At 45.5% G+C, this 64,131-nt stretch overlaps 2 protein-coding genes across 2 annotated transcripts; one reads left to right on the top strand and one right to left on the bottom strand.

Moving 5' to 3' along the window:
• The first annotated feature begins 6,498 nt into the window (after positions 1–6,498).
• On the top strand, positions 6,499–42,002 carry psmd5 (proteasome 26S subunit, non-ATPase 5). The gene is made up of 10 exons (XM_084325336.1): positions 6,499–6,680; positions 7,312–7,456; positions 20,095–20,208; positions 20,316–20,444; positions 22,149–22,258; positions 28,187–28,329; positions 31,127–31,318; positions 34,721–34,830; positions 40,405–40,545; positions 41,516–42,002. Exons 1-10 carry the CDS (start codon positions 6,508–6,510, stop codon positions 41,768–41,770), a joined length of 1,512 nt encoding a protein of 503 aa, XP_084181462.1. The 5' UTR covers positions 6,499–6,507; the 3' UTR covers positions 41,771–42,002.
• A 19,879-nt stretch (positions 42,003–61,881) lies between these two features.
• b3galt9 (beta-1,3-galactosyltransferase 9) lies at positions 61,882–63,427 on the bottom strand (the record flags this gene model as incomplete). The annotated part of the gene is given in 4 exon segments (XM_084325013.1): positions 61,882–62,631; positions 62,634–62,998; positions 63,001–63,058; positions 63,422–63,427. Coding segments are annotated over 4 exon segments (1,179 nt in total).
• Positions 63,428–64,131: the final 704 nt, after the last annotated feature.

Here is a 64,131-nt window from a genome sequence, read left to right as displayed (position 1 = left end):
GGATGTGTCTGTGGTATTGTGTGTGCACGTGCATGTGTGTGTGTGGATGTGTGTCTGTGGTATTGTGTGTGCATGCACGTGTGTGTGGATGTGTGTGTGTGTGTGTGTGTGTTTGCGCTGCATGTGTGCATTACAGTGTCTATGTGGACGGGACGGGGGCCGAGGGCTTCCCTCTTACTCTCTCTCGTCTCCGTTTCCACTTTCTCTCGGAAAATCCCAAACTCTTGACAGGCCTTTGGAGGTGGCAGTGGGTCACGTGGAGGACCTGCCACTGCACACATACACAGAGCATGGATTCTTCCCTGACCTCACAGCACAGTGTTGACTGGGGACGAGGGTGGTGGGTGTATGTATGGGTATAAGGGAGGGTTGGCTCAGGTGGGACGCGGCTTTGAATCTGAGGGACACTGTGCCATGAGCGAGGCCGGCTAATGTGGAGGAAGAAACACCAGCCTTGGGTGTTCTTGGGTGTCCTCCTACAACACAGCCCCACACAGCAGAGAGAGAGAGCGGAGAAATCAATCATCTTTAGTTAATTCTATGTTCTCTGGACAGCATCGTTGGGCTCGGTGCCCGTGTACCGTGTTCCCTTGCTCCGATGTTGTCGTGCTATTTTTATTTGGAAGCAGGGGTTAGCGCATCTACCGACTGTGATTACAGAGTGTAGTAGTCCACACAGTCGGCATCGGATGACCATTATAGAAGCGGGAGGCGCACCGCTATAACCCCTCAGCTCCGCCGCTGCCCTACTCCCCTGATCTCGGCTTCAGCCACACGTCTGACTGTCGAGGACGCATTCCTACACTTAAGACAGGAGGACGACAAATGAAGTGAAATAGTTTCCCTCCGCTTATTGCAGAATTGATGAGGTGACTTAGGGGAAAGTGTGTACAGATGATGTACAGTTCTGTAAACCTGCGAAGCTCTTGTCTTAATCCTTGTCACTTAATCAACCGCCCGGGCGCTGGCATGGCTCTCCATGCTCTCATAGTAGCGGGCTATTCCGAGCGAATACCAGAGCGCGGACCACAGGACGGGAACCAGGTCTTGTTCTGTATACCCTGTTGTCGTGGGGAGGTTGACATGCTCCCTTGGTGTTCTTCTGCTCTCAACTCACCATTAGTGGAAAGTATGTGAGCCTCCACACTGCCAAATACCAGTCTGTGTAGTGTAAACTACTTCTCGGGAGTGCAACTTAATAGCGCAAGTAGCTATCCCCCCCCCCCCCCACACACTCCTGAGCAGTGTCCAGTCTGGACCTATCGTTTCTGCAACAGATCTGATATCTGGCCCGACTGCAAAGCGCCTCCATGCCAGAGAGGCCCACTTGAGCCTGAACTACTAATCTTATCGTGTCAAGTGAACTGGCTGTGACATAGCATGACACTGGCCCCCGAACGCTGGAGTTCCGTCGCGTTCCGTTGTTGTGAGGCCCGGAGGAGACGTAGGGAGGGCAAGGGGAGGGCGAGAGGCCGCGGGGAGGGCAAGGGGGAGGGCGAGAGCACACGGGGAGGGCAAGGGGGAGGGCGAGAGGGCACGGAGCGTGCGGTGCCGGGGCCGCGGACGGTAGGGCACTGATCCTAATTAATCCAGATTAATCCCGCGGAGTGATCCCGGTGCACGGCAACAGCATGCCAAGCAAATTGTTGGGATAACTAGTCGCCAGCCAGAACATATAGGCCATGCTGGGCCCCTTGTGCTTCCAGTACCCTGGCCTGATGCGGGGAGACAGGCAGAAGGAGCAGGCTTTTACAGACACACTGGACGCTGGCCAAGGTGGAATGGAATATAAAACTGTGACAGAATTGCTGGCAGGGATGCAAAAAGAGAGAGGGAATCATATTTGTCGGCTTACAAATTTTGTTTGGACAGTTCTTGTCACTGGAGGACATCCAAGATATTTCTTGTGTGGAAGTTATAAAGAGGAGGGAAGAGCAGAGAAGTCCTCCGTGCATGCACACAGAATAACTGAACATATTATTAGTCAAGAGGCCATATTATGCTTTCTGCATTTCCCCCTTACCTTTAGTGTGTTATATATACTGTAGCTGGAGGTGCATAGAACGTCTGCAGAGTTACAACATCCAAAGTAGTCCAGCCTTTCTTGGTAGAATGTCTTGTTTTTAGTCCAGCCTTTTCTTCCGTTACATATCGAAGTCATTATGTAACACAATAGTTTACTCTTGGCATATCTATTATTGTTCACGCTTGCCATTAAAAAAAAAGCCAGTACACTCTGGTCTGACTCCTAACTTACATTTCTCCATTTTTTTTAAGATGACGGCTCGCTCGTAAAAACTCTTCTTTCTCTTCTAAACGGTTGGCTAAAATATGTTTCTGACAACATTTTAGGTGAGGAATAAGACAAGATATGCAACTGCTGGATCTGATCTGCAATGCCTCATTTGACAGTTTTATCTGAATTGCGTGAACCAGGAAGTGCAGCAGCAGCACGGGAACAAAGCAGATCATTAAAGAGACCAGAGCCAAAAGTGACTGTTTGAGGCTGACTGAGCCTTACTGCTGAGTGGCACAGCATGTACAGCTGTAACTATCATTTTGACCATAAAAACATGCAGATGTTTGTAAATAGACCACAAAAGTGAAAATATTTAATGGCTGTTATATGGGCTCTTTAAATCAAACTTTCTCTTTTGCAATACCAACTTGTATTGCAGGTGTTGCTATGTCTAGTGTTGTCATTAGGCCAAGCCTACTTCTCACAGTAAATCAAACTAATTCTGACATATACGCCTAAATGAAACAATCCCGCTCAACTCTGAACATAATATGTCAATGTATTCTTTTGTATATAGGCCTACTGGCTGGCTACTCCTGCCCGGCCCCTGAGTGCTCGGGGAGCCGCAGTCTACAAGCTCCATCTATTGGTACATTTGTGAATACCAGGCGAGCACAGAAAGACTCAGAAGAAGCTTCCATCCCCAGGCCATCAGGCTGCTAAACGAACAATAAACACTATGCAACAACCATCAAATGCACACAGCACACACACCCACACACTCACTTAAACAAACAACACACTGCAGCACCCACTCTCCACACTTTAGATCACACAAACACACTTTATATTTATTGATAAAGGATTTGCACTACAACTCGTACACCTACTGTAAATTGTACCTAAATTGCACCTCATCCTATTTCTGCCTTGCACTATATAGTATTGTATATTAGTACACTACACAGTATTGTATATTATATGGTAACTCAGTTACGTCTACTCTGCATCGAACATTGTACATATGTCTATACTGAACACTGTGACCTCATTTTTTTACTTCTAATTTACATGCTATACTATGTTATTTTATTTCATACTTATCTTGTCTTGCACAGTCTCTGGAGCGTAACAGTAAGAAGCATTTTGTATAAAAGTATTCTGTACTTCTGTATGACAACTATTAAAGAAACTTGAAACTTGAGGTAAGGCTTCATACCATAGACTGCTGTTGAATGAATGAATGAAAACTTTATTTAACAGATTGCAGAATGGGTACAATACAGTACGGCTCAATACACACAATTGTTATAAGGGGATGCAGACCAGAGAAAGACGTTTGTCTTGTTTACATCAGGGTCCCCCATTTTCAATTCATAGTGGATTGAAGCAGCGTGCTGCCGGAGCAAACCAGTTCCAGATGTCTGGTGGTGTGAGTATTTATTTTCCTTGTATTACAAATAGCAAATGTGTTATTCAGACAGTCAACTGCACCTGTACAGTAACTTTTATGTGGAGAAAAAAGCCGGACTACCGTATTCAGTCAGTGGAGTGAAGACTCTTTTTGTATCACAAACAGTACTGTATTTGCAAATCTGGTATGTCATAAATGTATAGATGTAGCAGTACTGTCTATCTGTATGTCGTGTATGTCATATATGTTATGATGAATTGAGAATGGGGGACCCTGATGTAAACAAGACGAAAGTATTTCTCTGGTCTGCATCCCCTTAACAATTGTGTGTATTGAGCCATACTGTACTGTACCCATTCTGCAATCTGTTAATAAAGTTTTCAATCAATCAATCAATCAATCATAAGGGCCATAAGGATAGTTCACATTACAGGTTATCGTGATCACACAAACATATTATTTTTAAAGTCAAAAACATTCAAGTTAAATGATCTTGTGGAATTTAAAACGGCACAATTAATATATAAGTATAAAGTATAAAGCAAAAGGTCATGTACTTCCAGGAAACATTCAAGAACTGTTCTTTGATAGGGAGGGGGGTTATAATCTGAGGGGAGAACTCAATTTAAAAGTTCTAAATGTACGCACTACCATGAGAAGACACTGCATCTCAATATGTGGAGTGAAACTGTGGAACAGTCTAAATGTGGTGCTAAAGCAATGTCCAAACATGAGACAATTCAAACTGATGTATAAGGAAATGATGTTCACGAGGTACAGGGATGAGGAAGGGACTTGATATTCACGGGTGTTTACATTTTTATTTTATTTCTTTCATGTTTTACATATATAGTTTTTGTTTTGCATATATATATATTATTTATTTTTTTAATGTTTTAAATTAGTACACTCATTTGAGTAGTGGAAAAAGGGTAGGATTAAATAAGTGTATACTTCTTCCTACTCCTTTTCGAACATGTAAATTGAGTTATGTTTTGCTGATTGATTGATTGATTGATTGAAAACTTTATTAACAGATTGCAGAATGGGTACAATACAGTACAGCTCAATACACACAATTGTTAAGGGGATGCAGACCAGAGAAAGACTTTCGTCTTGTTTACATCAGGGTCCCCCATTTTCAATTCATCAGGACATATATGACATACAGATAGACAGTACTGCTACATCTATACATTTATGACATACCAGATTTGCAAATACAGTACTGTTTGTGATACAAAAGGAGTCAAGAAAAGGGAGTATATACATTTGACGTAGAAACTGTACATTGGAGGAGGTTGGGTGGGGTTGTGTGGGGGGGGTTGGGTACATTGGGATATTGACAACCGTACTGGGTAATTTACATTGGAGGTGGTTGGGGGGGGGGGGGGGGGGGGGGAGAGAAACACTGTATAAACAAGCAAAACTGTACATTGGGGGGGGGGGGGGGGACACTGTACAAACAAGCAAAATTGTACATTGGAATATTGACAAAACCATACTAGGTAAATTACTGTACATTGGAGGGGGTTGGGTTAGGACATTTACAGGGGCCAGTTTCGAATTGCAGTCTCCCGTATGTGTCCCTTGAGAGTGGTTTTGAAAGTGGGTAGTGATTCACATTCCTTTACAGCTTTGGGTAGGGCGTTCCACATTGATGTGGCATAATTGCGAAACGTGTTTAATCCCTTGTTTGAGCCGAATCTGGGTTTAACATGATTTGTGGAGCTCCCTCTGGTGTTGTGATCGTGGTATTCACTGACCTTTGGGAAGTATTTTGACATGTACATGGGTACCTTGGTCGTGTAGTGTATCTTGTAGACCAGGCCCATTGCAAGTTGCTGTACTCTGTCGTCTACTCTAAGCCATCCTAGGTTGTCAAAGTGGGCAGGGGTGAGGTGGGTTCTAGGAGTAAGGTCAAGCAGTAGTCTGACCAGTTTGTTTTGAGATGTTTGTAATTTTGTTTTTAGCGCCTTTGAGGTGCTTTGGTACCATGAGGTGCAAGCATAGTCGCAGTACCCTTGAATGAGTGCTCCTGCCAGAGTCTTCAGGGTATTCTTGTTTACCAGAGAGGAGATCCGGTACAAGAATCGAGTTCGTTGGTTGACTTTTTACATTACATTGGATGCCATTTTGTCACAGGAGAGATTAGCCTCTAGGATGGAACCCAGGTAGGTAATTTCATCTTTCCTTGTGCCAATATTGTCACCCACTGTAACTGAGAAGCCGTCGGTCTTGCTGAGTTTGTTATTTGAACCGAAGAGAATGGACTCTGTTTTGCCCATGTGTAATGATAGTTTGTTATCAGCGAGCCATATGCAGATTTTGCCTAGTTCCGAGCTGAGGGTTTTTTCAACCTGTAACTTGTTCTTGTCAGAGACCAGCAGGGCTGAGTCGTCCGCAAACAGGAACAAGTTGCAGTCACAAGCTGACGACATGTAATTTGCATAAATTAGGAACAGTAGCGGTCCTAGTATGCTTCCTTGTGGAACACCACAGCTCACTGTGAGGGGGGGGGGGGGGGGGGTAGGGTACCGTTTACCTCCACCATCTGTTCTCTCCCCTCAAGGTAGGATTGCATCCAGCTCACTGATAGACTATCAAAACCAATTGCTTTTAGCAGAATGGAGTGCTTTTGTTTAGTTATTATTTAGTTTGAGTTATGTTTCGATTTTGTTTAGTTATTTATTTTGTTTGTATTCATTTACATGTTCGAAATAAAGATTTCAAATGAAATAATAAAAAATAAAAAAAATCAAGCAGAGCTCTGCGCAAACGCTGCGCAGCGCAGGAGCCGCGACGCGCCCCGCACCGCATCATTGTCGAAATCGAAACCCAAACATTGAACATCATGGCCGCGTCCATTGGAAGCCTGCTCGCAGAGATCTCCAGCCTCGAAGACCCCATTGAGGAGCTACAGACATTGAAGACGGCCCTGTTGTCCATCCCCCTGGGCGCCCTGAGGGACACGCTGAGCGGACAGCGACTCGACGTGATATTCTCTCTGCTGAACACAGACGAGAGGTGTGTTTCTGTGTTGTGTTGCTGCACCATGCTAGCTAGTGAGGAGCTAACAGGAGCTATGGAGCTGCTGAGTCAGTTCTCTGTCTTCACTCCATCACCACTGGTTGTTTGTTTTGACAAGCTGCTCGCCATATTACTAGCGCCGAGTTGTGTGCATTTGCGTTTATAATAATAGCTGTAACGTTACTTACCAGATGCGTGTTGTTGAATAGGTTCAGTGGTGTCCTGTCTTTGCTAGCTTGCCAACTAGATTGCTAATGTTTTTCAACATGATCCAAACGCTCCTAATGTACAGTCTCCTCCCCATCATATGTAGCCTATATATTCTCTGTTAGGATCTATGGGTAACAGTACTGTATATTTGCATATCGTATATGTCACAAATGTAACTACTATATACCTGTATGTCCATATGCCATAAATGTCATGTCATTATGATGAATTGAAAATGGGGGACCCTGATGTAAACAAGACACGTGTTTCTCTGGTCTGCGTCCCCTTAACAATTGTGTGTATTGAGCCGTACTGTACCCATTCTGTAATCGGTTAAATAAAGTTTTCATTCATTCATTCATTACAATTGCATTCAAGCAAGCAATAACAACTGTAGCACCTTCCAATGCTTCCACAGAGAGCAGATCGAGCTATGTGTGGACATACTAGGTCGCATCTTGCTGGCCCTCAGCCCTGTCCACATCGCCCAGAACTTCAGAGCAGAATTGCAAGGAGGTCTGAACCATCCTGATGACACAGTCAAGATACTGGCCTTGACGCAGGTAAGCTACTTAAAACTAAAGGAACTCGTCAACATTATGGGAAATGCGCTTACCGTCTTCTCCAGAGTCAGACAAGAAGAGGGATACCAATTTCCTCTCTATGCGTAAGCCATCCGACTGCAAGCTAGCCTAGCTTAGCACAAATGAATGGAAGCTCATACAAACCACTAGCCTAGCGTAAACCATCCGACTGCAAGCTAGCCTAGTTTAGCACAAATGAATGGAAGCTCATACAAACCACTAGCCTAGATTAAAACTCAGGGAGTGGTGTTTTTGGCCAACAGCTAGCTAGCTAGCAGCCGGATAGCTTTCTACTCTACACCTTTCAGACTGTAAACACATTTCCCATAATGTTGGCGTGTTCCTTAACACATTGGTCGCCAAGATCGCTTTTCAGCGTTATTGCCCACCATGCGTTGACCGCCAAGATCGCTGTACAGCGTTTTTTAGATCAATGTTTCATCTTTTCGCCATGGCATTCATAATTCATCCACCCAACCCCCGATGCCCTAGCGGGACCCTAGATGGGACTGCAACGGCTCAATACCGCCGCCTGGTGGATGGTCGGGCGAGTTACACTCTCGCAAAAACCGGAAGTGTCATCGGTGCATCGAGGAAATTCCTCCGGCAGTCGCATCTCGCTACGGGACTCCTGACAGACACTATAGTACATATGGATCGATTTCTAAACTTAATAATCTATATGATTTCGGCTTTTATTGCGCCATACAAACCGGAAATGGACCTAGGCGATCGGCGTCGAATAATTGGGATCTTTCACTGCCAGTCTCATCGGCCCACGGTAAGGGGACAGTAACGTTATTTTCAGCCCGATTGTGCGTTTCCTTGTTTGTAATCAGTCTGATCAATATATCACCCATACTACATGATCTGATGATCTGATGATCAAGGAATTATAAACGACCCCCCCCCCCTTTCCTCCACGCATGATGAAGCATAATGTATACCAATGATATACATTTGAATTTTTTAATATAGTGTGTATGGGAAAGAAACGGCAATCGATAATCTATCACAGGGGTGGCCAACCAGTCAGAGATTAACACTTTAATCGCCATGGGTTAAATTCATAATTTACCATCCCTCGCCAGCTCTATTTGTCTATGGAGAACTTCCCCTTCTTTGCAGGGCTATAACTTTTTAAATTCTATTGCTAAATTGCCATTATTATGGCCCATTCAATGTCCTATATGTATTGTTCAGGGTGTAGCAACGTTAAACTTTTTCATTCACATATTCATACTAAAATATGGTCTAAAGTATAAGTATGTTTTTATCGTTTTCTGCAGCTTTCTTCAGAACGTGATTTATAGCCCTAAATGCATTATATTGATGATCAAATACAGTTTGGTAGGAATCTGTGCGAGAAAAAAAATGTCAACTGGACGTGGTTCTAGAAGTTTCTATGCATCATCTGATGATGACCGGATGGGCGGGGGATCGTTTATAATTCCGTGGGCAGCGTTAGATGATTCATCCAGAGTGGGTCATATGTTCATCAGATCAGTTAGTATAGAAGACATTAGAAAATAACGCTGAATCTTACCGTGGCTTCCTCGCGCCGCTGGCAGATGAGCGTGGAACAGAATTTTTTCTATTATGCGATGGAGAAATGCCCGATCCATTTCCAGGTTGTATAATAGTATATATGTCCAAATCATGTTTTTTCGAGTTATTTGTACCGATCGATGTTCACTGTGTCAATACGGAGTCTCTCTAACGATAGCGAGTGCCCGGACCACATATGGATGAGCACTACCGGTTCAAAGGTTAATTTCCGGCTGGCGATCTGCCGATCTGCCACCAGATGGCGCTCTTGAACCGCTAGAGAGTTGAGTGGAACTTTGCAGTGTGTCTCAGGGCTCCGGAAAGGAAATATTGACATCAAAGACGAGTTACGGCGTCTTCGGCAGAATGAGCATGGCTAGGAATGACGTGTAAACTCGTTCACGGCGATCATAGTGTTAAGAGCCACAAAAATGACTGTGGTACCACAAATAGCGCTTTTAAACCGGCCGGGCCCCGGTTCAAGCTCCAGCTCCGTTCTCAACCCTCTGAACTCTGGTGCCCTCTGGCGAACTGGCCCGCGTTTACACCCATTTAAGCAGAACCAACATTCCACCGTCTCCGTCATCAACGGGGGCGTTACCCAGGCGGAAGTAGAAATAATGCGCGGAGAGCGAGCCTCAACGCACGAGCGCACACACACGCACTTTGAAATGAATCATTCCAGCAAAGTAGGCTTCTATTATTCGAATGACTGTTTTAATAGGTATCACAGTAGTAAATTCTACTGTAGAACATGACATATTAGCATGACATCTGATTTATTAATGCCAATACTAAAGATTAGGGACAAACGCAATTGGCACAAGTGTAAATCATGGATTAGTCACTCATTTTTAACATCCGACTGATTAGCTCACCTCGTTAGTCTGCTGGCTGTGGATCCTATGGTCACAAGTTCAAATCACTCTTGGTTTACATTTTTTTTTTAACGTTTAATTAATTTATCCACTCTGGTTGGATGGTGTGTATGTATTGTGCTGTATAATGACAATACATTTGAATCGAATCTCATTTTGAAATCGCTACCTGTTGAGTGGATCAGCATGGTGCAATGCAATCACCTCCGAAGCTGTCTGCCACTGTTGTGTCCATAGGCAGCGTAGTGATTTCAAAATGAGATTCGATTCAAATGTATTGTCATTATACAGCACAATACATGCATATACATACACACCATCCAACCAGAGTGGATAAATTAATTGAACGTAAAAAAAATAAAAATTTTGAACCAGGAGTGATTTTGAACATTTTAACGTTAGTACCTGGCTGGTGCTGGCTAACTGGCTATTGTTCTGAGAGCTAACGTTAGTACCTGGCTGGTGCTGGCTAACTGGCTATCGTTCTGAGAGCTAACGTTAGTACTAGGCTGGTACTGGCTATCGTTCTGAGAGCTAACGTTAGTACTCTGGTGCTGGCTCACTGGCTATCGTTCTGAGAGCTAACGTTAGTACCTGGCTGTTGCTGGCTAACTGGCTATCGTTCTGAGAGCTAGCGTTGGTACCTGGCTGGTGCTGGCTAACTGGCTATCGTTCTGTGATTTGTATCGTTCTGTGATTTGTTTACTTGGAAACACGGGTTGCTAAGGAATTTAGGTTCGAGGTTGAAGAAAGTGCACTTTTAGGTTGAAAGAACGGCCCTAATGTCAACGTGTTTCAATATAAGCGTTATGTATGGTGATAACGAGTATATTGTTAGCTCCCCACCCCCCCCCCCCCCCCCCCCCCCCCGCTGATGGAAATGAAAGTCATACCGTCATAATACATGTCAGCAAGGTATGACGGTATGAAAAAAATTATACCGCCCAAGCCTAGTATCATAATTAATTTGTTGAATACAATGGATTTTTATAACGTTGACACAAATTAAGGAATATTTACACTAAGTTCTCTTTTACCTCTTATTTAATTCCTTCATTAATTTAATTGTAGGTACTATATTTATATTGTACATAGTCCTGTGTGTTGTATATTGTGTCCTATGTTACTTTTGTGTTTATTGTCTCTTTCTATATACACCATGGGAAGGGGGGCACGTAATTGAATTTTTCTGTATGTCTTGGAAAATGACAGTTGACTTTGACTTTTAACTAGTGCTGTCAGGCGATTAAAAAAAGTAATCTAATTAATTACAGGATTTGATAATTAATTAATCTAATGAATCGCATTTTAATCGCATAACCATTTTATGCTGATATTCTATATTCTATAATCATATTTCAAATTGCATGTGTCCGGATGGCAGAATTCAGTACTTGTAGGAGCCAAAGCTATATATTTAGGTTATTGTATTATATAATTGTCATAATAGAACATTCTAGAACATTTGTGATGTCACAGTACGATGTCATGGTCGAACATTCTAGAACATTTGTGATGATGTCATAGCCGAACATTCTAGAACATCGAACATTCTAGAACATTTGTGGTGATGTCATAGCCGAACATTCTAGAACAGTGGTTCTCAAACTTTTTACACCAAGTACCACCTGAGAACGTAGCTCTCCAAGTACCACCATATGACCGGCGTTAAAATACAGTCTATTCAGCTATGCACAGTTCACACAGGAGGCAAATGTATTCCTAATACCATTATTTATTGTTAACTTTTGTCAGACACAGCCACAATGTACAAAGGGATAGCACTAGAACTAGCAAACGCTTCCACACAACTCATACAATGCAAGGGGCATTGAGAACATAATAACTAACATTCTCACATAGCAAGTGAGAAAATTAAGAACAACTGTATTTCAGCAAATGTACTTAATTCTCTCTCTCTCTCTCTTTCTTACACAGCAAGCAATTGTCCGTCATTCTCTCTCTCACACACACACACACACAATTATTTTGTTACAAAAACTTAATTTCCTGCATTCTGGTGCAGGAATATTTGAATTTTTACCCTTTAAATGCCAGTGTTTGTGATGGGCATCACAAATTATTGTAAACAAGAAAAGAAAACACATATTCAATACATTTTTGAATGTTTACCCTTTAAATGCCAGTTTGTGTGATGGCATCACAAATGATTGTTAAAAAAAAAACACAAAGTAAAATATTTTCAATATATCAAATGCAAAGTAAATTTTTCTGGGGGGGATTATTACAGGCTAGGCATGTGTCAATGATTAGCAGCAATTACAAAAAAATCTAAAAAAAAATGGTTATGATCAGGGCTGAAGTTGAATTAAAGATTTATGACTGTTTAGACTGCATTATATCTGTCACAGTGATCTCCTGGTTGTTCCCCACTTAGATTATCTAACTACCGCGCCGCCGCAGTAAAAGTCAGTCAAAGCTTACCAAAAGCACGAGCAGTGAACTCCAAGACCACGTGACTGAACTCAAACTAGAAAGAAACGGACTAAGAAATGACGTAAACTCCATGATCAAAACTGCTAAAAAAAAAATCATCAATGACAAAACCGAGGAAAACAAAAATAAACCACGTGAACTTTGGAAATTACTCAACAATCAACTAGGCTGCAGTAAAAAACTCAACCAGGTTCTCAAACATAAACATAAAGACAGACAACACGCTCATCACAGACAAGCTGGATGTAGCCAATTACTTAAACACTTTCTTCACAAACATAGCCACAACACTGGTAAACAAACTACCCTCCCACTCAGGGCAGTATGGGGTAGAACACATAGTAGCATACTACAAGAACCTAGGCGTCCACAAAGACGACTTCAAACTGGAAATGGTAACTACAGATGAGGTACTCAAAAAACTGAGCGCCCTCCAACCAAACAAGGCCACTGGCCATGACAACATCCCCTCCAAATTCCTCAGAGACTCAGCAGCAGCCATCACCCCAGTCATCACACACATAATAAACCTCTCCATAAAACAGGGACACGTCCCCAAGGACTTCAAAATTGCGAGAGTAACACCCCTGCACAAAAAGGGCAGCAAATTAGACCCGGGTAACTACCGCCCTGTTTCTATCCCTACATCCATCTCGAAAGTCATGGAAAAAATAGTATACGAACAGATCGAAAAGTACCTTGCGGAAAAAAATCTAATCTACGAATTCCAATCTGGCTTCAGAACATCCCACTCCACTGACACATGCCTTCTCTACTTGAACGACCACATCAAACAAGAGGTGGACGCGGGCAAATACTGCGGCATGGTCATGCTGGACCTACAAAAGGCCTTCGACACTGTCAATCACACCATTCTGATTGAACAAGCTAAAAGCAATTGGTTTTGATAGTTTATCAGTGAGCTGGATACAATCCTACCTGGAGGGGAGGGAACAGATGGTGGAAGTAAACGGTACCCTATCCCCCCCCCTCACAGTGAGCTGTGGTGTTCCACAAGGAAGCATACTAGGACCGCTACTATTCCTAATTTATGCAAATGACATGTCGTCAGCTTGTGACTGCAACTTGTTCCTGTTTGCGGACGACTCAGCCCTGCTGGTCTCTGACAAGAACAAGTTACAGGTTGAAAGAGCCCTCAGCTCGGAACTAGGCAAAATCTGCATATGGCTCGCCGACAACAAACTATCATTACACATGGGCAAAACAGAGTCCATTCTCTTCGGTTCAAATAACAAACTCAGCAAGACCGACGGCTTCTCGGTTACAGTGGGTGACAATATTATCACAAGGAAAGATGAAATTACCTACCTGGGTTCCATCCTAGAGGCTAATCTTTCCTGTGACAAAATGGCATCCAATGTAATAAAAAAAGTCAACCAACGAACGCGATTCTTGTACCGGATCTCCTCTCTGGTAAACAAGAATACCCTGAAGACTCTAGCAGGAGCACTCATTCAAGGGTACTACGACTATGCTTGCACCTCATGGTACCAAAGCACCTCAAAGGCACTAAAAAACAAATTACAAACATCTCAAAACAAGCTAGTCAGACTACTACTTGACCTGACTCCTAGAACCCACCTCACCCCTGCCCACTTTGACAACCTAGGATGGCTTAGAGTAGACGACAGAGTAGTCAAGTCAAGTCAAGTCAAGAGTTTTAATTGTCACGGCATACAGGTATACAATGAAATGCGGCTGGTCTTGCCCGCGACGATGTGCAATACAGTGTTACAACATATAATAGAATCCGATAAAATACAGTGTACAACATATTAATAGAATCCAGTAAAAAACAACAGTGCAATAAACAGGTACATGGTGTGCCATCTCGGTATCTGTACATAGTATTTACAGAGCATATAGGACATGCTAGGTAGCTTTAGTAGTGCAATACACTGTTCCTGATGTTATACTAATTTAAAGTGGCCTTTCCTCTGGCCATAAGTGTGCGTATGTGCGGCATGAGTGTTAAAGTGGCTGCTAGTGTGTGAGCGTGCTCAGCGTGCGTGTCGTGTATGTGCTTGTGTGTGCTTGTGTGTGGATAGTTCAGTTTCTGTGTCTCTCAATGTTCATTGTTCAAGGCTCTGATGGCCTGGGGGAAGAAGCTTAGCCTAAGCCTCTCCGTCCTAGTAGCTGGGGTTCGCAGGCGTCTGCCTGACCTCAGCAGCTGGAACAGGCTGTTATTGGGGTGGTGGGGGTCTTTCATTATCCTGCAGGCTCTGGATTTGCACCTCTTGTTGTATAGAGCCTGCAGGGGAGGTAGCGCAATACCCGTGGTACGCTCGGCTGAGCGCACCACTCTCTGTAGGGCCTTCTTGTCCTGTGCCGTGCTGTTCCCATACCAGGCAGTGATGTTTCCGGTCAAGATGCTCTCTACAGCTCCTGAGTAGAAGGACTGGAGTATCTTCCCCGATACTCTGAACTTCCTTAACTGTCTCAGGTGGTAGAGGCGCTGCTTCGCTTTCTTTACTACTGTGTCTATGTGTGTTGACCATGTCAGATCCTCTGAGATGTGGACCCCCAGGTACTTGAAGCTGCTCACCCTGTCCACGGTAGCCCCGTTAATCATCAGTGGTGTGTGTGTCTCCTGCTGTCCTCTCCTATAATCCACGATCAGCTCCTTGGTTTTACCAATGTTCAGGAGCAGGCTGTTGTCCTGGCACCAACGTTCCAGTACTTCAACCTCCTCTCGGTAGGCCTTCTCGTCGTTGTCCGAGATCAGCCCCACCACCACCGTGTCGTCGGCGAACTTCACTATGGAGTTGGAGCTGAACTTGGCCACACAATCGTGTGTGTAGAGTGAGTACAGCAGGGGGCTTAGAACACAGCCCTGGGGGGACCCGATGCTCAGGGTGATGGTGTTGGAGGTCTGACCCCCCACCCTGACCGCCTGGGGTCTTTCACTCAGAAAGTCCAGTACCCAGGCGCTCAGGGCGGAGCTCAGACCTAGCTCGATCAGCTTGTCCACCAGTCTGGTGGGGACTATGGTGTTGAACGCTGAGCTGTAGTCAATGAACAACAGTCTCACATAGCCCCCCTTCTGACGGTCAAGGTGGGAGAGAGTGCTATGCAGTACCTGGGAGACCGCGTCGTCAGTGGACCTGTTTGTCCTGTATGCAAATTGCATAGGGTCCATATCACTTGGGAGAGAGGCACAAATGTGGTCCTTGACCAGCCTCTCGAAACATTTCATGACCACAGAGGTGAGTGCCACCGGTCTGTAGTCATTTGGGCATGTTGGGGAGGGTTTCTTCGGTACAGGGATGATGGTAGACATCTTGAAGCAGGCAGGGACTACTGACTCCGCCAGCCTTCCTGGTGTTCACCTGTGTTCACCTGTTCACCTGGAACCTGCAACTTGCAATGGGCCTGGTCTACAAGATACACTACGCGACCAAGGTACCCATGTACATGTCAAAATACTTCCCAAAGGTCAGTGAATACCACGATCACAACACCAGAGCGAGCTCCACAAATCATGTAAAACCCAGATTCGGCTCAAACAAGGGACTAAACACGTTTTGTAATTATGCCACATCAATGTGGAACGCCCTGCCTAAAGCTGTAAAGGAATGTGAATCACTACCCACTTTCAAAAACACTCTCAAAAAACACCTACGTGAGACTGCAATTCGAAACTGGCCCCTACAAATGTCCTAACCTAGTTGTACAGTAAATGACCAAGTAAGGCTTTGTCAATATTCCAATGTACAGTGTAAAATGTGTGTGTGTCCCCTACCCAACCCCCCCCCCCCCCCCCCCCACCTCCAATGTACAGCCCTCACCCAACCCACCCAACCCCACCCCACCCAACCAACCTCCTCCAATGTACAGTTTCTACGCCAAATGTATATACACTCCTTTTCTGGACACTTTTGTATCACAAACAGTACTGTATTTGCAAATCTGATATGTCATAAATGTATAGATGTAGCAGTACTGTCTATCTGTATGTCATGTATGTCATATATGTTATGATGAATTGAAAATGGGGGACCCTGATGTAAACAAGACGAAAGTCTTTCTCTGGTCTGCATCCCCCTAACAATTGTATGTATTGAGCTGTACTGTACTGTACCCATTCTGCAATCTGTTAATAAACTTTTCAATCAATCAATCAAAACCAGAAACACTGGCCTGGCCTGCTTCTAAATTCAGTGACATGACTAAATTTTTTTTTTTTTTTTTTTTTTTTTGGGAAATGTTTTCAAGTACCACCAGCAGTACCACCAAGTACCACTAGTGGTACGCGTACCACAGTTTGAGAACCACTGTTCTAGAACATTGACCATTCTAGAACAGGGGTCAGCAACCTTTTTGACATGAAGTGCCAGTTTGAAATATACCGGTAGTTATAACTAGTGTGCCATATCAACAATATTCCATGCATCGTAAAAAAAAAACTCTCATAATCAGGTATTTTTAATGATAATTTTTACATTATTACATCATTATTGTTATTGTTATTATTAACAATATTATTATGATGGTTGTATCAACCCTAAATCTGAGTTGGGGGGGGGGGGGGGGAATGCAATGCAGACAAACAGCTGCATACAGTGCGACCATTTCACTCACATTTGCCCATTCATTTTTGGACACATCCAAAATGCCACATCGGCTGCCTCCACCATCGGTGAGTGTACTGTACGTGTGCTGTACTGTTAAGTTAAACAAGAGAAAAGTCTTTCTCTGGTCTGCATCCCCTTAACAATTGTATGTATTGAGCTGTACTGTACCCATTCTGCAATCTGTTAATAAAGTTTTCAATCAATCAATCAATCAATCAATGCTGTGTCGTAGCTCCACCTACAGGCCTAATGGAGAACACCACAATGTGTGAATGAATGGGTGAATGTGAGGTATAACGTGTAAAGAAGTTTCGATTGATCGCAAGACTACACTGTAAAAAAAAAACAATAAGTTACCAGAACTTAAAAAGATTGAGTTCAGTTACTGTGCATTAAGGTTTTCAGTTTTCAATCCATAATAAGTTAACAGAAAAATAAGTACACAACCACATTATTTCAACCTAATAAAACGATGTTTATTGTCATTGTGAACACAAGTTGACTTGGTAATACTCACATTTTGAGTAAAAAGAAATGGCGTTGCCCTCTCCCTTTTAACATGTGCAATGTTAAAATGAAATAGAAAAATAAAGAATACAATTTGTTGATTAATCCCACTGGTCACAATGGTGACCGTAATAATGTTTTTGTTATAAGGCTCTGAAAATGTTACTGAATGATGTATCAATGTATTTCCAGCTAAATTGAAATAATAAAGGGTCTCAATTAAATATGTGTAGTGTCACATGACCAGAACACAGAACACAGCTTAGAACACAGAACACAGCCACGGCACGTTTAATCGATTCTGCCTTATCCACCTGATCTTTTTGAAACTTTTTTGATGCTTCGTCTCAAAATGGCGTTTTACACCTGACGTTCGGCAAACTACATTTTCTAAACATAAAGTACACACAGCACGGTCCTTCTGACACACAAACCCGTAGTCGTCTGTCCATGAGGGCTGTAATGTCCGAATTTCCTTTGCTTTAACTTTCTTAGCGGGGGTTGCCATCATGAAAGACGGCACATACAGAATGCAACTGCGGCACTGTGATTACCTGGGAACTGCGCGCGGGTGCGGGAGGCCAGCTGACTGCTGAGCACCATGGGAACAGCTGTATAGCTGTCATAGGGTTGTGCAAAACAGTCGACTTACAAAAAAGAACCTGTGGGAGGATTTCAACAAAATAAATGCGACAACAGTGCAAAATATTTCACTATAATATTTCAAAGCAAAGTAAAAAAAAAAAGGTAATAAAAAAAAATTAACTGCTGCCCCCTGTGCCAATGAAAATGCTCCCGCGTGCGGGTTGCCGACCCCTGTTCTAGAACATTTGTGGTGACGTCATGACTCATGACCGAACCTTCTAGAACATTTATTTGTGTATCTATATATTCAGCAATTCTCTCAGCCAGGTCAGTGTGCATCTTGAAACCGTGCTGAGCGGTACTTATCAGATAGATTTTCGGCTTCCAGTGTGGAGGAATTTTCATGTGTCGAGTCGGCGGTGATTTTGGAGACTGGGAAAATACAGTTTTCTTACCTTGTAGTAGTGAATAGGTGAATAGATTTAGGACCACTTCTGTAAAGAAAGACTTCGCTGTGGAACAGAAATAAACCATTTAATCTTTGTTTTACACTGGAGCGGCTGTGGACATTATTTTTCTTTATCAACGAACGTAATTACGAGTAAGTAATTTTAACCAGTAGAGGCACGTCGGCCCTCATAGTACTCTATCTACAAAACCTTCTGTTTAATCATCTTCCATTGATTAATTTGCTTAGATTTTTCAGGTCTGGTCAATTTGAGCATAGTGTTATTCACAGTCAAAGATAAAAAAAAATTTTATTGATATTCTCATTTGATTCATTACAATTTACTCAAGCCGGGGCGGTTAGGTGGCGTAGCGGAGATTGCGTTCGCCGGAGCTGTGAGCTGGATTCGCCTGTTCGAATCCAGCTCACAGCTCCGGGGTTGTCACCAGCTTGGCTGGCCGTTCACACTAATACAATTGGCTGTATTAGAGGGTGGGAGAAGCTGGCGGGGTGGGTCCGGGTCGTTGTAAACAGCGACTCCTACAGTTTGGTCGGGGCGCCTGCTAAGCGCGGATAGGATCTAAGTGGGATAGTGTGATCCTTCCACACGCTACGCCCTCTCAGGGAGGATCCGCGCTGCCAGGTGAAAAGAAGCGGTTGATTGGCTGGACGTGTGTCGGAGGAAGCACGTGGTAGCCTCCACTCTCCCAGACCGACTGTGGGGGGTAAGTGCGCAGCGACCAGGAAGGGGATTGGGGATTGGCATACGACTAACATTGGGATGGGAGAAAAATTGGAGGAAAATGGAGGGGGAAAAAGATCAATATATAAAAAAAAATTAAAAAATTACTCAAGCCTAGTAACAGACACAGTATTTCTGACACTGGGAATACATTCCCTGAGATCCATAGATGTCCCTAGAATCAGATACCAAGAACATGCAAATGGGCCATATGAAAAAAAAGTTTGTAAATGTGTATTCTACGTTCTTATGGAATGAATGAGATACATTTTTATTTTTTTTAATACATTTTTAGTAAATTTTCATACCGCGATAATTTGCTGTGTAATTAATTTATCTAATTAACGCGATAAACTGACAGCCCTACTTTTAACATGTGTCTATAGTGTCAGACACTAATTGTAATGTTAAAAACGGATACTGCTGTAATATAAAGTGAAATTCTACCATGCCTCAATGTATCAACTTTAAACATACACTAAATGTTAATGTTAGAAATGTTCATTTCCATTATTTCCACCATGTGCAACATTTCCTCTATCAACTCCAAATCTTATATGAGCTCAATTCTCCCGGTGCATTCAGAAGTAGAATTGCTGTCTTGTTTTGGATGAATGAGTAGAAATGAAAAAACGGGAATCTTGTTTTATTAAAGTAGTTTTGACATGTGATATAGATAAAGATATTGTTTCATTGTGTTCACTGGGAAAACGGGAGGATTTACAGGTATGCACTACACTGTTGCCTACTGCTCCACTCTTACTCACCCCCCCCCCCCCTACTCACTCCACCGCTGACTGTTGTTGAATACTGCATCTCACGATGATGGTAATGCTGTTTTTCTTCTGCAATGCTAGATCGGCAGAATGGTGGATCACCCTGAAGCTTTTACTGAAATCCTCAACGACCATGTCCTCCTCAAAGAGGTTATCCACTGCATTGCGGGAGAGAAGATGGCGGTGTCAAAAGAGGTGATGATGATGATGATGATGATGCCTGATCAAAACCAGGCACGTGGACATGTTCGTACGATTGTTTTGAATCTCAACGGATTTGTTGTCCTCCGTTCCCCTTCAAGGCAATCCGCTCCCTGTCCAAGTTGAGCGACTCCAAACCAGGGTTGGACACGCTGTTCCGCAGCGAGCTGCTGAAAGACATGAAGGACATCATGGCCACGAGTGACATCATCAGATACAGAATATATGAGGTACGGAATATATGAGTTTACGGAATATATGAGGTACAGAATATATGAGTTACGGAATATATGAGGTATGGAATATATGAGTTATAGAATATGAGGTATGGAATATATGAGTTACAGAATATGAGGTATGGAATATATGAGTTACAGAATATGAGGTATGGAATATATGAGTTACAGAATATGAGGTATGGAATATATGAGTTACAGAATATATGAGGTACAGCCTAACATGCTCATAACTGTGGTAACTTAAAACAGGTATTTCCCCTGATCTCTAGTGAACGTGACGTGTGCTGTTCAATAGCTCTGTGCATCGCTCACAACTGTGCAAAACAGGCGGTTTATCACTTTACTATGGCCCATTTGACATCAACTATCTATCGTTCAATATGTGAAAAAGAATACATTTTTCCATCCATACGTTCCCGTTTTATACCGTGGTGAATATAAGTATAGTTATAGCGTGGTCTGGGGTAATTTCTGAATAGCCTAAACGTCAATTATATTAGAGATGTTGCCGTTTCTTGCCTGTACACGCTATTATTCCGAAGTCAAATCTATATCTTAGGTATTATGTTCCATCATGAATGCATGAAGGGGGGGGGGGGTAGTTTCTGATTATTTGATTGTCAGTAACGGCATTCGTATTGAACACTAAAAACGCTTATCAGCCAGATCGGTATAAAAGCATTGCAGGATCAAGCTAAAATTTACGTCAGATTGTCCTTACCTGTGATCGGGAGTATTCCAAAAATAATATTCCAATTGTTTGATCGCCATCTGGTACATCCAATGTCCATTTGGTCCACGGCATAATCCACCACAACATATGGATCGGGGATATTGGACGCGCTTCAATGGAACCGGGAGAACCGCTCGCCTCGCCCGACAAGGAAAAGTGAAACCGGAGACATTTGGCCGTTCTACAGGCCAAGATACAAGGTTACAAAGGGTGCTCAATACCGGCGTCTAGCTGGATGCGGCCGGTATTGCACTTTGGCGACCTCAGACTCATTCTCTATGGTAACACCAAGGTCCCTGGATGAATAATGAATACAAATATTGAATAAAAGAATAAACAACCAAAACCCGAGAATATGAGGTATGGAATATATGAGTTACAGAATATGAGGTATGGAATATATGAGTTACAGAATATATGAGGTACAGCCTAACATGCTCATAACTGTGGTAACTTAAAACAGGTATTTCCCCTGATCTCTAGTGAACGTGACGTGTGCTGTTCAATAGCTCTGTGCATCGCTCACAACTGTGCAAAACAGGCGGTTTATCACTTTGGATGTGTGCATAGGTGTAGATTTAGGGGGGGGGCGATGCGGGGGACATGTCCCCCTCAATATTGAGAAGAGGTAATTGGTCCCCCTCAAAAAATATTTCCGCCATGAATTGATGCAGAAAAGGCACAAATTGGTGCATAGAAATACACCAGAATGCCCCCCCCCCCCCCCACAATGTTGAAACCAAACCATCCCTTGGATATGTGCAATCATGCTTTGTCTATTCATTTATTTAACACCTCTCCTAAACAAGGACATAGGATCGTTTCCTTACCCGATCAGCCATCAGGGTGGTCTATAGTGCATGTACAGTTATATATATATATATATATATATATATATATATATATATATATATATAATCATACATAATATATAACCCAGAGACTATTCTCTCTGTTTGCAGCTGATAGTGGACATCTCGTCTGTGTCTGCCATCTCCCTGGGTTACTGTGCCAACAGCAGCTTCATCTCTCAGCTACTGGGAGAACTGACTGGAGATGACATCCTGCTCAGGTAATAGGTTAGAACACACCATACACACACATGCGCATACACACACGCATACACACACACGCATACACACACGTGCATACACACACACACCAAATCAAAAGCCCTGGGTAGACAAATCCGTCCGTGAGGCTCTGAAAGTGCGCACATCAGCATACAACACCGGGCTGGTGACAGGCAACATGGAAGAACACAAGATGGCAAGATACAACGTCAGGAGAGCAGTAATAGAGGCAAAACGGCGTTACAGGGATAAAGTTGAACTTCAGTTTGAACAGGCTGACTCTAGAGGCATGTGGCAGGGCCTCAGAACAATGACAGACTACAAAGGAACCCCCCTCAAACTGAACAGTGACATCTCCTTAGCAAATGATCTCAACTCCTTCTATGCGAGGTTTGAGGCTGTGAATAACAACACCAGCCTACAAACCACGGCAATGGGGGGGGGGGGGTCTGCTGATGGAGACTCAGTGTTCAGGGTAACAGAGCATGAGGTGAGACGGATCTTTAAAAAAGTGGATATCAGGAAGGCAGCAGGACCGGACGGCATCCCCGGCCGCGTCCTAAAAGTCTGTGCCGACCAACTGGCCCCGGTTTTCACTGACATCTTCAACCTGTCCTTGGAACAGGCCGTCATCCCCACCTGTCTGAAGAAGTCCACCATCATCCCTGTACCCAAAAAATCTACGCCCGCTTGCCTCAACGACTACCGCCCTGTAGCCCTCACCTCCATAGCCATGAAGTGCTTTGAGAAGCTAGTGAAGGGCTACATCTGTTCCTCCCTCCCCATCAACCTGGACCCTCTGCAATTTGCATATCGCCCCAACAGGTCCACGGAGGACGCCATAGCCCATGTGCTGCACACAGCAGCATCACATCTGGACAAGAGGAAGGGGAACTATGTGAGAATGCTGTTCATCGACTACAGCTCAGCATTCAATACCATAGTCCCCTCCAAACTCATAGCCAAGCTCAGGGACCTGGGCTTGAACTATGACCTGTGCCAGTGGGTCCTGGACTTCCTGACGGGCAGACCCCAGGTGGTAAGAGCCGGCAACTGCACCTCCTCATCCATCACGCTCAACATAGGGGCCCCCCAGGGCTGTGTTCTGAGCCCCCTCCTCTACTCCCTGTACACACATGACTGCGTAGCACAGCGGAACAACAACACCATCATCAAATTTGCTGATGACACAGTAGTGGTGGGCCTGATCTCTGCCAACGACGAAAGGGCCTACCTGGAAGAGGTAGAGAACCTGTCACAGTGGTGTCAGGAGAACTGCCTCTCCCTGAACGTCAGCAAAACAAAAGAGATGATTGTGGACTTCAGGAGGTCGGGGGTCAAGGACTACAGCCCCCTCAGCATCGACGGGGCACCAGTTGAGAGAGTGAACAGTTTCAAGTACCTCGGAGCCCACATATCCGAGGACTTGTCATGGACCACACACATTGACAGTGTTGTGAAGAAGGCACGACAACGCCTCTACTTCCTCAGGCGCCTAAGGAAGTTCCAAGTCAGCCAGAAGATCCTTAGGAACTTCTACTCATGTACAATAGAGAGCATCCTGACCGGCAACATCACCTCCTGGTTTGGGAATAGCACTGCACAAGACCGTAGCAGACTACAAAGAGTGACACGTTCAGCCGAACGCACAATTAGAGGGGGGCTTCCCACCCTCCAGAACATTTACAACAAGCGGTGCAAGGGGAAGGCTAAGAGAATTATTAAGGACTCGAGCCACCCGAACAACTGCCTCTTTGAACTGCTGCCGTCAGGCAAGCGATACCGGAGTCTTATGGCGAGCACAGAAAGACTCAGAAGGAGCTTCTATCCCCAGGCCATCAGGCTGCTAAACGAACAATAATCGCTAAACGAACAATAATCACTATGCAACAACCATCAAATGCACACAGCACACACACCCACACGCACACACACACTCACTCAAACAAACAACACACTGCAGCACCCACTCTCCACACTTAGATCACACAAACACACTTACACTTTATATTTATTGATAAAGGATTTGCACTACAACTCGTACACCTACTGTGAATTGTACCTAAACTGCACCTCGTCCATTTATGCCTTGCACTATATAGTATTGTATATTAGTACACTGCACAGTATTGTATATTGTATGGTAACTACGTCTACGAACATTGTACATATGTCTAAACTGAACACTGTGACCTCTTTTTTTTTTCTTCTAATTTTTACTATGTTTTTATTTCATACTTATCTTGTCATGCACAGTCTCTGGAGCGCAACAGTAAGAAGCATTTTGTACAAAAGTATTCTGTACTTCTGTATGACAACTATTAAAGAAACTTGAAACACATACACACACACACACACACTCATTTGGCCGCTGTTGTGTCTGTCTGCTTGAGTGTTTGGAGTCGTGTTTCCTTTGGCGACTGGCTGCGGTTCCTGGGGCGCGTGGCCTGTCAATTCTCTGGAGTGTGGGAGTGCATACAGTAGCAGCAGCGATTATTCTTGGGGTTTAATAACTTACATGGTGACTGACAACACAAAAATATACATTCACACTCACTCATCACAATATATTGACATAACAATATATAACGCACCTAAATGAAACAAACACTGCAATTAGACACACACTTAACTCATTCAGCGCCAGCTATTCGTCGGGGCCCGTCGTAGCAAGGCCGCGCTTTAAAAGATAGGAGTGTGTCACCTTGTTTGTAGAGCTATAACTATTCTATATTATAGCTATGGATACAATACTATGGCCCATTTGACATCAACTATCTATCGTTCAATATGTGAAAAAGAATACATTTTTCCATCCATACGTTCCCGTTTTATACCGTGGTGAATATAAGTATAGTTATAGCGTGGTCTGGGGTAATTTCTGAATAGCCTAAACGTCAATTATATTAGAGATGTTGCCGTTTCTTGCCTGTACACGCTATTATTCCGAAGTCAAATCTATATCTTAGGTATTATGTTCCATCATGAATGCATGAAGGGGGGGGGGGGGGTAGTTTCTGATTATTTGATTGTCAGTAACGGCATTCGTATTGAACACTAAAAACGCTTATCAGCCAGATCGGTATAAAAGCATTGCAGGATCAAGCTAAAATTTACGTCAGATTGTCCTTACCTGTGATCGGGAGTATTCCAAAAATAATATTCCAATTGTTTGATCGCCATCTGGTACATCCAATGTCCATTTGGTCCACGGCATAATCCACCACAACATATGGATCGGGGATATTGGACGCGCTTCAATGGAACCGGGAGAACCGCTCGCCTCGCCCGACAAGGAAAAGTGAAACCGGAGACATTTGGCCGTTCTACAGGCCAAGATACAAGGTTACAAAGGGTGCTCAATACCGGCGTCTAGCTGGATGCGGCCGGTATTGCACTTTGGCGACCTCAGACTCATTCTCTATGGTAACACCAAGGTCCCTGGATGAATAATGAATACAAATATTGAATAAAAGAATAAACAACCAAAACCCGAGAAATCTCAGGTCTGGCGCCCAACGCATGGCGAGTTAACCCGACTTATCTCGGGTTTGGCCTCCATTGAGTTAATGTATCGCGTAATTTCAACGTGGAATTATGGAATATCAAAATAAAAGCACACGTTGAACTTGATCATCCATATTTATTAGAATATCTAATTACAGCACTATGTTATAGGGGTGTAACGGTACGTGTATTTGTCCCGCGAATTTACGGTACGGCTGTCACGGTGCGGTACGCGCACCCATGCGACGAATACGCCCCACAGCGCAAACACATCCACATGCAGGCACTCGCGAGGTCCGTGCGAGAACAGCGCGTGTGGCCGGGCACACCGAGCTCAGACTTCAGAACGGTGAAAGTGCACGGAGGAGAAAGGCACATTTACAATTGGAACAGCTGCAGGATTATTGCAGTTTTCTTTCGTTTTCTTGTGCGCCCAATAACGTTAACCAAATGAAACCAATGGAAAGAAAGTTAAACACACACGCATCGCCGACACACACACACGCGCGCCAACAAACGCATCAACATTCTTCCCCGCGGCCCTCCGGACTCACAGGCGCACAATCAAATAAAAAGAAGAAACCTACTTTTCCGGACAGATCATCTGAGCTCCACTGTGTTTAAATCCAAATAATCCTCTGCCATTGTTGTAATATGTCATCTGTTCTCTAGTTCAGTCTGGTCGTGAAGTAAAATTCTCTGGAAGTGAAACTGAAACTTAGCAAGGATAAGTTTAAAGGGCAGTAAGCAAGTGGATGCCTGAACACAGAATGACACCAGTATCACCAATTACCACGGCAAGCCTATAGAAAAGTATTCTATTTAATAATAATAATTATCATAATTATCATAAATATAATATATAAATTTTAAAAATGACAAAAAAATAAAAAATGACATTATATTAACACTTTGGTTGCCTTGGGTTAAATTAATGATATACCATAGATTGCCAGCGCTATTTGTCTATGGAGAAAGTCCCCTTCTTTGCAGGGCTATAACTTTTTAAATTCTATTGCTACATTGCCATTATTAGGGCCCATTCAAAGTCCTATATGTATTGTTCATTGTGTAGCAACGTTAAACTTTTTCATTCACATATTCATAGTAAAGTATGGTCTAATGTATAAGTATGTTTTCATCTCTTTCTGCAACTTTCTCCAGAACGTGATATATAGCCCCAAATGCATTATATTGATGATGAAATACAGTTTGATGGCAATCAGCGCGATATAAAAAATTCCAACTAGACGTACTTCTAGAAGTTACTACACGTCATCTGATGTTGACCGGATGGGCGAGGGGGCGTTTATAATTCCGTGGGCAGCGTTATACCAATCATCTAATGTGGGTCAAATGTTGATAAAAGCAGTTAGTATCGAAGATGGTAACGTTACACGCTGAAACTCACCCCAGTCTCCGCGCGCCGTTGGGCGATCATCGTCGAGTAGAAATTTTATCATTATGGGATATATTATTACCCGGTCCATCTCCAGCTTGTATAATGGTATATACGTCCAAATCATGTTGTTTATCGAGTTATTGGCAATCGATCGATATGTAGAGTGACGAGCTAGAGTGCCGGAACCTATACCGAGTGGCCGGAAGTAATAGGGCCGACCAGCAAAACCTCTACTGCGCTTCCTGTTAAGCGGTTGCGCCGATCGGCCACCAGATGGCGCTCCTGAACCGCCAGAGAGCTCAGTGGGTCCTGCTGGTGGATATCAGGCCAGCGGAGGGGGAATATGAATCCGATTCCAGATTTTTGAAATATTGATATAAGGACGCTGTACAGCGTCCCCCGGCAACTTTAGCATGGCCAGCAATGACGCTGTAAAGCGTTTTTAGGCAGTCAAAGTGTTAATAATAATTATTATAAATTTATTTTTTCTGTTGTACCGAACTCTTACCGGACCGTGACCCCAATACCGAGGTACGTACCGACCCGTGGCTTCTGTGTACCGTTACACCCCTACTATGTTATCAATACACATTTATAAAACTAGGCATATCTTTTTTTCCCCGTGATGGGACAAAATATGTTGCCAGAACATAAAAAATAAAACAACACCCATGCCAATGCGCTGTCACCTACCCACGACCCCACTTTGGGTTGCGACCCGTAGTTTGAGAACCGCTGATCTAATTCATAGATAAATATAATTTTACATAGAGAGCCCATGTAACCTTACTCCCCAATGATGACGTCACAGCAAAAGTTAGAGCACGGTGCTACGAAGACGCTTTGAATAAAAGAGTCAACCATACGATGATGAACATCTCTGATCTGTTCACAACTGTTGCTTTACCTCGAGGAAATCAACCGTTCGTGATTGGAGGAATCGGGAAGAGAGGGGCGGAGTTTGAGATAAGTCAACTGATGTCTCTGTTGTTGTTGTTGTTGTTGTTGTTTCTTCCAGGGCCACGGCCATCGAGATGGTGACGACGCTGTCCAACAGTCAACATGGCCGACAGTATCTGACCCAGCAGGGCATCATGGACAAGCTCTCCAACATGATCTTAGGAGCCGAGTCTGATCCCTTCTCCTCCTTCTACCTCCCTGGTGAGTATGGGTGGGCGTCGCCAGAGACCTCACGATACGATACTATCGCGATACTTGCGTCACGATACGATAGATACTACCGGTAAATATATCGCGATACGCTGAGTATTGCGAAAAAAATCGTTTTATTTTATTATTCTGATAAAATTTTATTTATTACCTTTTTTCAACTGCAAAGTAAAACTTTGTCAACATGTTTTATCTAATAAAATAAAGTTCAGTCTGTTCATCTCACTTCAATAATTTTTATTGCAGAACATGGTATTTTCTCAAGAAGACAGATGTAAACACTGTAATCTGTGTTGCATGTACCTGACAAACTGAACTGTTTGTATTACAGTCATATTCCAACGTAACTGAATGCACATGTGTGTGTCTGTGTGTGTGTGTGTGGACTACTGTACTATTACAGGTATTGAAATGAACAATGCAACTTCCTTATACAAAAAATAAATATTTTTCTTTTTTCTTTTTTATGAATAATTAAATATCGATACTTGGCGTCCCTGTATCGATACAGTATCGCCATGCAAAGTATTGCGATACTACTACGTATAGATTTTTTCCCCCACCCCTACTGGTGAGTGACTGGAGGGTCAGCCCCATCTCGCTTATATAATATGTAAATAAAGTGCCTATCTACCAAAAGGTACAAAATGTACATTGTGTGTTATAGCCATGACTAATATATTTACGTATTGTATAAGTAATATAATGTACGTTTTGTATCGGTGAAAGTCCCCCCCCCCCCCCCCCCCCCCCAAAAAAACAACGCGATCCGGAGTCAAACTAACAGCGGTTGGGGGGAGGGGTGTGCTCACCACTAGACGAAGCCACCCACCCTGATACAAACACAGCAATACTATGGTGATGGGATCATGGGACAGCTACTACACAGACACTGAAAAGGAAGCAAGTGTGTAGGGAACGTCAGTTTCTTTGTGAAAGGTTGCCGTCTTCCTGCCCTAGCACGCTGCCATCTTCCTGCCCTAGCACGCTGCCATCTTCCTGCCCTAGCACGCTGCCATCTTCCTGCCCTAGCACGCTGCCATCTTCCTGCCCTAGCACGCTGCCATCTTCCTGCCCTAGCACGCTGCCATCTTCCTGCCCTAGCACGCTGCCATCTTCCTGCCCTAGCACGCTGCCATCTTTCTGCCCTAGCACGCTGCCATCTTCCTGCCCTAGCACGCTGTTATCTTTCTGCCCTAGCACGCTGCCATCTGTAATGCTAAGTGGTGTGTGGACCTGTGCAGTATGTTTTCATTTATTCTAGACACGTCAGAACACACAAGCTACACATCCCACTTTTTAAATTCTTATTATATATTTTTTTACTTACTGGTGCCAGGGTTGTATGTCTTGTGTGTCTTCCTGGTGCCATGGTGGTGTGTTTGGGTGTCTGCCTGGTGCCATGGTGGTGTGTTTGTGTGTCTTACTGGTGCCATGGTGGGTGTGTTTGGGTGTCTTCCTGGTGCCATGGTGGTGTGTTTGGGTGTCTTACTGGTGCCATGGTGGGTGTGTTCTGGGTGTCTTCCTGGTGCCATAGTGGTGTGTTTGGGTGTCTTCCTGGTGCCATGGTGGTGTGTTTGTCTCTCTTCCTGGTGCCATGGTGGGTGTGTTTGTCTCTCTTCCTGGTGCCATGGTGGTGTGTTTGTCTCTCTTCCTGGTGCCATGGTGGTGTGTTTGTGTGTCTTCCTGGTGCCATGGTGGTGTGTTTGTGTGTCTTCCTGGTGCCATGGTGGGTGTGTTTGTGTGTCTTCCTGGTGCCATGGTGGTGTGTTTGTGTGTCTTCCTGGTGCCATGGTGGTGTGTTTGTGTGTCTTCCTGGTGCCATGGTGGTGTGTTTGTGTGTCTTCCTGGTGCCATGGTGGGTGTGTTTGTGTGTCTTCCTGGTGCCATGGTGGTGTGTTTGTGTGTCTTACTGGTGCCATGGTGGGTGTGTTTGTGTGTCTTCCTGGTGCCATGGTGGGTGTGTTTGTGTGTCTTCCTGGTGCCATAGTGGTGTGTTTGGGTGTCTTCCTGGTGCCATGGTGGGTGTGTTTGGGTGTCTTCCTGGTGTCATGGTGGTGTGTTTGTGTGTCTTCCTGGTGCCATGGTGGGTGTGTTTGTGTGTCTTCCTGGTGTCATGGTGGGTGTGTTTGTGTGTATTCCTGGTGCCATGGTGGGCGTGTTTGTGTGTCTTCCTGGTGCCATGGTGGTGTGTTTGTGTGTCTTCCTGGTTCCATGGTGGTGTGTTTGGGTGTCTTCCTGGTGCCATGGTGGGTGTGTTTGTGTGTCTTCCTGGTGTCATGGTGGGTGTGTTTGTGTGTCTTCCTGGTGCCATGGTGGGTGTGTTTGTGTGTCTTCCTGGTGCCATGGTGGGTGTGTTTGTGTGTCTTCCTGGTGCCATGGTGGTGTGTTTGTGTGTCTTCCTGGTTCCATGGTGGTGTGTTTGGGTGTCTTCCTGGTGCCATGGTGGGTGTGTTTGTGTGTCTTCCTGGTTCCATGGTGGTGTGTTTGTGTGTCTTCCTGGTGCCATGGTGGGTATGTTTGTGTGTCTTCCTGGTGCCATGGTGGGTGTGTTTGTGTGTCTTCCTGGTGCCATGGTGGGTGTGTTTGGGGTGTCTTCCTGGTGCCATGGTGGGTGTGTTTGGGTGTCTTCCTCTCACTCTGCAGTGTGACCTGGGGATTTCACCACAATGAGGATGGGTGGAAAGTAAACATTTCTTTTCTCTGCACTACTAGCCTGTGTACACGAGCCTCGCGGCACATGGAGCTCAAACTTCCTATTAAAAGCCAACTGTTTCTCTCCCTATAGGCTTGGTGAAGTTCTTTGGGAACCTGGCCATCATGGACAGCCCACAGCAGGTGTGTGAGACCTACCCGGCCTTCCAGAACAAGGTGTTTGAGATGGCCCTGGACCCCGACCCGGTCATGACCGGAGTGGCCCTGGACACGCTAGGCCTGCTGGGGTCCACCGTGGAGGGCAAACAGGTCCTCCAGAAAACTGGTAGGTGTGGGTGTCTCTGTAGAGCACAGCGTTGGCCTGCCGTCACAAGTATGCATCAGGAATAGGAAGATCATCAACCTTTATTTATTCTCGAAAAGACAATTGAGGTCACCCTCATTTTTCAATGTCGTCGAGACTTTACAGACATTTCAATGCACACATTTCTGCAATATAACAATAATAAATATGATTAACTATCTATATAGTATAAAATGAACATAGGCGTAAAATCGGCACACAAATTGGCAGAATAAAAAACAATGCATGAATTGCATACATACAAATAGGTATAAAAGACAATAAAAGTAGTGCAATGTAAATGTGCAGACTTAAGAATAGCATAAAATAAGTACAAAAGTACAATGTCGCTCGAAGGCATGTGAACCCCCCCGGAACAGTCAGTCCCCCAAACACCCCACACATCAAGATACTAAAGAGTATACCACCTTTCTGCTGCCAGTACACATTCTGAGTTTGAAACTTAAAAAGTATCGGCCAAAACTGTACAAATTCTATCCATTACTTGAATAGACTTTGTGACAATACTTTTGGTAACCGGACAAAAATTATTGAGATGTCATAAAAATATATATATATATATTCCAGAGAGTTGAGTCAAATGAATTTGTAATTCACATTACATGTGAAGAGCTAATTGTGTTCCTATCAGCTCTTCCCTACGGTAGTAATACATAAACTACATTTGCAAATGTAGAAAATGAATTTGCTCTGCTTTGATTTCTGATATGTTATATAACTCTTGGTATCAGATTTTAGGACCCTGTTATAGCCTGGTCCAATACCAGGACCGATATCGGTGCATTCCTAATATGCGCTGTGGTAATATAGAAGGAAGCTACTGCCAGTGTAATGAATATGTTGTGTTATTTTCCATGAGGGCATGGTGAGTCGGATAACTCTGGTTCTTCTAGGTAAGGACACACCGCCTACCTGAGCAATGTGTGTGCGCCACAGAAACCTCCTGCTTTTAATTTCAGTTAACAGATTAGAGCAGCTACACAGTAATAATAATAACTTTATTTATAACTTTATTGGTATAGCACCTTTCATACAGGGGATTTCAGTTCAAAGGGCTTTACATCAGTAATAAATAAGACATAAAATCTGTGTAAAACAAGCAGCAGGAGCAAAGCATAAAGTGGGATAAAATAATGCTGATATATTAATAAAAATCATATCCAAACCTCACGTTCCAATAGGCTTCTTGAATTTCTAATCTGTTACAAAACATGATAAAGGTCAGAGTATGCACCCAGCGGATAGTGGGGCGTAGAGATAAAAGTTAAAATATGTAAAATACTAGCGAGGGTAAAATGAGCACACGTATAAAATCACAGTTTTTCACATTAGGATCTAACATCCCAACAGGCCACTTTGTTTATGGTTTGATTCAGTTTTAGTAGAATAGAAAAGACATGAATGATGAAATGAGCACATGAAGTGCAGACATACTATAAAATCACAGTTTTTTACAGTGCAATAAAAAATTTCTGGATTACTGTTTAACAGTTCAAAGTCGTCTTTACCTTCTGTTTGATACCCACTTTGACCCTTCGAACCTCCCACTCAGGGTGCAGTTCTAGGCCTGGGTCTTACACAGTTTTAAAGCCTGTAATAAAAAGCAATAGACAGTAAATAGTGCAGTGCAATACAATTGTAGAATAGAATAGACAGTAAAATTATGAATAATAAAATAAAGTAATAAATAATAAAGACACCAAGACTTGGTCTGTAAAGCCTTTCACATTTCCTGCTCACGGTCCCAAAACTTCCCGCCTATCTGTGGGAAAACGGTAATTGACTAGTACGGATGTCCAGCCTGGGATATATAAAATAAAAGACAATACAAACATAAAGGGGAATAAAAACATGGGGAATAAAACAGAGAAATGTCAATCACAGCGAAATAGTGCAGTATAATAGTGTAAAGTCAGTCAAATGCTTTGGTAAAGAGAGAGATTTTAAGCTGCCTTTTTAAAATGTTAACAGGTTAGAGCAGCTACACAGTGACCATGTTAACAGGTTAGAGCAGCTACACAGTGACCATGTTAACAGGTTAGAGCAGCTACACAGTGACCATGTTAACAGGTTAGAGCAGCTACACAGTGACCATGTTAACAGGTTAGAGCAGCTACACAGTGACCATGTTAACAGGTTAGAGCATCTACAGTACACAGTGACCATGTTAACAGGTTAGAGCAGCTACACAGTGACCATGTTAACAGGTTAGAGCAGCTACACAGTGACCATGTTAACAGGTTAGAGCAGCTACACAGTAACCATGTTAACAGGGTAGAGCAGCTACACAGTGACCATGTTAACAGGTTAGAGCAGCTACACAGTGACCATGTTAACAGGTTAGAGCAGCTACACAGTGACAGGTTAGAGCCCATGTTAAAATTAACAGGTTAGAGCAGATGAGACTAGCTGAGGGAGAGACTAGATGAGAGAAACTGTCTTAATGTTGACAGAGAAGGTTCTATTTCTGAAGTAGGGTGTGAACCATTTAAGGCAGTGCCACAAACACCAACCCCATATTGGTCAATTAAGATGTTATGGTCTACTGGTATCAACCGCTGCACTAAAGGCAGGGAGGATCAGGGCGGCACAGTCCCCATAGTGAGGAGAAGGGTCATTGGACACCTTCAAGAGGGCACACTCTGTGCTATGGTAAGCCCTAAAAGCAAACATTTCCAGGATGTTATTATGTTGAAGGTGGGGCAGCATTTAACCAGATTGCTAGTTAAAAGTAGAGGCTACATGTGTACTATACAGTCATAGCAGAAACTCCATGTAAGCTGTAATTATGTTATGTTCCTAACTAAGTTAACAGAACATCAGGTGAAGGGCAGTAGTTTTCTGATTCTCTCTCCGCTCTCTCTTCTCTTCTCTCTCTCTCCTCTCTCCTTCTCTCTCTCGGCTCATCAAGGACGATAGATGACATGAAATGTTCTATTATTGAAGGGCCATATTATAAAAGGCAAACTCAAAGTTGATTGATTGATATTTTAAATGTTTGTCTTACATACAGATGTATGCCCAGCCCATATGGGCTTACAAGACACATAAACAATAAGTATATAGTATACTTAACAATAACATAAAAATAAAACAACAAGCTGTAAACAATGTACTTCAAAGAAACAAGAGGAATTCATATAAAATTATATAGGATATATAATGTGTTTTGTCTCAAGTGCCATGCTTTCTCCAAAAATCCTGCAAAACTGAAAATCTCCACAAAAAAGCAACTCGACACAAAAAAAGCAACTCAAAAGTAGAAAGACAGGCTGACGGACTCCGTAGCAGCGCTGCAGCTGTAATGTTGTCTGTGTGGAAGACAACACGATTGACCGCTGCTCTCTGTGTGTCCTCTACTAGGTGAGAAGTTCAAGGAGGTCTTGCGGAGAATGACCAAGCTGGTCAGTACTGGAGCCACGGAGCTTAGAGTACGGACCCTGGAGGCCATCTCACAGCTGATGTCTCTACAGGTGTGTGTGGGGGTGGTTGTCGGGGTGTGTCGGTCAGCGTTTCCGTTAGCCGGTAATTACCGGTATTTGACCGGCAAAATATGTTGAAGTCCGAATATTTAAATCTCTCCGGTCTTAATGTCCGGTGAAAATAATTCCTCTAAGCACAATTTTATTATTTGAATTGTATTAAAATCGGCTAAAATTAAATAGCCTATGCGATGAACGAAACAATAATTCCATTTTCAGTTTAATTGTTGCTTCACTCTGATAGGATGGCGCCGCTCAGATGTGAAACTTATTTTTCTTTTTTTTTTTGAGCCTGCACGCTCTGGCCACCATAACGACAAACAGGTATACGAGGAAGAGAGAGAGATGGCGAAACAAGCTAAGCTTAGTAAATATTTCATGAAACCAAGCACAAGCAGGTCTAATAATGACAACGAAGATGAGTCTTCTGAACTTGAAGTCACAGAGACCGCTGAGGCTACTGGGAGCTTGGTGCGTCTGGCGAGAGCTTGTGTGGAAGAATTTAAATTGGCCTGCAAGTGCAGCCAGTTCAGTCTCGCTGTGTTTTTTCTTAAAAAGTATTCAATTTAACTTTTAATTTGAATTAAAATGTGTGTGTGCGCGCATGCACGTGTACTTGAATACGCTGACGTTTCCCATGATGTTTTTGAATGCGGTTTTGGGGAAAACGTCCCCCCATTTCATTATCGTTGTGAAAGTGCCAGCCTGTCTGCAGTCCAGTAACCTGTGCCAGTCTGTCTGTAGTCCAGTAATCTGTGCCAGTCTGTCTGTAGTCCAGTAATCTGTGCCAGTCTGTCTGTAGTCCAGTAAACTGTGCCAGTCTGTCTGTAGTCCAGTAACCTGTGCCAGTCTGTCTGTAGTCCAGTAATCTGTGCCAGTCTGTCTAGTCCAGTAATCTGTGCCAGTCTGTCTGTAGTCCAGTAACCTGTGCCAGTCTGTCTGTAGTCCAGTAATCTGTGCCAGTCTGTCTGTAGTCCAGTAATCTGTGCCAGTCTGTCTGTAGTCCAGTAATCTGTGCCAGTCTGTCTGCAGTCCAGTAAACTGTGCCAGTCTGTCTGCAGTCCAGTAATCTGTGCCAGTCTGTCTGCAGTCCAGTCAACTGTGCCAGTCTGTCTGTAGTCCAGTAAACTGTGCCAGTCTGTCTGTAGTCCAGTAATCTGTGCCAGTCTGTCTGCAGTCCAGTCAACTGTGCCAGTCTGTCTGTAGTCCAGTAAACTGTGCCAGTCTGTCTAGTCCAGTAATCTGTGCCAGCCTGTCTGTAGTCCAGTAAACTGTGCCTGTCTGTAGTCCAGTAACCTGTGCCAGTCTGTCTGTAGTCCAGTAACCTGTGCCAGTCTGTCTGTAGTCCAGTAAACTGTGCCAGTCTGTCTGTAGTCCAGTAAACTGTGCCAGTCTGTCTGTAGTCCAGTAACCTGTGCCAGTCTGTCTGCAGTCCAGTAACCTGTGCCAGTCTGTCTGTAGTCCAGTAATCTGTGCCAGTCTGTCTGCAGTCCAGTAATCTGTGCCAGTCTGTCTGCAGTCCAGTAACCTGTGCCAGTCTGTCTGTAGTCCAGTAATCTGTGCCAGTCTGTCTGCAGTCCAGTAATCTGTGCCAGTCTGTCTGTAGTCCAGTAAACGGTGCCAGTCTGTCTGTAGTCCACTAAACTGTGCCAGTCTGTCTGTAGTCCAGTAAACTGTGCCAGTCTGTCTGCAGTCCAGTAAACTGTGCCAGTCTGTCTGCAGTCCAGTAAACTGTGCCAGTCTGTCTGTAGTCCAGTAAACTGTGCCAGTCTGTCTGTAGTCCAGTAAACTGTGCCAGTCTGTCTGTAGTCCAGTAACCTGTGCCAGTCTGTCTATAGTCTAGTAACCTGTGCCAGCCTGTCTGTAGTCCAGTAACCTGTGCCAGTCTGTCTATAGTCTAGTAACCTGTGCCAGTCTGTCTGCAGTCCAGTAATCTGTGCCAGCCTGTCTGCAGTCCAGTAAACTGTGCCAGTCTGTCTATAGTCTAGTAACCTGTGCCAGTCTGTCTGCAGTCCAGTAAACTGTGCCAGTCTGTCTGTAGTCCACTAAACTGTGCCAGCCTGTCTGTAGTCCAGTAAACTGTGCCAGTCTGTCTGTAGTCCAGTAAACTGTGCCAGCCTGTCTGTAGTCCAGTAACCTGTGCCAGTCTGTCTGTAGTCCAGTAAACTGTGCCAGCCTGTCTGTAGTCCAGTAACCTGTGCCAGTCTGTCTGTAGTCCAGTAATCTGTGCCAGTCTGTCTGCAGTCCAGTAATCTGTGCCAGTCTGTCTGCAGTCCAGTAACCTGTGCCAGTCTGTCTGTAGTCCAGTAAACTGTGCCAGTCTGTCTGTAGTCCACTAAACTGTGCCAGTCTGTCTGTAGTCCAGTAAACTGTGCCAGTCTGTCTGCAGTCCAGTAAACTGTGCCAGTCTGTCTGCAGTCCAGTAAACTGTGCCAGTCTGTCTGTAGTCCAGTAAACTGTGCCAGTCTGTCTGTAGTCCAGTAAACTGTGCCAGTCTGTCTGTAGTCCAGTAAACTGTGCCAGTCTGTCTGTAGTCCAGTAACCTGTGCCAGTCTGTCTATAGTCTAGTAACCTGTGCCAGCCTGTCTGTAGTCCAGTAACCTGTGCCAGTGTGTCTATAGTCTAGTAACCTGTGCCAGTCTGTCTGCAGTCCAGTAATCTGTGCCAGCCTGTCTGCAGTCCAGTAAACTGTGCCAGTCTGTCTATAGTCTAGTAACCTGTGCCAGTCTGTCTGCAGTCCAGTAAACTGTGCCAGCCTGTCTGTAGTCCAGTAAACTGTGCCAGTCTGTCTGTAGTCCAGTAACCTGTGCCAGTCTGTCTGTAGTCCAGTAAACTGTGCCAGTCTGTAGTCCAGTAACCTGTGCCAGCCTGTCTGTAGTCCAGTAAACTGTGCCAGCCTGTCTGTAGTCCAGTAAACTGTGCCAGTCTGTCTATAGTCCAGTAAACTGTGCCAGTCTGTCTGTAGTCCAGTAAACTGTGCCAGTCTATCTGTAGTCCAGTAACCTGTGCCAGCCTGTCTGTAGTCCAGTAACCTGTGCCAGTCTGTCTGTAGTCCAGTAAACTGTGCCAGCCTGTCTGTAGTCCAGTAAACTGTGCCAGTCTGTCTGTAGTTCAGTAACCTGTGCCAGCCTGTCTGTAGTCCAGTAAACTGTGCCAGTCTGTCTGTAGTCCAGTAACCTGTGCCAGCCTGTCTGTAGTCCAGTAACCTGTGCCAGCCTGTCTGTAGTCCAGTAAACTGTGCCAGTCTGTCTGTAGTCCAGTAACCTGTGCCAGTCTGTCTGTAGTCCAGTAAACTGTGCCAGTCTGTCTGTAGTCCAGTAAACTGTGCCAGTCTGTCTAGTCCAGTAAACTGTGCCAGCCTGTCTGTAGTCCAGTAAACTGTGCCAGTCTGTCTGCAGTCCAGTAAACTGTGCCAGTCTGTCTGCAGTCCAGTAAACTGTGCCAGTCTGTCTGTAGTCCAGTAAACTGTGCCAGTCTGTCTAGTCCAGTAAACTGTGCCAGCCTGTCTGTAGTCCAGTAAACTGTGCCAGTCTGTCTGCAGTCCAGTAAACTGTGCCAGCCTGTCTGTAGTCCAGTAAACTGTGCCAGTCTGTCTGCAGTCCAGTAAACTGTGCCAGTCTGTCTGTAGTCCAGTAAACTGTGCCAGCCTGTCTGTAGTCCAGTAAACTGTGCCAGTCTGTCTGTAGTCCAGTAAACTGTGCCAGTCTCTCTGTAGTCCAGTAAACTGTGCCAGTCTGTCTGCAGTCCAGTAAACTGTGCCAGCCTGTCTGTAGTCCAGTAAACTGTGCCAGTCTGTCTGTAGTCCAGTAAACTGTGCCAGTCTGTCTGTAGTCCAGTAACCTGTGCCAGCCTGTCTGTAGTCCAGTAAACTGTGCCAGTCTGTCTGTAGTCCAGTAAACTGTGCCAGTCTGTCTGTAGTCCAGTAAACTGTGCCAGTCTGTCTGTAGTCCAGTAAACTGTGCCAGTCTGTCTGTAGTCCAGTAACCTGTGCCAGTCTGTCTGTAGTCCAGTAAACTGTGCCAGTCTGTCTGTAGTCCAGTAAACTGTGCCAGTCTGTCTGTAGTCCAGTAAACTGTGCCAGTCTGTCTGCAGTCCAGTAAACTGTGCCAGTCTGTCTGTAGTCCAGTAACCTGTGCCAGCCTGTCTGCAGTCCAGTAACCTGTGCCAGTCTGTCTGTAGTCCAGTAAACTGTGCCAGTCTGTCTGTAGTCCAGTAAACTGTGCCAGTCTGTCTATAGTCTAGTAACCTGTGCCAGCCTGTCTGTAGTCCAGTAACCTGTGCCAGTCTGTCTGTAGTCCAGTAAACTGTGCCAGTCTGTCTGCAGTCCAGTAACCTGTGCCAGTCTGTCTATAGTCTAGTAACCTGTGCCAGCCTGTCTGTAGTCCAGTAACCTGTGCCAGTCTGTCTATAGTCTAGTAACCTGTGCCAGTCTGTCTGCAGTCCAGTAATCTGTGCCAGCCTGTCTGCAGTCCAGTAAACTGTGCCAGTCTGTCTGCAGTCCAGTAACCTGTGCCAGCCTGTCTGTAGTCCAGTAAACTGTGCCAGTCTTGTCTGTAGTCCAGTAAACTGTGCCAGTCTGTCTGCAGTCCAGTAAACTGTGCCAGTCTGTCTACAGTCCAGTAAACTGTGCCAGTCTGTCTACAGTCCAGTAAACTGTGCCAGCCTGTCTGTAGTCCAGTAAACTGTGCCAGTCTGTCTGTAGTCCAGTAAACTGTGCCAGTCTGTCTACAGTCCAGTAATCTGTGCCAGCCTGTCTGCAGTCCAGTAAACTGTGCCAGTCTGTCTACAGTCCAGTAAACTGTGCCAGCCTGTCTGTAGTCCAGTAAACTGTGCCAGTCTGTCTGTAGTCCAGTAAACTATGCCAGCCTGTCTGTAGTCCAGTAACCTGTGCCAGTCTGTCTGTAGTCCAGTAAACTATGCCAGCCTGTCTGTAGTCCAGTAAACTGTGCCAGCCTGTCTGTAGTCCAGTAAACTGTGCCAGTCTGTCTGTAGTCCAGTAAACTATGCCAGCCTGTCTGTAGTCCAGTAACCTGTGCCAGTCTGTCTGTAGTCCAGTAAACTGTGCCAGTCTGTCTAGTCCAGTAAACTGTGCCAGCCTGTCTGTAGTCCAGTAAACTGTGCCAGTCTGTCTAGTCCAGTAAACTGTGCCAGTCTGTCTACAGTCCAGTAAACTGTGCCAGTCTGTCTGTAGTCCAGTAAACTGTGCCAGTCTGTCTAGTCCAGTAAACTGTGCCAGCCTGTCTGTAGTCCAGTAAACTGTGCCAGTCTGTCTAGTCCAGTAAACTGTGCCAGTCTGTCTACAGTCCAGTAAACTGTGCCAGTCTGTCTGTAGTCCAGTAAACTGTGCCAGTCTGTCTAGTCCAGTAAACTGTGCCAGTCTGTCTGCAGTCCAGTAAACTGTGCCAGTCTGTCTGCAGTCCAGTAAACTGTGCCAGTCTGTCTGTAGTCCAGTAAACTGTGCCAGTCTGTCTAGTCCAGTAAACCAAAACATGTCATTATTGTTGTGAAAGTAAGAATGCTTAAGTGCCTGTAGTCTGTAGTAAACTGTGCCGTACTGTGTTTCAGCCCGAGCAGCAGACGGAGGACCTGTTGGGTCTGACCGAGTCCTGGTTCTGCCTGCTGTCCCACCAGCCCATAGACATGTTCCGGGACATCAGCATACAGCCCTTCCCTGAGCTGCACTGTGGGGCGATGAGCATATTCACTGTGAGTACTGAGCACAATGTTGCCACTGTCTCCTCCATAGATATATATAAAGACTAGATGACTCACTGGCCAATGGAGACCGACGTTGCCACATGGTGGCCATCTTGCTACAGGGTAGCACGCCCACTCATAACATGAATGTCTATAGTGCATGTACTATTAAAATAACCATAGCTTGCTAAATTTTCAACTGTTTGGTTTGTTACAAAAACGTCAGATGTAGTTATCATTTACATTTACATTTACATTTAGTCATTTAGCTGACGCTTTTATCCAAAGCGACTTACAAGTTCTGTACGACAAGTCAGCAAGAAGGGTACAACTCTATCAGCTGAGTAACAATGTTCATCAAGTGTTGCGTGTTACAGTGTAGGTTAGTTTATTAGGACAAGTGCATGACAATAAGGTTAGTCAGGGTTAGATTTTTTTTTTTTTTTTTTTTTTAATCATTTCAGATAATGGTTGAAGAAGTGAGTCTTTAGTTATCATACTGCGTACTTATAATGGACTTTCATATAAAAAATAAAATAAAAGATTTCCAAGCAAGAATCATAGCCACGTTAATAACGTTTGTAATAAACCAAACCGTTTGTAAATCCGTCAAGATTTCAGTGAGTTGTTTGTGCAGATCACTCACCTCAAAGCAGTAGTTAACTGTAGCAAGATGGCCGCTGGTGAACTATGCGGGAGACTCGGCCTTGCGCCATCTAGTGTTTATATCTATGGTCTCCTTCCTGTATCACTCTACTGTAAAGACATGTTAACACCGTCTCCTCCCAGTATCACTCTACTGTGCTGCTATGAAGATATGTACACGTTACTGCCGATCTCTATGTAATTAGATGAAAACCTTAGTTTTGTCCTGTATTGATCGAGTAATTTGCCTGCCTCACAAACTAAAACCTTCAAATATTTAATGATTGTATGTGTGTCTGGTGTGTGTGTGTGTGTCTTCCCCCCGATGTTCCAGGCCATTGCTCCCCAGCCATGGGGTCAGAGGTTAATGATCAGAAACCCTGGCTTTATGGAGTTCATCGTGGACCGCTCGGGGCCGACCAAGGAGGCCAAGGACGCCAAGTTTGCGCTGGTGGGGGCGCTGGTGAGTTCGTCCACGGCGGCCAAGATCCTGGGCAGCCAGCATTACCTGCGTCTGAGGTCGTACCTCCGAGAAGGACCCTACTATGTCACGGCGATCGCTATAGTCGGCACGGAGGGAGCGGACTGAGACCAACACACGCAAGACTCCGAATCAGTTCCTCAAGTTCATACCAGCAGTTGTACAGACTTTAAGGTTTACATCCGATACGTCAAACTCTTAACTTAACCAGGACCAACTGCACAGTTAACTATTCAGAGATCAGTTCGCTACTGTTTTTCCAAACCAGTTATGCTGAATTAAATGCGCATACTATTATTTTTTTTTTAGATTGTTTGTCCTTATTAAATTGTGCATATTGAACAGCAAATGTTGTGGGTTTTCTTTTTGTTATGTCATACATATGTTACATGTTTATTACATTTGTTTTGTGTTTTACATTCTGCTGTGTATCGCCTCCAGTAGAATCCGTCTTCCCTTGCCTTTTAAAGAACATTAGCTCCTTCTACTGGGGTCATAGCAACATACCCAACATTTTTACTTGGACCTTGAAACTGGTCAAGCAATTATTAATTTATTTCCAATGATTGAAGATCAAATAATAACCTAATAAAATACTTTTTTACGTGTAGCGGCCTAAAGCCACATTTCCTAACTCCCCAACTTTCAGTTAAACGGTAACCTAATGGCGATCGTAAGAGCCATCCCACCAGCAATACCCTCCCACTGTATTTGGTTTTATTTCCCTAGACTTTACACTTTCTATTGGCTATCTTGACCTGTAATTGTGCAACTAGCCTGGGCCCAGATGGACCATGAACGGACATGGAGACGTAGGATGCCCAATCCAATGGCACCACGATCATTTCTTCTTTGTTGTTGTCGTTTCTTTGTTCCATTTTTTGAAAATCATCATGCATAACTAAGCAGTATGGCCATCAGTAGGCTTGTAATACCAATGGTTAGTAATGTATTTCAATAATAATAATGCAGGACCTGTCGCAGAGGTCTTTTAATGGGCATGCAACGACACTCAATGTTAGCGGTTAGCACACACGGTTAGCACACACACACACACACCGGAACACATGCATGCATTGTTTTTGTAGGATCGCCGATGCGATACTCCTCTGCGCTTAACCCATCCCGTCGTCCTTCCCCCCCAAGGGCAGACGAGGGCTGTGGCGTGAGCCACGCCCGAGGACCATCCAAGTGCTCCTGCCCGTCTTCGTCACAGACGCGACAGCGTTAGCGATCTGTTGTTTTGCATGTTTTTCCATTGGGTTTCTCTCATCGGGGGGGGGGGGGGGGGGGGGGGGGTAACCCTTGCGAGCACGGGGAGAACATGCAAACTCCACACAGAACGGCCCGGGAGATACCCCACCTGGGTATACCTGGCATTGCGGAAACCTGGTCCCCAAGTGTGGGAATCGAACCCTGGACCTTCTTGCTGTGAGGCGACAGTGTTAACCACTAGACCACCGTGCCAGTAACCTAATTAAAACCATTACAGTGAGTCAACTAGTGCTGATCCAAGCTAGCTAGACCAAGTGGAAGCCTCTACCACGAAAAACACATTGGACATTTCCAGCACCACCTATACATGACCACCGGAACAGCAAGGTTCATCTGGGTTTCTCTTGTTATAGAAGCACAATCTGACGCTGTCCGTGGTGCTGAACATGTGTGGTTGTCATGGCGGTGGATGCGGCACACATTTTAAAAATAATTCTGTGCAAATGCATTGTTGATGTGACCATTTTTTTATGTTAATTAGTTTGGGCAACTGAACGTTGGAGTTGATTTATTTTGTACATCCGTGGTCTTTAAGATATTTATTTGGTCGCCGTATTAACCCTTTCACTACCTTCTGTATTGTCGCAGTGAAAGGGTTAACATTGCACTGCCACGTGACAAAGGGTTAACCCTTTCACAACCACACTACAGAAGGTTAACCCTTTCACTACCACACTACAGACGGTTAACCGTTTGTAGTGTAGTAGTGAAAGGTTAACCTTCTGTAGTGTGGTTGTGAAAGGGTCAAATCAGAAACACTAGGCCATTGATAGCTGCTATCCTCTGCACAAATGTGATATTTGCATTAAACCCAGCAGGCAATAGAAGCTCTTATTGTTTAAAGTCAGTGGCTTATCAAGAACATCCACCAGATGCACAAAACGATGTACAGATGCTGACTCTGGCGCGAGATTATACAGATTTTTGTGATAATTCTGCTCTGCCCTATTTCCCGTTTATCCCATTTGGGACGCAAACGCCAGCCATCGGAAAGTTTGCCCTAATTGGGCTACATTCAATATCCTACATGTATCCAAAATATTTTGTCCCTGGCTGACTCCAATTTTAAGAGAAAGCAGGTGTCGTCTGTGAGAGAGAGAGTGTGTGTGTGTGTGCCTACTCCATTTTGATGCCCAGTCATTCAAGTTAACCAACCGGAAACCTGAAACTTCAGAGAAGTAAAAACAAATCCAGAGTTTATTGCTGGTATGATTTTGATTATGTTACAGTTTTATTGAAAGTTGGTAGTTTGGAAATATGGCTTTAGGCTGTGTGTTGGCTACCATTAAAACGTTTATTAGCCCAGGTTTTCATTTGCTTCAATAATCGAACACAACTGGCCCATAGGATTTGGGATTTCTAACCTATTTGGGTCAGGCCTTTAATTCCTTTCCACACCAACCTCTTGCTCAGCAAAATAATTTAATAAGTCATTGTTTATTTAAATCAGTATGAATATTATCTACATTGGTAAATAAAAATCATATATTATCAGATCTCGCAGAGAGAGATAGAGCAAAGCTCCTGAGTTTGGCTCAGAAAAGTTTGAGGACTTTTTTGACAAAAGTGTTAGTAATTTTTCTCTTGACTCACTATAGCATAGTGCTGGCATCGGTGAAGGCTAATTTGCGAAGTAAAACAAAAACGAAAGAAAAAACATTCATAACTGAAATAGAAGTTTAGCTGTTTTTAAACTGGCACAGGTCCATTTAAACTATAAGGAACACACCAACTTTTTTGGAAATGAGCTTATTTGCCATCTACCCTGGAGTTAGACAAGCAGATTACATACCCTTTTCTTCTCTGTGCATGCATTATTAGGCTTACGGAACAGCCGCACCGTTAGCCTGGCTTAACGTCATTCACTGGAAGTAGGTGTGCCAGTGTAGCCTAGTTCCCAACAGTCACGAAATACACTGTAAATGCAACTCCAAAACGTTCCTGTAAACATGTTGTGACCTGTGTATTTACCATGTGGAGAAACTAATTTAAGAAATTTGACATTTTCGTTTTCAAAGCAGAAATATACTCGGGACAATTTTTTGCCGAACCATGCTGCCTGGGCGCACCTCAAAATCACCTCAAAAACCCTGTTGTTTTTTGAAAAACGAGCGGCTGTTCCCTAAGCCTAATGCATGCACAGAGAAGAAAATTGTATCTTTTTGGCAAATAAGCGAATTTCCCAAAAAGTAGGCGTGTTCCTTTAACATCCAGCCAGTGTGTGTGTGTTTTTTTTTAACAAATGTTTTTTATTTACCCTTTTTTTACATAAAACCAGACACACAATAAATCACAGGACTATGATTGACATAATAACAATAATGACAGTCCAGTACTTAAATCAGAATAAATGTAGATTAAAAGATTTACCCATAATAAAAACAATACAATACATATGCTCTTGCTCGCTCTCACCCCCCCCCCCCCCCCCCCCTCAGGACCCCCTATTGGCTGTTCCCTAAGCCTAATGCATGCACAGAGAAGAAAATGGTATCTTTTTGGCAAATAAGCAAATTTCCCAAAAAGTAGGCGTGTTCCTTTAACATCCAGCCAGTGTGTTCTGATAAATACTGTGCATTAGGGCTGTCCCCGACTAAGGATTTGGATGGTCGACTATGATTGGCCAAAATTTGCCGTTAAGTCGACTATTGGTCGACAAAAAAAAAGTATAATATTTTTAATATATATTTGAATTATTTTATTTTTTTATTTTGTTTATCATTCCATTTGGGCTGTGGGGGGTGCTTAATGTCTGAAGGAGTCGACTGAAGGCTTCTTGTCCTCTGCAAAAGCATGCAATTGGTCCACTGATGGATACATCTTGATATTTGTCTAGTCTAGTGTGTTCATTAGATAGGTGAAATCCTCTTTCAGTGCCTCTGTGCCTGTTTTCGTTAGCCTCGCTGGTATGCGTGCCATTAGCGTTAGCCACGCTTCTAGGCCTCTTTTCTTTTGGAAAGTAATTTTTGTTTAATTCTTTAATTTTTTATATTCGACTAAGAGGTTGGCCAGTCGACTACGGCTCCTTTCGACCGATTAGTCGACTAATCGACTAATAGGGGTCAGCCCTACTGTGCATACTGTACAACAATGTCCTTCAGAGGAGACTACAGGAGCTGGTCTGCAGCTGTGATTGATCTCTCCCATCAATCTTCCACAGGCCGTTAAACTGACACGTCCTGTCTCCTGTCTGGAGAGAGTAATTTAGTGCCTCGTCTTCTTGAGTTGACCTCTAAACCATCAGTGTTATGTCAATCTGGCCCCATAGGGAACGGGGGCTGGAGGTTTGGGCTTCTCTTTAACCCTTTCACAACCACACTACAGAAGGTTAACCCCTTCACTACCACACTACAGAAGGTTAACCCCTTCACTACCACACTACAGAACGTTAACCCCTTCACTACCACACTACAGAAGGTTAGCCCCTTCACTACCACACTACAGACTGTTAACCGTCTGTAGTGTGGTTAGTGAAAGGGTTAACCTTCTGTAGTGTGGTTGTGAAAGGGTTAACCGTCTGTAGTGTGGTAGTGAAAGGGTTAACATGCTGTAGTGTGGCAGTGAAAGGGTTAACCCTTTGGTAGTGTGGTAGTGAAAGGGTTAACCGTCTGTAGTGGGGTAGTCAAAGGATTAACATTCTGTAGTGTGGCAGTGAAAGGGTTAACCCTTTGGTAGTGTGGTAGTGAAAGGGTTAACCTGCTGTAGTGTGGCAGTGAAAGGGTTAACGGTCTGTAGTGTGTTAGTGAAAGGGTTAACCATCTGTAGTGTGGTAGTGAAAGGGTTAACCGTCTGTAGTGTGGTAGTGAAAGGGTTAACGTAAGGTTATGAATATAACCAAGTTCTATGAATACTGGTGACGCTCAGCGTCATCTGCACTAACCTCACTTAAATATAAAAATCCACAATGTACCTTTACATACCAACATTCGTCTGGCCACACCCCTATCCGCTACCTTCATAAGCAGGTGTGTGGCCACACACTCGCCTCCTTCCCAATCTTTCACCACAAGGCGAGATCAAAAGGCTGCAGTGGCGTCCCGACGCTGAGCGTCACCAGTATTCATAGAACTTGGTTATATTCATAACCTTACGTTCTATATCATACTAGCTTCCGCTCAGCGTCATCTGCACTACAGGAGCTGAGCGGGAGCCTGAAGCTCGACAAATGTACCCCACTGAGGCCCCCCACAACCATCAGAACCGGGGAGGACCGAGCCCCCCCGACCCTCCCTAATGGAGGATACCCCCCCTATTGGAGGACGGGAGGGAGACGGATCCAACCGTGCGAAGAGAAACTCGAGCAACTCAACGCACAGGGTGAGCAGACCGTGGCTTGACCCCACGACTACCCACACGCACAACCTGCATGCCACCAGGGAACGAACGGAAGGAACAAACCTCGTTACCGCCCCCAAAAACACGTGGTCGAGAACAAACTCAACCCTGTGGCAAGGCCGTAGCAGCGGAGCGCGAAGGAAGACCCACTGAAGGGACTGGATCCCCCGGAAAAAGGGGGCCCGGAGAGGTCAATGACATCACAGCATCAAGACCTCACCAGGCGGTCACTTAGTGACACCGCCCCCCACATCGCCAGCGTATTCGGACAGGGCCTCCAAGAGCGGGCCCTTCCCCCCACTAGTATGCCGCCTGGCACACTGACCCTGGCAAACTCAGGCAGTCAGCATGGCCATAACTCGAAGCACTCAAAAGGTTACACTACAGCGGAAGCAGGCAGCGCACCGGGGAGACGACCCCAGAGGGGGTCGATCCCTCAAACCAGGCAGCAGGCGTTTGACCCGAGCCTGGAGCACTGCGGACGAGACAGGCACCAAAGGGGTCAACTGAAAACAGCACCCCGGTGGAAGGGGCGTATGCTGGCATTGTTGCGCACCATGACAAAGCCTCCACCAAAAAACCCAGACCCAGAGGGGCGAGGCAGAGAAGGCTGCCACGATTGGCAGACGTCATGAACATGCAGGGGCACACTCAACCGGGTAACCCGGGAGTTGACTCTGCTCCAACACACCAGGGAATCAACCACTTTCTTGGTACCACATGCGGTGGTTGTTCCTATAACCCCTCAAGAAAAAACTCCAAAACACACCTGCGGGTACACACTGGCTATACCGCAGTACAAGTGTTACAGTTTTCAAAAAGGGGTTATTCCAGGCCTACGGGTCGACGAAACACAACTTCGGACCGGGCCCGGCGGCTCGGGAAGCACACAGGGCTGCCAGAGGAGGTCCATAAGACCACCCCAACAGCCCCCTCTTCGCCATGTGTAAGAGAGGAGCGAAAAGAATGGAGAACCAGCCCCTTCATGATAGCGCAGGGTACAACATGTACCCAACAAAGGGTCTCCATAACGCCCAACCCTGTGACACCCGGGCCGACCCGGCATTTTTTCCCCCGAAAAAAGCACAAGTCCCTCAGGGTACCAGAACAGCAGATCTGTGTCCCCGGCGGACAATGGGTTAACTGACCTGGACCAGCGTGACCAGAACCAGTCCCGTGCCCTAACCACGCTGACATCCCCACTCCAAGAGAGGGGGTAGGTACGCGTGTCGATCTAAAACATGAAAAGAGGGCGCCACCCAGACGGTCCCATTCGTACCTCGCTCAGTGGCCCACCCCAAGGGCGTGAGACCCCTCTACCTATGTTTTGATCTATTCCGTTAACATCCCCCAGATATGAACGAGAATCCATCGAGACCTAGTAACAGGCGCTCGGAAGAGAAAAACCTCCATCCCAGTTGCCCTATAAAAATGCTGTTTTAATAATGAGCAACCAAGGCGTACCAGCCTCATGCGTGATTCTTATCAGAAACACCCCGAGCCAGCACTATGTACGCGTCGAGACCCAAACACATCAATGGATAGTCTTGTGGGATATTTGTAGATATCCTGATGAAGAATGTTCTCAGTCAACCGAGGTTTGGATAATAACAAAGGTTTATTAACCAAACAGATAGTAAGTACATAGAGAGAATGGCTGAGGGCTTCCCCCCAGATGATCAGCTGAAATGACCCAGGTGAGAAGACCTCGATTGTGGTCGGGAGGAGCCCTTTATAGTTCAACAAGGGGGGTGTGTGGTCCCATTTGATAGGTCAAATGGGGGGGGGGGTACAGGTTTGGGGAGAAAGGGGAGGGGAATGTCTTATTCCACAGAGAGGGGGGGGGGGCATAGGTAAGGGGATACAGGGAAGGGGAATATATTTACATGAGAACATTAGATATTATACCACAATACTCACCTTTCTTTCTTATAATGTGGGTGAGATTAATGTATAATATACCAGGGTTGTTTGGAACAGGTAAAAGTGGGGACCGATGTAATCCATCGGTTTTCAGATAATGAATAAAATAGAAAATAATTAAAATAATGAAAATGTTGGCCAATGTGTTGGTTGGCATAACAGTTTAAAATAGTATTATTTATATACATGATTCATGACATGATCGACTGGACTGCGGTCTGTGTTATTTTGATATCAGAGATGTGGGAATAGATATCACCCTTTTCTTTTATTAATCGCTCAAAATACCTATATCAATGAGTGGTCCTCAACTCTGATATCAAACAACAATTAACATAATCATTAGAAGCTATCGCTGTGCAAATATCTTGGCATACCTTCAGTCGTTCATGTCGTGACTCAGGGGAGCTAATGTGATGGTTGTGCATACAGGCATCGTAATAAACCAATTAAATACATGCACTGTCTCTGTGTGGTCAGAGTGCACAGGGTGAAAAAACAAAATTGTGTGCATAATTATTAGGAATGGGATTTACACATAAGGATTAACTTAGTGGCTAATGTGTACAAAAACATTTTAAACCGTTAATCTAGTGGTTTGTATAAAAAACTGATATAAAAGGTGATTATGATAATCGTTATGCATTGTTCTAGTATTTTGCTGTGGTGTATACTATCAATGGTCAAAACAAACTTGGTGTCTTGGAATAAACCAACTGGTTCTGTCTTGTTAACAATATAATTTTTCAATGTGACTCTGTGATCATTCCTTATTGTTATTATAAATTGGTTATTGCAATCTTATTGGTTGTATTTCATCATATTCTTAGTTCATAATTTTCTTGATACATATGAACTTTGTGAAACAGCTCTTGTTTGTGAATCTGACAGTTGCTGCGTCGCTGTTGACCATCTGTTCTCTGCCAGGGATGTGTCCTTCTGTGGTGACCTGCTGTGTGTTGAACGTATCGTACATTCAGTTGATGTTTCTGTGAGCCTGTCGTGTGGCAGTAAGACAGTAAAAAGTAAATAAATACATAACAATTTTGGACAATGTGTGTTCAGAAGTCTCTTGGTCCACAGGTCTCATTTGCTATGTGTCTCTTCTTGACGATGCAGTCGGGAATATTCACTGGTCGCCGTCCATTCCCTGTCAAGGGTCACTTGTAGCAGTCAACTGTAGTGGTCTTGCAGACTCTTTTCCTGGAGCCTGCGCTGCTCTCCATCACCACCACACATCCGCCACTGTGCTCACGCTTGGCCCCCATCAGGCCCAGAGACATGGTGGTCAGGGCGTTTTTGAATGTGTTGTGCTGGTTTCGCTGTCCTCTCCTCGTCATTGCGGTACCACCCGCCCGCCGGTGTAGTGGCTAGTCAGTAGGACGCTCTCTCTCACCGGATGACAAGCTTATCATCGGAATCCATCTTGATGGTCGGGGCTTTGGTTCCCATCTGTAGGTGATGGGTTTGGTCTGCCGTGGTCTGCAGTGCCGGGGTGGAGGCCGTCAAAGGTTGATCTCCTCTTCGTCAGTGTCTCCTTCGTGGTCAGTCTCCTTCGTGGTCCCCTGATCCACTTTCTTGGGGACGTCTGTGGGCTGGGTTGGATGGCGGCTCTCCCACGGTTGCTGTCGTCGTCCTGGTTGTGTCCGCAGCTCCTTGGCGGCGTCCCTGGTGGTAGTATGCTGTCGTGGGTCGCTCAGGTCGCTGGGTTGTGTTCCTCCTTGCCTGGTCGCACCGCCGTTCGTGGTTCAGGTCACGCGTCGTCTCACTCGTCCTGTCCTCTCGCCAATTTATGATCTGAGGATAAAAAAAAAAAAAAACATGCCTTAGAAAACTCCTCACATAAATTATTCAACGCCTTTCTGCTACAGAGGAAAATCATTTAGGGTTAATTCATTTCATTGTGTAATACCATCGTGCATTTGATATCGTTTGGATCCGATCTTTGCATGGAATCAGAAACATTTATTTTTTATCTTTATAATCTGTGATGTCAAATTTAATTTGATCTTACCTCAGGATGCGTTGGGTGTATCTCAGGATACTTACCTCGCCACGCCTTCTCTGGCGTTATTCACGTCTCAGTGTGGCTCGTCATAATTTAGCATGGGGAAAAAAACATAAAATCTAGGCAGCCAGTTAATTTTGCATGAAAAACAATCATTCATTTTCTCGTCTACTCTTAAGTAGTATTAATTTGATTACCTCTAATATACCTTGTGCATTTTGATAATCATTGTGTAAATGATTATCCTGCTTTCAACTGATACAAATAATTCTAACCCTAGCTAACCTTACTGTCATGCATTTGTCCTAATAAACTAACCTACATTGTAGCACTCAACACTTTGATGACCATTGTTACTCAGCTGATAGAGCTGTGCCCTTTTTTTATGTCCTGTCATACAGAACCTGTGAGTCGCTTTTGGATAAAAGTGTCAGCTAAATGATCAATGTACCTTTACCTTGTACATTTAGATAATTATGTTTCAATTTTGGTGGTTGATTATTTTGCAGTCATGGAAAGACTTGAAATTGCAAGGAGTTAGTGGTTGTAAGCAGAGGATAGAAGGAGGAGATTGCAAGTGAAGTTGTTTTCATCATTAATCTTTCATCTCGGGCACTTCTACTTTGTCTGGTTTTATTCAGAATTCATATCTCTAATTCGTGTGCCTCTTGAAAAGAGATGATGAAAACAACTGGTTAGTTATTGTTAGTATGGGAATTAGGTAGACTTTCATGACTGCAACATCATCACTTGTGTCTGATTTCATGTTAACTAAGTGGTTCTCTGTTGGTCCACCAAGTTTGTGGTCAGAGTGTAGGCATACCCCCACAATATCTAATGTTCTCATGTAAATATATTCCCCTCCCCTGTATCCCCTTACCTATGCCCCCCCCTCTCTGTGGAATAAGACATTCCCCTCCCCTTTCTCCCCAAACCTGTACCCCCCCCCCATTTGACCTATCAAATGGGACCACACACCCCCCTTGTTGAACTATAAAGGGCTCCTCCCGACCACAATCGAGGTCTTCTCACCTGGATGATCAGCTGAAATGACCCAGGTGAGAAGACCTCGATTGTGGTCGGGAGGAGCCCTTTATAGTTCAACAAGGGGGGTGTGTGGTCCCATTTAATAGGTAAAATGGGGGGGGTACAGGTTTGGGGAGAAAGGGGAGGGGAATGTCTTATTCCACAGAGAGGGGGGGGGCATAGGTAAGGGGATACAGGGGAGGGGAATATATTTACATGAGAACATTAGATATTATACCACAGTCTAACCAGACACCAGACATTGGTCCTTCAAGTCGCCTGGGAGAACGACAAGGAGTTGTCGTGCTTCATATTCTTCCCTCTTTTTATTAAAAAGAAAGAAACACAGACTGACATGAATCCCACGTGACGCGGCTGAGGGTACAAATTGTTTTCATTCTTACATCCCGCCACCCTCACCACAGAGAGGAGACGGGAATCCTCAGAGAGACTTCCCACGTGAGCCATGATTTGAAAAGTCACGGTAACATTGAGCCATGTGACCAACAGACTCAAGTTACACGTATATCGAGCGTAGCAGAACACTAAGTTCCTACGCTCTGCCCCGACAACTTGACAATAACAGACCCTACATACGGGTCTGAAAAAACTCACGGAAGCCGGCGTCCAATAGAAACGTGCCCTGTGTAGTATTCTATGACGGGGGGAAACCCATGACTCAACCGCCCGTGATAGGTGCGGAGTCAGGGAAACCCTCCCCCCCCGTGCCAAGCTGCCTAACAGTTTGGCCGGACAGAATGAAAAGAGAGTAAAAAAAAAAAAAAAAACCCGACCAATCAGAAGAGGGAAGGAGGTGTTTATCCGGTACCCCCTTGCAAGCCCAACCCTTGAATACGACAACAACAATAGCCATATGATACCTTAAGTAGCCAGTATGCTAATGAAGAGCGCAAGCTAATTCAATGCACGCTAGCCACAGACAAGTCTGTGAACAGGGTTTATAACAAGGCCAAAGTTATATATGTGTGAACCCGACACCCGTGTTTATGTTGCAAGACACAGAAAATCTGATAGAGAGAGAGAGCGGCCTGAACCTCGGTACCTTTACACACACGAGCATTACTGCAGACCAACACAACAGTGTTGCGGCTCAATATCACTGTTTAAGCAACAGAGCACACAACTAACCTCTACCTTCAGGTCGAGGCAGAAAAAACCTTTTTCAACCGAGTGTAAGCTGCAGGCCTTGCTTAAGCTCTAACATGAAATGTAGCGACCAACAAGACTTAAAGTCTAGCCCTTCTATCAAACCCACACTAGCGAAAGGTTCAAACATCGTATCCCCATCATATGTAGTGAATAAACACACAGTTTGTAACAAAAAATAGACTTTTTATTTCCCTTAACAAAATCATATGTTGGGCCGGGAAGGGAACAGGGGGGACCACAGAGGGAAAAAAGTCACTTTTAGCGACGCCTGCCACGAGCCGCTCGGGACTTGCCACCCCGGGGAGCCCCGAAGGGACGGTAAAGGATAGGAGGCTGATCACGACGATCCCTACCGTCACCTCCGAGCGTGGATGGGCTGGCTGCAGTGGCGGAGGCGCCCTCTTTCCTCCTGGCCTTCTTTGCCGAAGGTCCAGCAGTGGCGGTGGTAGCAGCGGCGGCTACGGCGGCGGAACCCCGACGACGAGCCTTCCGTCTGACTCCACCGGCGACATCGGGCGGGGGGAAATGAGGCTGGAGCACGGAACGCTCCTCCTGCATCTCCCTGCAGGTTGAGGTCATCAGCTGCAGCGCCGACCCGAAGAGCCCAGCATCGGAGAGGGGTGCCGTCAGAAGTGGAGTCCTCTTCCTTTCCGGCACACGCGCCTGCTCCAGCCAAAGGTGGCACTGGGCTAGAGTGGCCAGGGCGCGTACTTTCCCAGCGGCGATGGCCTGCAGCTGGATCAGATGCAGGATGGCTCCTGCCAACTGGGCGAGCTGATCATGTTGCAAATCAGTCAGCTCCGTACCGCCCGTCAGTATCCCGGACATGAATCTCGCCAGCTGCGCGATGTTAGAAGTGGCAGCCAGAGATTGAGTCGCGGAGATAAATGACTGGTCACTCCAGTAAGCCAACCGCCTCACCGATTTCCCTTGGGGAACCGGCTTCCGTAACGGCTCCCACACCACCTCAGGACAAAGGAGAGCTGCCATCGGCCTATCAAGCCGAGGCACCCCCTCCTTCATACCGTCTACCAAACCCACCACCCTCGTGACTCGCACGTAGGCGGGGGTGAGGCCCATGATGTGGGAGACCACCTGTCCCTGACGGACGTAGGCCTCCATCGAGGGGAAAAATGGACAGACAACGCCCATCTCTCTCACAGGACGGCGTTGCCATAGATCAGGGGTTCCCAAACTTTTCAGGCCGGGACCCAGAAAATAAGGCGTCAGAGAGCCGCGGCCCAATGCACATTGTCAGGCTTTTTTCTTTTTTTGCCAGGCGACCGATTTTTTAAGCCAAATATCACTTCAATCCTATTAAGTTAGTTCAAGTTAGTTATTCATTTATATGTGCTATTTATGAGAGGGCTAACTTGTTGCAAAATAATAATGATAATAATAATAGCCTCATTAAAATACTATTGTTGCTTCGGTTGTTTTCAGCGGTTTATGTGCATAATCTGTTATTTAGTTTGAAATGTTCGTTGAAATAAGTAGATTTATCTTTTTTTTTGTATTAAATTTTTTTATTATTTTTTAAACAAACACATAAACAAACATGACAACACACGATAAGATATACAAGCATTAGTTGACAGTGCACATCCAATGAAATCACATTTTAGTTAATTGTCTTATATAGGATATACCCTTAATACCTGATATCTAAAAACCTACACACATATGCTCCAGCTCGTACCCCCCCCCTCCGTACCCCCCCCCCCCCCCCCCCAGATTTTTTGTTTTTGTTTATTTATTAAGTTAATATAAAACCATATAGTCACATTTTAGAATACAATAGAATAGAATTTTAGAATACAACTAGAAACACTGCCCTGGCCTGCTTCTAAGTTCAGTGGCCTGACAAAAAAAATTAAAAATTAATCATCTCGCGGCCCTCCCGTGGCTGCTCGCGGCCCACTTTTGGGTCGCGACCCCGACTTTGGGAACCACTGGCATAGATGACCTATGAGATCATCAGGAACAGGAACAGGCAGTGGCTGCGGCACGCCGTTTGTGACTGCCGCCGCCGCCATGAGCTCGGGGAACAAAGCACGCAGTTCCCCCTGCATACTTTCCCCCACAGAGCTCGCGTCCCTCACATGCAGCAGACTACTGGTTACAGAGCCACATTCTGATGTGGCTGATAGCAGGGCATCCCGCCGCCGAGTCGGAGGTTCTAACCCAACATCCGCGTACGAGGGACCCCAAGGAGACCTATCACCCCCCTCCAGTGTTACCTGGACGGGCGGCGGACATGTCTCCACTGGGGCGTCAAATAAGACCCCGTCTGCTTCTACCATGTAGTCCTCTGTTTCCATCGGCCATGGAGAATCCGGCTCCAGCAACTCACCAAAACCAGGCCGTTCGCGTCTACAAGCCACCATCTTACGACGGGAGCGAGCCGACGCAAAAAGTTTGCGTCTCAAATCCTCCGCCACCAGAGGAGCCGGCCGCCCAACAGTGGACGACTCTCCGGCGGCAAAGGAACCAGAGCCGGAACCAGGCCATCGCACAGGAGACGGCGCTGGTGCACCAGCTCCTTGGAGAGGCAAACTATCTACCGGGCGCGGCTGCCGACCACGAAAGTGGCCTCAACCCCGCTCCAAGATGCACGACAGAGGAGGCAATGGAGAACCGCTGGTGAAGGGTAACGTTGCTAGTGCGACCCTCCAAGGTAAACATTATGAATTAGCTTTTTTCTTTTTTTTAAAGTTATGAGAGAAAGAAAAAAGCAAGAAAAAATGTAAACACGTAACTCAACTTTCTTCAGCTTAAAACAACCTCGTCAAGTGATGTATACAACAGGCACTTCCTTGTGGTGAAAGTGAAGAAGGAGGCGAGTGTGTGGCCACACACCTGCTTATGAAGGTAGCGGATAGGGGTGTGGCCAGACGAATGTTGGTATGTAAAGGTACATTGTGGATTTTTATTCAGTGCGTGTGCACGAAGTGAGGTTAGTGCAGATGACGCTGAGCGGCAGCCAGTATGATATAGAACCGTCTGTAGTGTGGTAGTGAAATGGTTAACCGTCTGTAGTGTGGTAGTGAAAGGTTAACCGTCTGTAGTGTGTTAGTGAAAGGGTTAACCGTCTGTAGTGTGTTAGTGAAAGGGTTAACCGTCTGTAGTGTGGTAGTGAAAGGGTTAACCGTCTGTAGTGTGGTAGTGAAAGGGTTAACCGTCTGTAGTGTGGTAGTGAAAGGGTTAACCGTAGTGAAAGGGTTAACCGTCTGTAGTGTGGTAGTGAAAGGGTTAACCGTCTGTAGTGTGGTAGTGAAAGGGTTAAACTATAAGTACAGTACTCAGTTACTTCTCACCACTGCTTCTCTGGATGCCACACCTGGGCGGCGTGTTAGTTACTCGTTGCCATTATCGCAGAGGTGGCAAACGGGGGAGGGTTTTTCGTCAGCAGTCGTCGTTATGGTTGTTATTATGGCTCCTGGAAATAATTTGGCGTTGGCCAACAGCATCTCGGAGCAGAAGAGAGGCGCCGGTGGCCTGTGGCGGAGCAGGGAGGGAGGGAGGGAGGGGGAGGGAGGGAGGGAGGGAGGGAGGGAGGGAGGGAGGGAGGGAGGGAGGCAGGCAGGCAGGCAGGCAGGCAGGGAGGGAGGGAGGGAGGGAGGCCGTAAAGCCTGAGCCGCGGCAGTGAATCCTGATGGGGTGATAATACGCTCCATCGGGACTCGTGTTCTGAGCGCAGCAGCAACATTGATATGAGCTGTTGGGAGCCTTTCAAGGGTCACCGGGAATCTCTTACCGGTCCGGATCAAACAGAACCCACAGTAGGACTCGGCAGCAGTGAGAAATGGGTTTTTATTAGATTTTATAGCCTCTCTCACACAGCAGCCCCAGGCGCCGTATTTCCCGCCAAACCGCGGTAAACCGTACAACCATAGGCGGCGCGTGGGCTTTGTGAGTAGGAAGGCTGTTAATGTAATGCGCGCAGCGTGAAAAATTTGACATTTTATTTTTGGTTGCACGCAAACTGTCCAGGTTCTGATTTCATATACACACACACACTACTAGGCTATACTACAGCGAGCCCCACTCATTTATATATAGTGCAAATTAAGTGTTCAAATGAAGGCATCCAATAATATATTAACCATTGTCTTACCTTAATGCAGATAAATGCGACGTTTCGTCTTGGTGAGAAAGACCGTTCACACCCTTAGATCTCATCATGCTTTGAAAACAATGTACATACAGTAGCTCTAAAAAGTTTCCACGATTTGATGAACTCGGACTCTTATCATGTCCTCTTAGAGCAAGCCCTTGTTTGCCAAGATAAAACAACATACAGCCTCAGGTGATCGGTAGTTATGCCCAGGGCCAGCCCGGTGCAGCTTCTAAATTACATTATTTAACCTGAGCCTATGCGTGATTGGTTACTGCCTGTACCTGGAATGTTAAACGCTGCCACCGATTGACACCTTCGTCGTTGACACCTCGGCCAGCCGGCTGCAGCACAAGACACACACAATAGCCAGCAGCCTGTGCATATATTATATACATTTCAAGATTCCGAGCATAATATTCTGGGTAGGCATAGCCCCCCCTAGCCTTATATACGCGCCGCCTATGCGTACAACATTGTTTTAATAGTTCCCTCCTCTTCCCCCACATGGTAACAGTGAACGGGACATCGGTGGAGGCCATGGCACTGTGGTCAATAACCCTGCATCACCCACACATAGCGGTGTGTGTTCCATAGGGAGGTGTAGTCTGACGTCACTTTAGTTTCCCGCGCAGTCGACTTGTATCTAGGGGATTTTATCATTGGGAAAATGTATTGTCTGCTATTGTAATAATTCTGCCTCATGAACATTGGCAAGCTTTCCATTTTTGCACAAAATGAGTTCCCTTCTATCACTAACATGATTGTTTTTAAGCATTTATGGTTGAAATAAAATTACACGTAATTATATTATTTTACGATTAATTGTGATTGTGAATCGTTTCATGTTGAGCTATAGATTGTGGATGAATACACGCAGAAAGGTACACCATGCCAATGTTCATGATTTATTTGTTTTAATAAACGAGACGATTTAGAAATGTGTCCATTGGAAATACATTGCAATTTCTTTCAAGCGAGGTGGACCAGCCGGAAACAACAATGTAACGTAACCCACTACACCTACCTATTTCCCCAAACCGCGGTAAACCGATAGTTCCCTCTTCCCCCACATGGTAACAGTGAACGGGACATCGATGGAGGCGGCGGCACTGCGGTCAACGGACTTAAGACAAAACATTTGCTCTTAGGGCCATTTAAGACATCTTAGGGCCGATTTTGGGATTCCCCAACCGTCCCTACTAATACAACAGTAAATATAAGGTTTAAATAAATATAACACATTGTCATATTTATTTAAATTATTAATTCATTCCAAGGAGGCCTGTAGAGTTGACATGAAGGAATCACTATGATTCCTCCCAAATAAAGCCCTTAATTAAGCTGCAACGTCCCTCATATGCGACGTTTTTCGTACTTTTTGCAACCGGCACTTTGGCGACCCCTAGTGGCTCAGCTGTGCATATTTTGTAATACAATATATATATATATATCGAATTGATAGCAACAAAATCTGACAAAATCCGTTCAGCGGTTCTCGAGTTACAAGCCGGTATTTGAGGCTTGTGCAAAGTACACGGTATTGCGCAAAATACCACTCCCGACTCTGCAGTAGTTCCGTCAATCTAGATCTGATCTCGAAAATGATTGTGGATCGTTGTAGCCAATGAGTGTGGCTTCCAATGATACCCCATGTGGGGATGTGTGAATCAGGGATCTAGGTGAACAACTAAATTATTTAACACGAAGCCAAATGAATTGAAGTCTATGAGAAAACTGAGTTTTTCTTTGTACACAGTTTACCAAAATCACTCCTAATAAAAAAAAATGTATCCTCTTTTTCTCCGCCTGATTTTCTATTTTTTCTCCCCATCCCAATTTTTTGTCGCTATGCCAATTCCCCCCCTCCCCTACCTGGTTGTTGTGCGCATGTTCCTCCTACTGGTCGGTACAAGGGAACCCTGAAGTCCACCACAAGCTTCCTCCGACACATGCGGAGACAGCCACTGGCTCTCTTCTCACCTGGCAGCGAGGACTCTCATTGGTGAAGCGTAACGCGTGGGAGGTCACGCTGCCTTCACCATTTCCTGCCTTTCGCTGAGCAGGCGCCCAGATCTGACCTGTAGGCGTCGCTGTCCACAATGCCAGATTACCACCCACGACTTCCCCCCCCCTAACTCAGCCAAACGAGTTAGTATGACGACCGGCCCAAGCTGCAGGGCAATGCTGACTCCGGGAGTCGAGACCGCAGCCTCTTGCATTGGTGACGAGCGCAATCTAGCTACGCCACCCGACCACCCTCTAATCACTAATTTCTGAATGGATCTTTATGAAATTTGGATATGTACTACATAAGGCTTCAGGCTATGGCTCCATCTCGATTTGTAAGCCATACCACCTTCTGGGGAAATACTACCTCTGGACTACTAACTACTACAGAAAAACTTGAGTAACAAGTTTTTTTACAACTCAAGTTCAGACCTATGTTACTCTATTACCTTAGCACTAAAAGTGAAATTTATTTCTGGAATCAGAAACTTCAGAATGTCATCTTTCAAAAGAGACCAGGCTCATGCATGTGCTATAAGTATAAAGTATGTTGTTTTGGTTTGCAAAGAAAATATGCAGTCCTCAAAAACGAAAACGAAAGTGGCCAGGAGACTCATTGCAGGTTAATTAAATGGCCCTAAGAGCAAATAGTCTGTTGGAGAATGAGACCCATTAACACTGCATCACCGCTCAGGAGGATCTCCAGTCTTGCGTCATAGCGGTGTGTGTTCCGTTCCTGCCGGCTTCGTCCTTCCTTGTCTAGAGCGTGAGGTGATCTATTGCTGGGCGGCAGCGCGAGAGGCTGTCGATCAGGATCCCTCACGCGTTGATTGGTTCCTCGCACAGAAAGGCAGGTAATGCCAATGTTATGCAAATTATGTTACACTCACACACACACATTTATATTTTAGTCATTTAGCTGAACGCTTTTATCCAAAGCGACTTACACAAGTTCTGTACAACAAGTGAGCAGGAAGGGTACAACTCTGGCAGCTAAGGGTAACTAACATTGTTCATCAAACAGTGTTGAACTTGAGTGCATAGTAGTATAGACATACTAGCATATTAGGTATAGTAATATAAGCAAGGTAGATTACTTGGTAGTAAAGTGCATAATAGTAAATACAGTTAGTATGTTTTACATTTATTTATGTTTATTTCAGATATTGATTGAATACGTTTTTTTTTTTTTTTTTTTTTTTTTTTTTTTTCGTTTTTCTCCCATCCCAATGTTAGTCGTTATGCCAATTCCCAATCCCCTTCCTGGTCGTTGCGCGCTCTACCCCCTACCGTCGGTCTGGGAGGGCGGAGACTATCACATGCTTCCTCCGACACATGTGTAGCCAATCCCCACTTCTTTTCACCCGGCAGCGCGGACTCTCACTGAGAGGGTGTAACGTGTGGAAGGGTCACACTACCTCCCCCAGGATCCGACCTCGCTGTGCAGGCGCCCCGACCGATCTGTAGGAGTCGCTGTTTTACAACGACCAGGACCCACCCTCGCCGGGTTTCCCCCCCCCTCTAACACTGCCAATTGTGTTAGTATGGACGGTCGGCCAACCCGGAAGCACCACAGCCGGATTCGATCCCACTGTCTTAGACCGCTGCGCCACCCGGCCGCCCTGAATAAGTGTGTTTTTAGTCGACGGTGGAAATTTGGGCGGGTTTCAGTTGTCCTGACTATGGTGGGAAGTTCATTCTACCATTGTGGAGCGAGGACCGAGAATAGCCTGCTGCTCTTTGATGACCCCCCCCAGGAGCTCAGATAGGAGTCCACACACACACACACACACACACACACACACACACACACACACACACACACACACACACACACACACACACACACACACACACACACACACACACACACACACACACACACACATACTTTGAAGATGTACAAACACCTCTCTCTCTCTCTCTCTCTCTCTCTCTCTCACACACACACATACAAACACGCACAAACACACACAGTACTGTATATCTGTATGTCATGTACAGTATGTCATATATGTTGTGGTGAATTGAAAATGGGGGACCCTGATGTAAACAAGACGAAAGTCTTTCTCTGGTCTGCATCCCCTTAACAATTGTGTGTATTGAGCTGTACTGTATTGTACCCATTCTGCAATCTGTTAATAAAATGTTCAATCAATCGATCAAACACACACACACACACACACACACACACACACACACACACACACACACACACACACACACACACACACACACACACACACACACACACACACACACACACACACACACACACACACACACACACACACACACACACACATAAATACATCTCATATACATCACACATCCTACTGTATATCATACAGTCCTCTAACCCCGGGAGTCGGACTCGGCCTGGCCCTGGGAGCTGAAGAAGGACAGTTTGTCCAGGTAGGTGAGAGACTTGCAGGTCACCAGACCATAATAGGTCTCCAGCAGCGAGCACCCGCCCCCCTCCTCCCCCCCCCCCAGGTCCGCCCACACCGCGCCCAGCTCCGCCCTCCCCATCCCCGCCGAGCTGAACAGGTAGCGGTAGCAGCAGGCGTTGTAGCGGACGTGCTTCCACCCCGAGAACCTGGCACTGTGGGTGGGGGTCACGCCGGCCCGCCGGGCGCAGAGGCCCACCAACACGTCGGGCGGCACGGCCGCGCGCACCAGCCCCGCCGACGCCACGTACACCTTGCGGACCACGTCCTGGGAGAGGACGCAGGCGGCGCCGGCGCAGTAGTCGGGCAGGTACTTGTCGGGGTAGAGGCCGGGGCTCAGGTAACCCGGGCTGGAGGGCTCGCGGTCGGGGGCGTCCCTGTGGATCACCCTGCCCAGGTAGAGGTCCTCCGGGTGCCGGTGGAGCCCCAGCAGGTAGCCCCCGAGGGCGGGCAGGTTGACGAACACGGTGTCCTCGGTGAGCAGGACGAAGCGCGCCGCGGGGCAGAAGGTGATCACCCAGCGCAGCGCCAGCAGCGTGCCCTCCGCCCCCCGGCCGCCGCGGAGCGGGGAGGAGGGGGAGGAGGAGTCGTGGCCCTGGACCACGTCGCCGTGGCGCTCAGACTCCCTCAGGAGGGCCTCCTCTGCTGCTGCTGCTGCTGCTGCTGCGCTCCGCCGCTGGTGGAGGAGGTCTGGGGGGCGGAGCCGGCCAGGAAGAACAGCGTGCGCACGGGGAACCCCCCCCGGACCTGGGTCTGGTTCCCCCAGGAGCTGCGCACCGCGTCTCTCTGGGTGGCGTTGGCCGCGGAGCTGAAGACCAGCGTGAGGAGGAAGAGGTCGGAGTTCAGGCAGGCGTGGGCGTTGGCGATGGGGTACAGCGCCTGGGATACGTTCCGGGAGGGGCTCAGGTCCAGCTTCCGGGCCCTCTCCCTCACGTCCAGCACCGCCCGGTCCGTGTAGACCCCCGGCGTGGGCTGCAGCAGGTACTCCTCCACGAAGTCCGCCCCGAACAACATGGCGTGAAGAGGAGCATGTTGAAGAGCAGGAAGCACCACTGGTGGCTACGCAGCCGGCACAGAGAGAACTGGAGGGAGAGGGGGGGGAGGGGGGAGGGGAGGGGAGGGAGAGGAGGGAGGGAGGGAGGGAGGGAGGGGAGGGAGGGGAGGGGAGGGAGGGGGAGGGGAGGAGGGAGGGAGAGGGGGAGGGAGGGAGGGAGGGAGGGAGGGGGAGGGAGGGAGGGAGGGAGGGAGGGAGAGAGAGGGGGGGGGGGGGAGAGGGGGGAGGGAGGGAGAGAGAGAGAGAGGGACAGAGGCAAGGAGATGATATGAATCTCCATAAAGGATGTATACGCTAGGCTTGCCTAGATTCAGTCGTCAAACTCGCAAATCAAATGTATCAAGAAAAAACACTGATCATTGAAAGTCAATGATCATTACAAACATTTTACCTGCATGACGCCCGTTCGGAAAAAACCCTGCTGTTTAGTCTGTTTACATCCGTGGTCCTGCGTCGAGTCTGTGTCTGTCTGGAGCAGCGCTACTATAGAGAGAACCACGTGAAGCCTCCACTGTTATCAGGTAACTCGAGCACCAGGTAACACAACACCCTGACCCCAGATCAGATGGCCGGTCACGGGGGGAGAGTTTTCCTCCATCACACATACAACATTAATGACATGGGCATCATGACGAGTGGGACAAAAGTAAACAAATGGGAGCGGACTAAACCTGCCCACTTATTGAGCGAGTTGTGATGCTATTTACATTCACATTTAGTCATTTAGTCATTTAGCTGACGCTTTTATCCAAAGCGACTTACAAGTTCTGTACGACAAGTCATCAGGAAGGGCACAACTCTTATCAGCTGAGTAACAACATTCAATCAAAGTGTTGAGTGCTACAGTGTAGTTAGTTTATTAGGACAAGTGCATGACAGTAAGGTTAGTTAGGGTTAGATTTTTATTTATTTTTTTCAGATAATGGTTGAAGAAGTGCGTCTTTAGTCGAAGGCGAAATATTGGACGGGTTTCGGCTGTTCTAACTGGGGTGGGCAGTTCATTGTGGGGCAAGGACTGAGAAAGGCGACTTCTCTTTGATGACCCTCCCGGAGCTCGGATAGGAGTGGGTCTGAGGCGGCCAGAAGATGCAGAGCGTAGGG

Source organism: Notolepis coatsorum, assembly GCF_963971535.1.
Source record: "Notolepis coatsorum genome assembly, chromosome: 11".
In the NCBI taxonomy this organism is placed as follows: domain Eukaryota; kingdom Metazoa; phylum Chordata; class Actinopteri; order Aulopiformes; family Paralepididae; genus Notolepis; species Notolepis coatsorum.
The sequence above is the reverse complement of the archived record's forward strand: the minus strand, read 5'-3'. Positions and strand labels throughout refer to the sequence as shown.

Bases quoted from the DNA above. Each gene is read 5' to 3' on its own strand.
- psmd5 (XM_084325336.1), top strand. From the start codon at position 6,508: ATGGCCGCGTCCATTGGAAGCCTGCTCGCAGAGATCTCCAGCCTCGAA. The intron at 28,330-31,126 runs GTGAGTATGGGT...CTCTCCCTATAG, and splicing joins CTCCTCCTTCTACCTCCCTG to GCTTGGTGAAGTTCTTTGGG. The intron at 40,546-41,515 runs GTGAGTACTGAG...CCGATGTTCCAG, and splicing joins GGGCGATGAGCATATTCACT to GCCATTGCTCCCCAGCCATG.